The 72,089-nt window shown below is 44.3% G+C and overlaps 1 long non-coding RNA gene across 1 annotated transcript; it reads left to right on the top strand.

The window, feature by feature from the left end:
• Positions 1-13,834: 13,834 nt before the first annotated feature.
• On the top strand, positions 13,835-36,751 carry LOC116976750. Its single transcript, XR_004413039.1, has 3 exons — positions 13,835-13,976; positions 33,702-33,707; positions 36,741-36,751. It is a non-coding gene; the product is annotated as an uncharacterized LOC116976750 (long non-coding RNA).
• Positions 36,752-72,089: the final 35,338 nt, after the last annotated feature.

Raw genomic sequence — 72,089 nt, 5'->3', positions numbered from 1 at the left:
GGAGCAGCGGAGGTTACAGAGAGACCTGATAGAAGTTTATAAAATTATGTGGCGTAGATAGGATACACAGTCAGACATTTATTCCCAGGCTGACATGCCATAGACCATAGGGCAAAGCTTTAAGGTGAGAGGGGCAAAGTTTAAGGAAATTAAACCAAATGGGACCCGATTGCGGGGGGGGGGGGGGGGGCGGCCTGTGTTGTCACACATACACTAACCGCCCCCCACACATACACACACACTAACTACCCCTTACACACACACACTAACCACCCCCCTTGATATGATATTAATATTATTCATTGGCTCATTTTACCCCATCCCTGCCCTATCCACTGACGCATAGCCCCGAACTAGCAGGCGTGTCTAGAGAGGGAGGGGAGAGTAAAGAATGAGGGCAGAGAGAGAGGGGGCAGGGGCAGAGACAGAGAGAGAGGGGGCAGAGAAAGGGAGAGAGGGAGGGTGGGAGAGAGGGGGAAGAGAAGGGGGGGGGGGGGGAAGGGAGGGGAGAGGGGGGGGAAGGGAGGGAGAGAGAGAGGTGGGAGAGAGAGGGGTGGGAGAAAGGTGTGGGAGAGGTGGGGAGAGAGAGAGGGGGAGACCCGGGTCGAGCCGAGGGGGAGAGAGGGGAGGAGAGAGAGAGAGGGGGGTGAGGGGGGAGGGGGAGAGATCCGAGCCAAGGCGGGTGAGCGAGTGTCGACCAAACGAGCGCAGGTTGGGCCAAAGCAGTCTTCAGCAATGATCTTTGGTGGGCGAGCGAGTGTCGATTTGGGTCCATGCAGCGAGCGAGTGTTGGTTGGGTCCACGCAGTCTTCAGCGATGGTCTTTAGTCTTCAGTCAAAACGGCGACATTTGAACAACGGGGGGAGGAGGGAGGGTAGGGAGGTGACGTCAGTCGTAGCTTGAGCAGACAGCAGGCAGATCCATTGTCACTTCATCAGCAAAAAAAAAGAGGCATTTTGAATTCAAAGTTGGATCGGATTTGTGAACATTTTTATTAATAACTCAAGAAATAAAGCACAAAATTTTCATGTAAGCTGATTTTTGACTCAAGGGGGTAAATATCGAAAGAATATGTAAACATTTTCCCCTTCGCGTGTCGTTTTTTCGAGTAAATGTGATCACACAGAAATAAATATATAAGTACACAAACACACATCCAAGATCAGAGTTTTATAGTTATAAGGAAAGGATATGATATGATATGATGCTGATGTTAACCTGAGACTCCAAAAGCTTTTGTGTGGATCCCTGTCCTTTGAGTGTATCCGTGTTACCTCATGGAGTAGTAGTAAACAGTCCAAGAAAGATGCGCTGGAATTTCCGCAAAGCCAACTGGAAGAAATACAGTGAAACTCTAGACCAGAGTGTTGTTACCATCCCACTCCACACCATCACTGTAGATGAAGCATACAACCGTTTCTGCAGCGCCATCTATAAAGCCGCCCACAAAACAATTCCAAGAGGCTACCGTCCCCTCTACGTCCCATGCCTGGATGGAGAAAGCGCTGCCCTCCTACAAACCTACAAAACATCAGGGGACCCTGAGATAGCAGAACATCTCATTGAATCACTATCTTCAGCTCGGCAAAGGAAATGGGAGGAGACAGTAGCAGAGCTAAACTTCACCCACTCTAGCAGAAAATGCTGGAGCCTCATCCGCCGCCTAGGAGCTGCACAGAAACCCCCTACCCAAAGCCGACCTTCTGTCACACCCAACCAGGTTGCATCCCACCTACTGAATATTGCAAAAGCATCCCAAGACAAGTCCACCAGAAGAGCTGTCGCAACAGAGCTAAGGACACTTCGACGAACACCTGGAAAGGAAATAAACCCTGAGCCCTTCGAGGTGGCTGAACTGGAGAAGGTCCTGCAGGGCCTGAAATGTGGAAAGGCAGCAGGTTATGATAACATCTCTCCAGAGTTCATGAAACACCTGGGCCCCCGAGCTCTAACCTGGCTGACCCAACTCTACACTAGGGCCATACAGACTAACTCCATCCCAAAGATATGGCGGACAGCAAAAGTCATTGCTATACCAAAACCTGGCAAAGACGAAAAACTACCAGCAAGCTACCACCCAATCTCTCTACTCTGCGTCCCACTCAAAATCTTAGAACGCCTTATACTACAACGTATATCTCCAGGAGTAGAAGAGATTCTCAGTGTGGATCAGGCAGGTTTCCGCAAGGACCGCAGCACAGGAGAACAAGTTCTGGCCCTAACCACCTGCATTGAAAACGGCTTCGAGAACAAACTGAAGACCAGGGCAGTGTTCCTTGATCTCACCGCAGCCTATGACACTGTGTGGCACAAAGGCCTCCTCCTAAAACTCACCAAAGCACTCCCTGCCTGGGCATCAGAAACCATCAAATCTCTGCTCTCCAACCGCAGGTTCAGAGTTCACCTTGGACAGAACAAGAGTGCATGGAGAACGCAGAAGAATGGGCTCCCGCAAGGGTCAGTTTTAGCCCCAACCTTGTTGAACCTTTACACAAATGACCTACCCACCACCAAATCCCGCAAATTCATCTATGCAGATGACATCTGTTTGGCCTTCCAAGCACCAGATTTTGGTACATTGGAACAGGTGCTCAATGAAGACCTTGCTAAACTGGACGAGTACTGCAAAACCTGGCGCCTAAAACCAAGCCCAGCAAAAACGGTCTCCAGTGTGTTCCACCTCCATAATGCAGAAGCCACAAGAGAACCAAACATCTATCTGAGCAGGACCAAACTGAAGTATGCCCCCACTCCAACCTACCTCGGAGTGACCCTTGACAGGACCCTATCCTTCAAGGAACATCTAAAAAAAACAGCAGCTAAGGTGAAGTCCAGAAACAATCTCCTCAGTAAGCTTGCTGGCTCAAAGTGGGGGGCAGCAGCCCCCACACTGCGCATTTCAGCACTAGCCCTTGCATTTTCTTCAGCCGAATATTGTGCCCCTGTTTGGTCCAGGTCATCCCACACACACCATGTGGACACCCAATTGAACTCAACAATGAGGATCATCACAGGAACAATCCGCTCAACACCACTCCCCTGGCTCCCTGTCCTATCCAACATAGCCCCTCCACACATCCGGCGAGTAGTCCTCACTCAAAGGATGCTCCAAAAGACCAAAAACTCCCCTCACCTGCCAATTCACATGGACATCTTCAACCCACCCACTGCTCGACTTCCATCTAGACGACCAATTTGGAAGAACCCACCACCAGCTGATTTCACCATCCAATCAGCTTGGAAAAAGGAATGGGAGTCCAAGGACGTCCCAAATAAACATCTGGTGTCAGACCCCACCCTACCGGTCCCTGGCACCAATCTCCCAAGGAAGCAGTGGACGACGCTGAATAGATTCAGGACTGGACATGGCCCCTGCTTGGCCAGCCTTCACAAATGGGGCAGCAGCCCAACCCCACGGTGTGCTTGTGGAGAGCAGCAAACAATGCAACACATCATTGAAGCATGCCCTCAACAAAGACTCAAAGGAGGACTTGTCACCCTTCATACAGCAGATCAAGAGGCAACTGCTTGGCTAAAGGACTTTGCATTCGCTAAATAAATGGAGTAGAGTGAACCCAAGTGAACCGGATTGGACTATTTAACTGAATCGTTCGACTGTTCATGTTTAGTTGAGGTTAGGCTGTGTTGCTGCATCATGCAGGCAGAGGGAGAGGAGAAAATAAAAAAGGAGGCTGGCAGGCAGAGTGTGAAAGCCAGTGTGTCAGAGAGAAAAAGTGTGGAGAGGAAACAGGCCTGAGGTAAGACAATGGTTGGGTTGGTTCTAGATTTCACTTCAATTTTGTACCCAAGTAGCTCTCTACCACATGGCTGTGGTCTCAATTTGCAGGAAACCCACCAGCTACGAGTGCGGAGGATATTTTGTGCCCCAGCAGTTATCCTTCCTTTGGAATAGGGAGGATGGTAGATTGATGGTAAAAGCACTAGCCCCGGTTATCTTACAGACATGTAGAATGCTGTTCCTGTGACAATCTGTTGATGAATATGTTGATTAATGATTCGATGCCCCAATGTACAAGAACGTGCAAATTGGAACAGGAGTAGGCCACCATTCTGTCCTGCCATTCAATAAGACCAGGGCTGTTCTATGTTGTTCCCAATAACCCTCAATTTCTCGGCCTTTTGAATATTTACCTATCTCCCATTCCTTGAAAGTAAAGGAAGCTAGTCACCCTTGCCAGTTCCCAGGCACGTTCCTATTGAATGCTGAGGTGATTCACTGTTTGCCTGGGATAAAAAAATGTTGGTCTCCTGCTTCCGGCATTTTGAACTGGAGCCCAGGAGACACAGCTGTTCGCCCTTGCAGCATTTTGAACGGATCCAGTTACACAGAAGTGGAGTATTGTGGTTGATCTGCACGCCCAAGGCAGCTGGTTCGGTTTCAGAAAGCTGCTATTATCCATTGTGGCCTCCCAGAGGCGTTGGTCCCATTAAGCAAATGCTGACTCTAGCAAGAACAAACCAGCTCTTTCCATTCCACCAACATCTCCCCACGACACTACCATTTTTATCCTTTCAATTACTTTTTCCTTTAGTGTGGTACAGGACTGTCATATGTTGATAGAATGGAGTGACTGGGCTTGTATACTCTGGAATTTAGAATGACGAGAGGTGATCTTATTGAAACATATCAGATTATTAAGGGTTTGAACATGCTAGAGGCAGGAAACATGTTCCCGATGTTGGGGGAGTCCAGAACCAGGGGCCACAGTTTAAGAATAAGGGGTCAGCCATTATTCCTTATAGATAAGGAAAAACCTTTTCACACAGAGAGTTGTGAATCTGTGGAATTCTCTGCCTCAGAAGGCAGTGGAGGCCAATTCTCTGGATGCTTTCCAGAGAGAGTTAGATAGAGCTCGTAAAGATAGTGGAGTCAGGGGATATAGCGAGAACACCTGGACCATTTCCGACACTTCCCACCATTTCTTGACCTCACTATTTTCATCGCAGGTGATAGACTTCTGACCGACATCCACTATAAACCAACTGCCTCCCATGGCTATCTAGACTACACTTCTTCCCACCCTGCTTCCTGTAAGGACACCATCCCCTACTCCCAATTCCTCCGTCTACGCCGCATCTGCTCCCAGGATGAGGTGTTCCACACCAGGGCATTGGAAATGTCCTCATTCTTCAGGGAACGGGGGTTCCCCTCCCCTACTATAGATGAGGCTCTTACCAGGGTGTCTTCAATACCCCGTAACACTGCTCTCTCTCCCCATTCCCCCACTCGTAACATGGGCAGAGTCCCCCTAGTCCTCACCTTCCACCTTACTAGCCGTCACATACAACAAATAGTCCTCCGTCATTTTCCCCACCTCCAACGTGACCCCACCACTCGCCACATCTTCCCATCTCCCCCCCGTCTGCTTTCCACATAGACTGCTCCCTCCGTAACTCCCTGGTCAATTCTTCCCTTCCCACCCGCACCACCCCCTCCCCGGGCACTTTCCCTTGCAACCGCAAGAGATGCTACACTTGTCGCTTTACCTCCCCCCTCGACTCCATTCAAGGACCCAAGCAGTCGTTCCAGGTGCGACAGAGGTTCACCTGCACCTCCTCCAACCTCATCTATTGCATCCGCTGCTGTAGATGTCAGCTGATCTACATCGGTGAGACCAAGCGTAAGCTTGGCGATCGTTTCGCCGAACACCTCCGCTTGGTCCGCATTAACCAACCTGATTTCCCTGTGGCTCAGCACTTCAACTCCCCCTCTCATTCCAAATCCGACCTTTCTGTCCTGGGCCTCCTCCATGGCCAGAGTGAGCACCACCGGAAATTGGAGGAGCAGCACCTCACATTCCGCTTGGGCAGTTTGCACCCTAGTGGCATAAACATTGACTTCTCCAATTTCCGGTAGCCCTTGCTGCCTCCTCCCCTTCTCAGCTCTCCCTCAGCCCTCTGGCTCCTCCTCTTCCTTTCTCCTTTCTTCTCCCCCCCCCCCCCCCACATCAGTCTGAAGAAGGGTTTCGGCTGCAAACGTTGCCTACTTCCTTCGCTCCATAGATGCTGCCTCACCCGCTGAGTTTCTCCAGCACTTTTGTCTATCTCTGGAGGATAGGTAATATTTCAGGTCGGAACCGTTCTTGAGACTGAAAGTAGGGATCGAGGGGCAGGTGAATAGCTGGAGGTGAGAAAAGGCTGGGTCCAATTAAGGCTGGCTACAAATGACCTCAGGCAGGATGGTGCCTGGTTACGCACATTGTTGGCTAGGGAAGGTGTGATCTCAACAGTGGCACTGATCAAACGACCACGCCTCGGAAGGGGGCAAGAGAGGAGGGGAATGTAGTTAGAAGTTACTTAAAATTAGAGAATTCAACGTTAATACTGCTGGGTTGTAAGCTACCCAGGCAAAATATGAGGGGATATGGAGTTGAAATGGTTGGCAACCAGGAGATCCCATAGGCCTCGGTGGACTGAGCATAAGTGCTCAGCAAAACAGTTGGCGTGTCTAGCTTTGGTCTCGCCGATGTACAGCAGGCCACATCGGGAACACCGGATGCAGTAGATGAGGTTAGAGGAGGTACAAGTGAGTCTCTGTCTCACCTGAAAGGACTGTCATCGTCCCTGAATAGAGTTGAGGGAGGAGGTATAAGGCCAGGTGTTGCATCTCCTGTGGTTGCAGGGAAGGTAACTGGGGAGTTGGTGGCTTGGGTGGGAACGGATGAGTGAATCAAGGAGTTGCGAAGGGAACAGTCTCTGGGGAAGGCAGAAAAGGGTGGACACAACTAAACTAAACATTTTATACCAGTTTAAAGAATTACATTTATTTTTCAATTAGCCTAATTCCCCAACAAAATGATGTTGACTATCTTTGATTAATCTCTTCCATTCCTGGTGTAGATTTATCCTGGCCCTCTGAATTTTTTTTCCAATGACTTCCCAACCACTGACATCTCCTCCCACCCTCCCATCCGCCCGCCCTCGGGCTCCTCCTCCTCCTCCCTTTTTCCTTCTTTCTTTCCCCACCCCCCATCAGTCTGAAGAAGGGTTTCGGCCCGAAACGTCGCCTATTTCCTTCGCTCCATAGATGCTGCTGCACCCGCTGAGTTTCCCCAGCAATTTTGTGTACCACTGACATTAGATTTACAGAGCTGCAATTACCTGGCTTATCCCTACTGGTCTTTTTGAATAATATACCGGGTTTATTGAGCTCCATCCATTTGAAATGGTACTTGCGGCCAGCAAAGATTTAAAAATCTCTGCCAGGATCCAAACGATCTCTTTCCTTACTTCCCAGGGCAGCCTGGGACACACCTCATCGGGCCCTCGGGATTTAACCATCTTTAAACCTACTAGGACATCTAATGGAGAAACAAGGAACTGCAGATGTTGGAATTTTGTAACTAACAGCAACTGCAGCTGGAAAATCATCAACTCAATGAAAGACTGAGTTAATGGTCTGCCTGAAACTTGTTGATATTCCAGTGTAATAGGATGTCCTTATTTGAATGGTGCCAACTGACATATGCAGGGTGCTGGAGAACATCCCGAGGGACTGAAGATTGGCACATTGACTACAAAGGCTGTCTGAAGAAAAACTGCTCTAGGGTACTTCCCCCATGGGATACTGTCTGGGCTTCGTGTAACAGCCTCTCGTACACCTCAGAGATGCATGGCTTAAGAAGGACCCATTTGTGGCGCTGACGCATTACAATGGAATGTTTGAATTATTTGCTTATGACAATTGATAATATCCTGATTGCATTTACTATGTGTATCATGAACAAAGTATATTTTTGAAAAGAACAAAAAATATTCCTGAGCAGACTGCTTGGTCGAATACCTCATGACCCAGAACTTTCAAATAAGGACCTAGAACTTGCTCGGGTTGGTGGATAGAAAGGCCCACCTTGTAAGATCTTCCACCCACAATCCCAGCACCACCATTGTGGTACTGATTAAATGACTAGACCTCGAAAGGGGGCAAGAGGGGAGGGGAATGTAGTTAGAAGTTACTTAAAATTAGAGAATTCAACATTCATACTGCTGGGTTGTAAGCTACCCACGTGAAATATGAGGGGATGTGGAGTTGAAATTGTTGGCAATCAGGAGATCCCATACACCTCAGTGGACCGAGCGTAAGTGTTCAGCAAAACAGTTGGTGAGTATACGTTTGGTCTCGCCGATTTACAGCAGGCCACATCGGGAACACCAGATGCAATAGATGAGGTTAGAGGAGGTACAAGTCTTTGAGATAGCTGCCATGGAGATGAGACCGTGATCTATCTTCTGAAATGTCCTTTTGCCAATAATGTCTAGAAAGAGATGCAATTTTTGTTAACGAGGTTCATCCTGAGCAACTGCATGACAGGGTACTCTGTACTGTTTGCTATTCACGGGGAGGCTGACACAAATATTGGCTACTGCTGTAAGATATCAGCCTGAAAGGTTATCCAGCACATGGAGCTGTCTGCAAACAAATCTTGTAGACTGCAGACTGATGACACATTTCAAAGCACAGGACTGCTGAGATATGCAGTGAGGTCTGTTGCTGCCACTGCAAAGGAAGGGCCAAGGATTATGGACCTCCTATCAATGCACATTGAGAGGCTGAAACCTATGTTAAAATCCCAAATATCATGAGAAAACGAGCACATATCACACTAATATTCTATTTGGTTGCACAATTTACGTTTTCCATTGTGCACGGTAAAATATGAATGCATTATATATTTGCAAATGTTGCAAATAAAAATAGTTTTGGAAAAGTAATTCTGGGTAATCAACTGATGACAGTTAAACTAGATTTGGTACAACATGCCTTGCATCTCCTGCTACTACTTAACTTAATTGCAACAAATAATACTTTGAAGGACAGCTGAGAAGGAGAAGAGTAGTGAATTAGAAAACACTTTTCCTATCTATTTCAAAACAACCCAGAGCGCAAATGAAGTACTGTTGAATTGTAGGTAATGGCTTCTAGGAAACGTATTCATTTGGGGTGGTGCTGACTACGAGTGCTGTCTGTACGGAGTTTGTACGTTCTCCCTGTGACCACGTGGGGTTTCCCCGGGTGCTCCGCCTTCTTCCCACATTCCAAAGACCAGCAGGTTTGTAGGTTAATTGGCTTAGCAAATTGTCCCTAGTGTGTAGGATAGAACTAGTGTACGGGCAATCGGCACGGACACGGAGGGTGGAATGGCCTGTTTCCATGGTGTATCTCCAAAATGCAGTAGAAAGCATTTTATCGTAATCCATCACAAGATGGTCTGGGGACATCTCCATCCAAGACTGCAAGAATTTGCAGAGAATGGAGGACGCAGCTCAGACCATCATGCAAATCTATCTCCCTTCCATTGACAATCTACACTTCACGCTGCCTCGGCAAGGTCACTAACATAATCAAGGACACGCCCTCCTCCCCCCTCCCATCAGGGAAGTGTGAAAACGCATACCTCCAGGTTCAGGGACAGTTTTTTCCCAGCTGCATTCCCAGTTATCAGACAACTGAACCATCCTATCACCAACTAGAGAGCAGTCCTGACCTACCATCTATCTCATTGGAGACCCTCAAACTATCTTTAATCGTACTTTACTGGACCCTATCTTGCACCAAACGTTAGTTCCTTTATCCTGTATCTATCTGTACACTGAGGACAATTTGATTGTAATCTTGTAGTCTTTTGCCTGACTGGATAGCACACAACAAAAAAGCTTTTCACTATCTCAATGCACATGACAATAAACTATACTAAACTAAACTAAACCATTTAAAAAACATAGCAGTCAATTTAGCAAAATAATGGGCCTATCCCACTTGGGCGATTTTTCAGCAGACTGCCGGTGACTGTCAAGTTGCCGGCAGTCGTCTGAAAAACCAGCAACTAGAACGGCGACTGCCAGAGTGGAACACACACACATACAAACACATCGCTTTCTTCACCAGCCCGTTATGCAGGCGGGGGACAGGGCAAGCGGTGGGTGCGCTGTCTAAAATATTCACACGGTGCAAAGGCAAGGTGAAACAGACACACATCGTGATGAACAAGAAGGTTGGCACTGTAAAAAGACAGCTAAAGCACAGTGTACGGTAAGCCCTTTAAAAGAGGGGGGGAGAAAGTGGAGACAACTTTTAAGAAGCCAGAGATACATGGCTGTGAATCTCGGCGGACATTAACATTAACATTACCGGTCGGTTATCCTTGGTTCTAAAAACTACTGCTTACCTTTTTTTTCCCAATGAACCAATGAAATTCACCGGTCAGCACTGGCTACAACCTTTGAGAACCTCCGAGAACCTTCGACCTCCTGGCGACCCATTAACACCTCCTGGCGACCCACCTACGGCTCGAGAATTCTCGCTACTCTCCATAGCGGCTTCATTCTAGTCGCCGCTAATTTTTCAACATGTTGAAAAATTCACGGCGACCATAATGAGGCCGCGACTAGTTTCCAGAATGCGGAAACTACTCACGACCATGAAGGTGACTCCCCGACAACCACCCGCGAACATGTGGTGACCATATGGCGATGCACAGCCTCCTGTAGTCGCCTAAAAAGTCACTTAAGTAGGACAGGCCCATAAAAAAGTGACAAAAGAGAGAGAGAGAGAAAAAGCGAGAGAATCCTTGCTCATCTTTATTCTTAAAAAGTTATCGATGCAATGTTCATCTGTAATTAGATATGTTGAACTTGATCTTGTTTGCAATATTTTCAACAGATAAAATCAACATAACCATTTTATAAATTCGATATTTTCAGGATGCATAGGTTAGACAGTGTGGGACAGTTAGAGATTAAGTATTAAAAGTAAACATGTTTAAATTAATAAATCAGTTTATTTCATTGTATTCATTGTTAGTAATATTAACAGTTGAAATAAAAAAATGTGATAGTTGGAGTACAAACAAAGTGAATTCAACGACATACATATTTTGCCCACCCATGAAAATTAGATGAACTCATAGAATTATAGAGGTGTACAGTATGGAAACAGGCCCTTCAGCCCAAGCTGACCAAGTTGACATTGGGCTAGTCCAATTTTCCTGCATTTGGTCCATAGCCCTCTAACCCAATCCTATTCATATATCTGTCCAAATGTCTTTTAAAAGTCATGACTACATCCGCTCCTATAGCTTTCTCCGGTAGCTCCATTACAGATATGGCTTACCCTGAGGTCCCTTTAAAACCTCTCCCCTCTCACATTGAGCTTATGCCCTCTAGTTTTAGAACTGTTACTCTGGGAAAAAAGATGTGAATGTTCCCTTTATCCATGCTCCCCGTGATCTTGTACACCTCAAAAAGATCACTCCTCTGCCTCTTGCACTTAGTTTAGTTTAGAGATACAACGCGGAAATAGGCCCTTCAGCCCACAGAGTCCACGCGGACCAGCGACCCCCGCACATTAACACTATCCTACATACACTAGGGACAATTTATATTTATAGAAAGCCAATGAACCTACAAATCTGTACATCTTTCTTGTGTGGGTGAAAACCGAAGACCTCAATGAAGACGCATGCAATCACTGGGAGAACGTACAAACTCTGTACAGCCAACATCAACAGTCAGGATCGAACCCGAGTCTCTGGAGCTGAAAGCACTGTAACGCAGTAACTCTACCATTGCGCCAAAGATAAAAGTCCCAACCTATCCAACCTCTCCCAAAAACTTAAGCCTACAAGCCCAGGGAACACCCTTCTGAATCTCTTCTGCATCCTTTCCATCTTAATGCCATCCTTCTGATTCTTGGGCAAGCAGAACTGCACGCAATGTGGTGTCTGTCCAAATGTCTTTTAAAAGTAATAACTACATCTGATTCTATAGCTTTCCACAGGTGTGGCAGTATTGTGTTTAAATTTGTGGCACCAGTATTGGGGAAGGAGGGAACTGTCCCGATGGGACAGACTTCACTTGCCCCTGGCTGGGACCAGACTCCTGACAAATCGTACAACCAGGCATGTAGATAGAGCTTTAAACTAAATAGTGGGCGTCAACATATTGGAAGTGTAAGAGTGGAGTTAAAGAGAAAGAGAATGCAGGAAACGTTACAGAAGTCTCCAGAAATAATAGGATTGAAAGTTTAAGAAGGGATAAGAGTAAGGTAAGGTAAAATCGGGACTGGTGTAGAGGAGGGGAGGCGAATGCCGAATTAAAGGTGAATGCGCGTAGTATCAGAAACAAAGTGGATGAACTCATAGCACAGTTAGAAATTGGTAGGTATGATGTTAGGGGAATTACAGAGACGTGGCTGCAAGAGGATCAGAGCTGGGAGCTGAATATTCAAGGTTATACATCCTATTAGAAAGACAGACAGGTGGGCAGAGGGGGTAAGGTAGCTCGGTTGGTTAGGAATTAAATTCAGTCCTTAGCAAGGGATGACATAGGATCAGAAGATGTAGTGTCATTGTGGATAGAGCTGAAAAATTGAAAGTGTAAAAATACCCTAATGGGAGTTATTTACAGGCTCCCAAACAGTAGCCAGGATATAGGGTACGTTACATTAGGAGATACAGTTGGCATGTAAGAAAGGCAATGCTCTGGTGGTCAAGGGAGATTTCAATATACATGTTGACTGGGAAAATCAGGTTGGTACTGAACCCCAAGAAAGGGAATTTGTAGAGTGCCTTTGAGATGGTTTCTTAGGGCAGCTTGTAGTGGAGCCTACCAGGGAAATTGCAATTCTGGATTTAGTGATGTAAATGTGTAATGAACCGGATTTGATATGGAAACTCAAGGTAAAGGTAAACCACTAGGAGGTAGTGACTACACCATGATAAGATTTAACCTGCAATTTGCGAGGGAGAAGGTGAAATCCGATGTGTTGGTATTGCAGCTGAGCAAAGGGGACTACAGAGGCATGAGGGATGATCTGGCCAAAGTTGACTGGAAAGGGACCCTAGTAGGGATGACGGCTGAACAGCAATGGCAAGAATTTCTGGGAATAATTTGGAAGATACAGGATCTGTTCATTCCAAAGTGGAAGAAAGATTCTAGGGGGAGAATGAGGCGACTGTGGCGGACAAGGGACAGTGATAGTATAAAACTAAAAGAGAAGACGTATAACATTGCAAAGCTTAGTGGGAAGCCAAAGGATTGGGAAGCTTTTAAAGAACAACAGAAAGGCAATACGGGGAGAAAAGATAAAATACAAAGGTAAGCTAGCTAATACCTGTAATATAAAATATGAAGAGTAAGAATAAGAGTAAGAGTAAGAGTGGACCTTGGACCGCTGAAAATTGGTGCAGGAGAAGTGATAATGGGGGATAAAGAAATGGCAGAAGAATTGAATAGGAGTTGAATAACTTTTTTTGCAGTCTTCACACTGGAAAACACCAGCAACGTGCCTGAAATTCAAGAGAGTTAGGGGGTGGAAGTTAGTGGAGTGGTTATTACTAAGGAGAAGGTGCTTGGGAAGCTGAAGGTGGATAAGTCACCTGAACTCTCCTGATGTAACTTGTACCCTATATCCTGGCTCCTGTTTGGGGGGCTGTAAATAACCCCCATTAGGGTATTTTTACCCTTACAATGGACCACACACGAAGGTTCTGAAAGGGATGGATATAAAGATTGTGGTGTGGCGGCAACCCAAGGTTGTTGTGTTCGAGGGCTAAATAATTCACAATCTACGCTTGGTGTACAGAACCCGAAGTGTGTTTATTACAAGCCTAACATGGCTGCTGCAAAACCCCTGCAGATCTCCCAGGGACCCCCCTTAGGAAACATTCATCTCGAGGCAGAGCCCTATAGCGGTGACTCTAGGACACGACACATTTCCCTCCTTATAAACGAAGGTTAACATATATGTCCCGTTATCCACCCAAATATGTCCATATGCAATCAGTTCAACATAACAGCTCGGTGCACGTTTAAGGCTTCACAGCTGATAATCCTGCAGATATTGAGGTCTCCTCCTCTGTCGCTGAGAGCGTCGAGCGGGAATAGACTGCTCTGCTGTGTGCTCTGCTGTATGCTGACCACAATCACTGTCTTGATTGGATATTGGGAAGGGAAAAGTATCCAATTTGTTTTCTTCCTGTCCCTGTCTGCTTGCAATTAGACGCCTCGCATTCCATTTGGTGTTATCTTGGAGGAGGTATGCGTTCTCGCCGAAACTCCGTTTGATCTGTATCGGCCTGGAGAGTGAGCTTGCAAGCTTATGTTGTCTGCTAGGGTGGCTGATTCGTACCCAGTTGCCGAACTTGAACCGCGGCGCTCGTACTCTGCGTTTGGCATCACAGTACGCTTTCCCTTTTGCTTGTCTGTGAGCTATCATTTCCGCCCTCGCTCTTGTGTCTGGATTTGGTTGCGATGATGGTTGAAGAGCATTCAATTTTGTTCGCAGGTTTCGCCCTATCATCAGCTCTGCTGGCGTTTTTCCAGTCAACGTGTGTGGTATGGATCTGTAGGATCGGAGGAGAATATGGATTGACTGTTCGAACGTTTTCCCCTCCGACATGCTCGCTTTTATGTTTCCCTTAATCACACGATTGAATCGTTCAACCCCGCCGTTCGATTGGGGGTTGTATCTTGACGTCCGCTGATGTTGAAAGTCGTAGCTCGCGAGGAAAGTGGTGAACTGTTCAGATATGAACTGAGGGCCGTTGTCCATCATTCTACCACTGCACCACAGAGAGCATACTAACGTATGGCATCTCTGTGTGGTATCTCAGCTGCACGGAGGCGGAGAGGAGAGCTCTTCAGCGCGTCGTCCACAGAGCGCAGAAGATTATTGGGACACCGCTACCAGCCTTGGAGGGCATTTACCACACATGGTGCCTCAGGAAGGCCGTCAGCATCCATAAAGACTCCTCACACCCTTGTAATGGACTGTTCGAACTACTTCCCTCCGGCAGACGTTAAAAGGCCTTCTACGCCCGCACCTCCAGACTCAGGAACAGTGCCCCCCACCCCCATGGACTGTCTCCCTCGGATGGTGACATCGCACAGACACATCTGCACTTTAGTCTGTTTGAACTGTTTTGACTCTTTTACTGTTTTAATGTTCTTTTTACAAACCATGTTCTCGGGGTATCTAAATCTAAATTTTATTAGTTATTTAAGTTATGACATCGGATGGAAGCTGCATACCAAATCTCGTTGCACTTATGTGCAATGAAAATAAAATATATTATTATTATTATTATTATTATTATTATTATTATTATTATTATTATTATTATTATTATTATTATTACCTCCGGCAGTCCCCACTTAGTGAACAGCTTTTCGAGAATCGCGATGATCGAGCTTGTCGTGACTGAGAAAGTAGTTGCGATCTCAGGCCACTTGCTGTGGAGATCGTGTACTACAAGTAGAAACCGCCGGCTTCTTGGCGCAGCTTGCACCTCTCCGAAGATATCGAGTTGCAAGTGCCTCCATGGTTTGTCCGGCCATGGGATTGGCTGAAGAGGGGCTGGACATGGTCTTGTTGTTTTCTTGCTAATTGTGCATGCTTCACAATTTTTAACGAAATCTTCTACGCGACCATCTATTGCTGGCCACCACACTGCCTCGTGACTGACACCGTTGTTTCATCTTAACAATGCCCGGGTGTCCTTCGTGTGCCAGTTGTAACACACGGTGTTGCAGTGATTTGGGTATAACCACTCGAGTTCCGCGCTTGACACATGTATCGTCAACCACAGCCAGTTCGTGGCGTACCCAGTGGTACGGAACCAAGTCGTCTGCTATCTCCTTGGGCCAGTCTGTCCTGAGATACTGGCAGACGATTTGCAGTGTGCCATCAGCTGTCGACTCTGCTTTCAGCTCTCCCCGCATCACGAGATTCGCCATCGCGTGCGAAATTACCGCGAGAACGTATCCGTTGATGTCGCTTGAAGCGTCGCTATCGCGTGTGCTTGCGGGTGCTACCGTTGGGACTCGACTGAGCATGTCTGCGATGCGATTGCGTGAACCTGCGAGGTATTCTACTTTGAAGTTGTACTGGTGAAGGCGATCGGAACATCTGTAGATCCTGAGCAGACGGTGTCCTGAGCCTGACGTGTCCAACAACGTAGTTAGCGCTTGGTGATCTGTACGGAGAGTGAATGGTCTCCCGTATAGGTATACGTGCCAGTGTTCACACACGTAGATGCACGCTAATGCTTCGCGTTCCCCGGTGGAGTTCTGTGGCAATCAAGGGACGGGACGCGAATGTGATCGGTCGTTCGCTTCCATCGATACTCTGCAAGAACACTGCTCCGATCGCTCTACCGGAAGCATCTGTTGTGACGTACGTTTCTGCACTTGGGTCGAAGTGTGCGAGAACAGGCGGAAATGCTATTTTGTCTTTCAGCGTGTTGAAGTCCTGCTCATCCGTCCATTCCCACTGTGTCTTTCCGTAGTAGCTTCTGTAGCGGTTCTGCGATCTGCGCATACTACAGCACTAACTTGCGGTAGAAATGACACTAGCTCTTTCACGTTAGTTGGGGCGGGGATCGCGCTGATGGTTTGGACATTGTCCTGAGTAGGCTCAACCCCAGACGCGGTCACTCTGTAACCGAGAAAATCAATCTCTGATGCTGTAAATGTTCACTTTGCTGCTTTGAGCGTCAAGTTGTGTTGCGCGAGACGAGCTAACATTGCATGCAGTCGTCGATCGTGTTCCTCCTTGTCCCTTCCATGGACCACAACATCATCGAGGAGATTGAGTGCCCCATCAATGCCTGCCAGAACCAATGCCACGATTTTTTGAAATGCGCTGGGCGCTGAGCACAGTCCATATGGCATCCTACGGTACTGAAATACTCCTTCATGTGTAATCAATGCTGACAAATGCCGACTGCGTTATGCTAGTGGTATCTGAAGGTAGCTTCGGCGCATGTCCAGTTTTGTGAACACCGTTGAACCGTGGAACTACGCAGCTAGCTCTTGTATTGTTGGTAGAGGGTATTTGTCCGGAATGATGGCTTTGTTGACCGCTTTGAGATCGATGCACAGCCTGAGTTCACCGTTCTTGCGTCGCGTGATGACCAGATTCGATATCCAAGGGGATGAATCGATGCGCTCAATGATACCATACTTTTCGAGTCGTTTCAGTTCCGTTGAGACTTCCGCGCGAACGGAAAACGGTAGACACCGTAGGCGTTGTGAAACCGGCCGGACTGATGTGTCTACACGAGGTGCGTGGTAGTACCCTTTAACTATCCCAAAACCTGAGAAAAGAGAGGGGTACTCATGTCCATAGTCCGCGACGCTGATCACATTGATGTTCATGCCGGTTGAGTCCTGAAGCTTGAACCCTAGTTGGTCAAACAAATTGACTCCCATCAGACTCTTTCCTTCTGCGACATAGAATGTGAAGCTATCGAGCTTAACTCCTTTGTAGCAGACAGGAACGGTCATTAGCCCTCTCGTGGATATGGTTGAACCATCATAAGCGTGAAGAGTGTCCCTCGGGGAAGTAAGTGGGTAATCCGAAAAGTACCTTTTGTAGAGGTCGACGCTCAAAATTGAAACCTTCGCCCCCACTATGAGGAGCCATACCGAGGTCCCAGCGATCTCGACCTTGCAGTCTTTGAAAGACCCTGTTGACCGAACATCCTGGTCAGCCCTGTCCTTTATGGAGTATACATCGTGTCCACCCGGAGATGCATCGTCTACTTGGTGGACCGATGACGCCTTCTCCTTTGATGACCGGCATACTTTCTCGAAGTGATTCAGCTTTGAGCACGCATTGCACCATTTACCGTACGCTGGACATTCCCCGGGAGCGTGTGTCCAGCCACAATTCGGACACTGCTTGTTTGAGCGACCGTGTTTTGATTGCCTCTGAATGCCCTGCACTGGTGCTGTGTTCATCTGATGGGATGCAGGACTAAATGCTCCCTCCGAGCATGCCATCTGCTGTTGTTTGAGCACCTCGGCATTATGCACGGCACTTTCAATTTTCGAGTGTGAGAGCATCCTCCATGAGAAGGCGCTCTCTAATCCGCGGGCAGAAGTCTTTTAGATCAGCTGGTCTCTCACCAGCTCATCTGTCAGTGCTCCAAAATTGCACTTTGCAGCCAGTGCTATCAATGCAGAAGCAAATTGCTTCACCGGTTCGCCCTGTCCCTGTGACCGCTGGCGAAACCGGTATCTTTCTATCAGCACACTGGTCTTTGGGACGAAATATTTGCCCAGTGCATTAACAGCAATACTGTACTCACTCGTTGCAGCACTGTCGAGCTGCGCGAAGATTCGCTGTCCCTCCGTTCCGAGGAAATGCAGCAGAATCGCTCGGCGGCGAATGTCCGAAATGGCTGCCCCGTCCAGGCCACTTGCGATCAGGTAAGTCTTGAAACTTTCATACCAGCGTATCCATGGTACCGGAGGCTCTCCTGGAGTTTCCAAGAATGGAGATGGGGCAGCGAGGGTTAAACCAGCCATCCTCGTCGCTGTTCGAGGGCTAAATAATTCACAATCTACACTTGGTGTACAGAACCCGAAGTGTGTTTATTGCAAGCCTAACATGGCTGCTGCAAAACCCTGTAGATCCCCCGGGGCCCCCCCTTAGGAAACATTCATCTCGAGGCAGAGCCCTCTAGTGGTGACCTTTTGCAGTCTTCACACTGGAAAATACCAGCAACGTGCCTGAAATTCAAGAGAGTCAGGGGGTGGAAGTTAGTGGAGTGGCTATTACTAAGGAGAAGGTGCTTGGGAAGCTGAAGGGGCTGAAGGTGGATAAGTCACCTGAACCCTCCTGATGTAACTTGTACCCTATATCCTGGCTACTGTTTGGGGGGCTGTAAATAACTCACATTAGGGTATTTTTACCCTTACAATGGACCACACCCGAAGGTTCTGAAAGGGATGGATATAAAGATTGTGGTGTGGGGGCAACCCAAGGTCATGACGAACCATCGGTTCTAGAGGGCGGCGTCATGGTGGGGAGGCGCGAGTCATGGAGTCATTATCTGAGTTATTATTTAAGGCCGGGCAACGCTCATGTCAGCTGAGGAGTAGGGAGCTGTATGCAGAAGAATAAACACGTCTAGAGCACACACTTGTGTCCGACTAGTTTTTGGCTGGACTCCTGCTAGTCCCCACCACAGTGGGCATTAATAGTGATATGTCAAGAGACAGGTGTGGTTCCAGATGATTGAAAATTTGCCAATATCACCCCGCTGCACAAGAAGGGAGCAAAGCAGAATAGTGGGAACTATAGGCTGATTAGTCTGGCTTTGGTGGTTGGTAAGATGTTAGAGTCCTTCATAATGAATGAGGATACGGAGTATTTGGAGGTTCATGATAAAATAGGCTGAAGTCAGCATGGTTTTGTGAAATAGGCCAAAGTCAGCCTGGTTTTGCCTGACAAATGTGTTGGAATTCTTTGAAGCAGTCTTCTTCTTCTTATCGAGTCCACACACAGGGTTAGAAGTTGTTCAGCCAGAGCAGAACACACCTCTCGGCATCTGCATACAATGGTGTCTGTCTTGTCGCTTCTTGTGCTTCTTGTGTGTGGTGGTGGAAAGATCGGTGGAAACAGGGCCGCGACGTGAACGCTCTTTCCTTGACCCCTTTGAAGCAGTAAATAGACAGAATGAATGAATACTTTATTTTCACATGCGACGTCACAGTGAAATTCTTTGCTTGCATTCCCAAGGTACCCAAATAGTCGCCCAAAAAGGGAGAGTCAGTAATTGTTGTTTACCTTGATTTTCAGAATACCTTTGATAAAGTGCCACGTGAGGCAGTTGAGGAAGATGAGAGCCCATGGTATCAAAGGGCAGATATTAGCATGGATAGCAGGTTGGCTGGATGGCAGAAGGCAAGGAATGGCATTCAAGAGGGCTTTTTCTGGTTGGCGGCCATTGACTTGCGGAGTTCCGCAGGGGTCGGTGCTGGGGCCACTACTCTTCACGTTGTACATTAATGATTTGGATGAGGGGATTGAAGGCTCTATGCCAAGTTTGCGGATGATACGAAAATAGGTGGAGGGGCAGGTAGTGCAGAGAATGCAGAGTCTCTGCATAAGGTTGGACAGGTTGGGAGAGTGGGCAGAGAAGTGGCAGATGGAATATAATGTAGCAAATTGTGGAGTCATGCATTTTGGCAGTAGGAATAAATGCGTAATTATCTAAATGGGGAGAGAATCCAGAAATCGGAGGTGCTAAGGGACTTGCGAGTGCTGGTGCAGGATTCGCAACAAGTTAATCTGCAAATCAAATCAGTAGTAAAGAAGGCAAACACAATGCTAACATTGACGTGTAGGTATTGTGAGTAGTTTTGGCCACCATATCTGAGGAAGAATGTGCTGGCTCTGGAGAGGATCCAGAGGAGGTTTAAAAGAATGATCCCAGGAATGAGTGGACTAACATACGATGAGCGTTTGACGGCACTGGGCCAGTACTCTCTGGAATTTAGAAGAATGAGGGGGGGGGGATTCATTGAAACATACAGAATAGTGAAAGGCTTGGATAGAGTGGATGTGGAGAGGATATTTCAACTCGTGGGGGAGCCTAGGACCAGAGGTCATAGCATCAGAATTAAAGGATGCTCCTTTTGAAAGGAGATGAGGAGGAATTTATTTAGTCAGAGAGTGGTGATTCTGTGGAATTCTTTGCCACAGAAGGCTGTGGAGTCCATCAATGGATAATTTTACGGAAGAGATAGGCTGTAGGCCAAGGAGCTTTTTCGTTCAAGTTCGTGACCCAACTCACGGAACTACCTGAATTTTTAACATATTGTGTACAAATATTATATAAATCATACCTGAAACTCGTCAAGACCAAAACCTGCACATATTATTATAATATGAGTAAAACCTCAAATTTTCTGAGTAAAAATTGTCCAATCAATGCATGTTTGACATTGAGGTCGGATGCCAATTGACCAATCACACGCTTTGTTTTATGGTCGCTAGGCAGCGAGGACCCTGGGATCATGGCTACCTCCGAATTATATCAAAACAATAGCAAGGTTTCCAAGGAATAAAGGTAATGCTAACCTTGCTGATAATTTTGTTTTACAATTGATTTATCTTTGTAAAGTTATGATGTGAACTGTTAAATAACAAATGTAGAGCTTGGGTTAGAATTAGGTCAGTCAGTCAATCGGTCGGTCAGTCGGTTATTCAGTCAGTCAGTCAGTCAGTCGGTCAGTCAGTCAGTCGGTTATTCAATCAGTCAGTCGGTCAGTCAGTCGGTCGGTCAGTCGGTCAGTCGGAAGTCGGTCGGTCAGTCGGTCAGTCAGTCAGTCGATCAGTCGGTTGGTCAGTCAGTCAGTTGGTCAGTTGGTCAGTCAGTCAGTCAGTCTGTCGGTCGGTCAGTTGGTCAGTCAGTCGGTCAGTCGGTCGGTCAGTTGGTCAGTCAGTCAGTCAGTCAGTCAGTCGGTCGGTCAGTTGGTCAGACAGTCAGTCAGTCAGTCAGTCGGTTATTCAATCAGTCAGTCGGTCAGTCAGTCGGTCAGTCGGTCGGTCGGTCAGTCGGTCAGTCAGTCGGTCGGTCAGTCGGTCAGTCGGTCGGTCAGTTGGTCAGTCAGTCAGTCGATCAGTCGGTTGGTCAGTCAGTCAGTCAGTCGGTCAGTCAGTCGGTCAGTTGGTCAGTCAGTCAGTCGGTCAGTCGGTCGGTCGGTCAGTCAGCGAGTCAGTCAGTCAGTCAGTCAGTCGGTCGGTCAGTTGGTTGGTCGGTCGGTCAGTCGGTGAGTCAGTCAGTCAGTTGATCATGATGTCTGTCGGTCGGGCTGTCGGTAGGCCGATGGATGCTGCGAGTGGTCGCACGGCCAGTGGGTGCTGTGAGTGGTCAGACAGCCGGTGAGTGCTACGAGTGGTCGGTCGTGCTGTCGGTAGGCCGTTGTCGGTGTTGCAACGAGCGAGTGGGCGGTCTGACGGAGCCGGCGCTATGGGGGTGCTGAAGGCGGCCCGGGCTGTGTGCAGGGCAGTGCTGCTCCACACCATCATCACCACAATGACCTAGAAGGGCATGGTGGCCGAGGTAGATGGGCTGCGGGGCCACACGTACGGAGCCCGCAGCCGGTCCCAAAGCGGCTCCAGCTCCAGCCGTGGGCAGCTCTGGAAGGGGGGCGAGTTAGGGTTAGGGTTAGGCATTTTCTTGTCAGTGGAAGATGCCTTGGCCTTCCCCCAGCCTGGCACAGCCCCAGTCCCACTATGGACGTGACCCCTACTCTGCACACTGGCAGTCAGTGGGGTTCAGTAAACGGGGGAACCCACAGGAACTGCCCTCACCCATTAATTATGCTGGTTCAGGAGCCGGACCTCTGCGGCAGTCTCATTCAAAATACACATTCACTGTTATATTCATCATATTATTTTTATATAATATAATGATACATAATTATATATGATTAAAGTCATATTCACAAGTCATATATATATATATACTAGACCAAGTGCAGACCCGTTGGGTCTGTTCCCCCAACGTGCGGTTGTGGGGGGGAAGGCGGCATGCAGCGTCACACCCACTAACTATCCCCCCCCCTCCCCCCGCACTCACGCTAATCACCCCCCTTGATATTATATTAATATTATTAATTTGCTCTTTTTACCCCATAACCACCCTATCTACTGACGCATAGCCCCCAACTTGCAGTCACAGAGAGAGGGGAAGGGGGGGGGGGGGCGGGGATAGAGAGTGAGGGCAGAGAGAGAAGGGGCAGAGACAGGGAGTGAGAGAGACACAGAGAGAGGGGCAAGAGGGATAGGGGGATGGGGAGGAGGAGAAGAGGGATGGTGGGTGAGGGGGAAACGGTGGGGGAGGAGGGGAGGAGAGAGAGAGGGTGAGAGTGAAGGGGAGAGAGAGGGCGTGCTGAGAGGGGGGTGAGGGGGAGAGGTGGGGAGCAGGGAGGGGGAGGGAGGGTGGAGGGAAGAGGGTAGGGGGTGTGGAGGGGAGGAGGTTTAGGGGAGGGGAGAGAGAGGGTGTGCTGAGAGGGGGTGAGGTGTGGGGAGGGGGAGAGGTGGGGAGCAGGGAGGGGGAGGGAGGGTGGAGGGGAGGGGGATTTAGGGGAGGGATGGTGGGGGAGGGGATGGAGGGGAGGAGGGGAGAAAAAGAGGGGAGAGAGAGAGAGGGGGGGAGGGGAGGGAGAGGAGAGGAGAGGGAGGGAGGGGGGAGGGGGGAGGGGAGGGGAGAGGAGAGGAGAGGAGGGGAGAGGAGAGGAGAGGAGAGGAGAGGAGAGGAGAGGAGAGGAAGGAGGAGAGGCGGAGAGGAAGAGGAGAGGAGAGGAGAGGACGGGAGGAGAGGGAGGAGAGGATGAGGAGGTCGAGGGGGAGAGGGGAGGGGGAGGGGGGAGGGGGGAGAGGGGAGAGGGAGGGGGAGGGGAGGGGAGGGGACGGGGAGGGCGAGGGGAGGGAGAGGGGAGGGAGGAGAGGCGGAGAGGGGAGAGGGGAAGAGGGGAGGGGAGAGGGGAGAGGGGAGAGGGGAGAGGTGAGAGGTGAGAGGGGAGTGGGGGAGAGGAGGGGAGGGAGCGGGAGGGGAGGGGAGAGAGGAGGGGAGGGAGAGGGGAGGGGAAGGGGGGAGGGGAGAGGAGAGGAGGGAGAAGCAAGGGGGGATGGAGGAGGGGGGAGAGAGGATGGGAGAGAGGAGGGAGGAGAGGGGGAGAGAGGAGGGGGGAGGTGGAGGAGACAGGAGGAGGGGAGAGGAAAGGGGGGAGAGAGGAGAGAGGAGGGGGGGAGAGAGGAGAGAGGAGGTGGGGGACAGAGAGGGAGAGGAGGGGGGGGGAGAGGAGGGGGGGAGGAGGAGCGAGGGGGGGAGAGGAGGGAGGGGGGGGAGAGAGCGGGGGGAGGAGAGGAGGGGGGAGTGAGGGGAGGGGGGAGGGGCAGAGAGGAGGGGGAGAGGACGGGGCGGAGAGGAGGGGGGGGGAGAGGAGGGGGGGAGAGGAGGGGGGGAGGAGGGGGGGAAAGGAGGGGGGAGAGGAGGGGGGGAGAGAGGAGGGGGGGAGAGGAGGAGAGAGAGTTGAGAGAGAGGAGAGAGAGAGGAGAGAGGAGGGGGGGGGGGAGAGGAGGGGGGGGAGAGGAGAGGAGGGGGGGAGAGAGGAGGGGGGGGACGAGAGGGGAGGGGGGGATGAGAGGAGGGGGCGAGAGAGGAGGGGGAGGGAGGGGGGGAGAGAGGAGGGGGGAGAGAGGAGGGGGGGGAGAGGAGGGGGGGAGCGAGGAGGGGGGGGAGAGGAGGGGGGGAGGAGAGGAGGGGGGGGGGAGAGGAGGGGGGGAGAGAGGAGGGGGGAGGGAGGGAGGGAGGAGGGGAGTGAAGAGGAGGGGGGGGAGAGAGGAGGGCGGGGGGAGGAGGGGGGGAGAGAGGGGGGGAGAGAGGAGGAGAGAGGAGCGAGGTGGGGAGAGAGGAGAGAGGGGACCGAGAGGAGGGGGGGAGCGAGAGAGGGGGGGGAGAGAGGATGGGGGGAGAGGAGGGGGGGGGGGAGAGAGGGGGAGGGGGGGGAGGAGAGGGGGAGAGGGGGAGAGGAGAGGGAGGGTGGGAGAGGAGAGGGGGAGAGAGGAGAGGGGGAGAGAGGAGAGGGAGGACGAGAGGAGAAGGGGGGAGAGGAGGAGGAGGGGGGAAGAGGAGGGGGGGAAGAGGAGGAGAGGAGGAGGGGGGAGAGGAGAGGGAGGGGGGGAGAGGAGGGGGGAGAGAGGAGGGGGGAGTGATGAGAGGAAAGGGAGTGAGACAGGGGGGAGAGAGGGAAAGTGAGAGGGATAGGGAGAGAGAGGTGGGGGAGAGGAGAGGAGGGGGGGGGGGAGAGAGGTGCCTTTTTACTTCAAACCAAAAACTATTTGCAGGCAGTGCTTTTTTACCTCTAACCATATTTTCATTTTCCAACCAAATTAAGGGTACTCACAGTGCTGTAGACATTGTCAGTGTCATTCAAAGCTCTGATTGAGGCACACACTTGCAGAGACTGATTGAGGCACACCACTTGCAGAGACTGATTGAGGCACACCACTTCCTGGTTTTATAGTCCCTCCCCCACCCTCCAGCGGGGGCAGCAGAGAGAATGGGGAATGTTGTAAAAACATTAATATCTCTGTCAATTTTCATCGACGGGAAAAATCCTCGGCACACACGCGGCAGAGGGGGGCTCTGAGCGAGGTGGCCAAAAATGATGGCCGTAGGTGGCGGCGTACTCTCGGAAACCGCAGCACAGAAAGCCAAAACCGGCCAAGAACAGAGTTTTAGTAATATATAGATATAGATGACTTGTGAATATGACTAATCATATATAATAATATATTGTTTAAATAGACTGCAACACGGAAATAGGCTCCCCATGGTGTAATATGGGGATTGGACACTTTGATTTTGCTCACACTCGCAGCCGGCAGGCAAGACACGGCCGATATCGGGGTCTAATAACATATTTCGCATCATCAGATTAAAATGAAATTACACCAAAAACTAGATAAGATGTTAAATAAAGATCCTACAGTACATACCTTTTGTTTTGATCCTGAACCTGCGATCCGTGATTTTGAAGGTGTTGAAGTTGGCCGACTTTCATCCAGCGATTCAATAGACCAGTAACATTAAAAAAAAAAAAATCGCTAACGGGTTCACAGAACAAAATTTCTTCATAAGCTTGTCGTACGAGCAAATCCCTCTCTGACAACCAATAAAAACCTGCATTTTAATCACCCCCCCCCCCCCCCCCCCCCCCCCCCCCCCCCCCCCCCCCCAGCCTCCCGGGTTGCACGCACAGGCAGTGAGCAGATCTGGAGTGCCACTGATGGCAGGAATTTGTCTCTACACATGAGCAAAATAAACATTAACCCATTTCTTAAGTGTTTATTTTATTGAACTTTTTGAACATCCTAAAAATATGTAAAGAAAACTAGGAGTGGAAAAATAAGAAATTTAATTACGTTTGGAGTTGGAAAATCATTCTATTCGAATGATAAAAAAAATTCCAATGTAAACACTGGGCTTCAGCACCATCCTATCCTTTCGGGTTTTGAATACTGCAGTTTTTTTCTTGGAAAACTAGCTCAAAAAACCATGGAGTATGTGATTCAATATATTAATATCCAACTAATATACAACTTTCTATAACTCTCCCCGATGAAAGCTCACAATACCAGCAAATATCAACTTGCCATATTTAGTATACTTCTCTCCAGAAGCTGGCTCTTCCAAATCCAGGTATATTTTAAAAGTTGTGCATGTGCTACTGGACATGTATAATGTCCACATGCATTGCTTATCAAACATCATTCACAAAGGGTATATTCACTCAGTCTGAATATCTGCGCCCCTACTCCTCCCATCCGCCCACCCTCCCACTGGAGTGACAAAAAAGAAGAACAGAAAAAGAAAAATTATTAGAATGTTTATAGTTTACATAAGTAAAGTTAGAACTAGAATTGCTTCTTAGAACCAATGTTTTCTTATTGTATATGTTTACCACAAATAAATGACAAGCAGTATACTTCTACACTTACATGTATCATCAATGACTTGGATTTTCCTGTACTTCTGTGCCAAGCTTCTCAAACTGCGGTTCAATTTCTTCCTAAAAGCAACCCGTATTACCGAATCAACACACTGAAGTGAATTTCATTTTTTGGATTTCAGTTCTACCAAGGTCGAAAATCCTTGTTCAGACAAGAAAGTTGTTGTCATCATTACTAGTGGTTGAAGGGCCTTCAAGGCAATTGATTTGTATTCAGGGAAAGCAAGTAATCCAACCCAATAGTCTCCATAGTAGGAGTACATCCCGAAAGATGATTTTTGAGTGAAGTCACAATGAAGCTCCATCAACACCTCTGACATTTCCCCAAAATCTGCTCGCTTGATGTGGCTGGTGATCAAAGGGTTAACTATCCACATCTGATTTTCCAAGTCTTCCAGATGTTTCTGAGGAAAATAAGTTACAACATTTTTAGACAGCAACTGCAGGTGGTCGGAAATGATGTCCTTCTGTATATTCTCCAGATCAGGTTGCTTTTCTTCCCACTCACACTCTTTGAGGAAGCTTTCCAAATGGGTGAAATTGAAGAAATTGCCTTTACGAATGTTACTATGCCACATGGTGATCTTTATTTTCATGGCTATTTTCCCCAAGGACATTGAAGATGTTACCTCCCTTACCTTGAAGGGACAAGTTGAGCCGATTCAAATATTCAAAAATAGAAGTCATGTAACACAATTCGGCCAGCCAAAAATCATTGTTGAAATGCATTGCTTTCAGGTCACCTTGCTCACCCTTCACAAGTGACGTCTCCTGAACATACCTTCTTTTGAGTCGTGTTTGTTTCACTTTCTTTCAGAAATGAACTACTTCCTGCTGCACACTTTTTCTCTAGAGCTGGTTTCTTTAGGTACTTCAACAAAGACATAGTGTCTTAGTTTGAAAGCAAAATAAATCAGCAAATTCGAGTCTATATGAACTGAACAAGTCTACTGCAGGTTCGATAAACAGAAACTTAACCCTTGTACCCCCTCCCACCCCCCCCCCCCTCCCCAACCAACACCTCACACCTACTGACTCCAGTTTGCAAAGACTGGGCCCTTTCCCACACACCCCTCTCCGATCACCACTTAACACCCACTTACAGCCTGACTGCCAATAGAAAATAATATATAAATATCTGAATAAATTAAGTCATTCACCCTTCATTCACCCCTCTAGTTTAATTCAAAATAATTTTAATTCACCCTTGGGTGAACCATTCACCAGTTTAAGAATCACTGCACTAAAGCAAGGTTGGTCATGACCTTCACTGAATCTGAAGATACTGTTATTCGAACAGCGGCCCCCTGTGTGGCAACGGGGAAGAAGTGGACTCCATCTGAAGCCATTCAGAGTGCCAAGTCTACTCTTCATTTCAGGGATGTGGTTGGCCAAGTCCAATCGGGAGAGACGGGCTCGGGCTCATCCAAAAAGCTCCTCAATGGCACAAGGCTACATCAGTGCAGAAAAGACGGCTAGTGGTGGAGGAGGTGAGAAGACAGAAGGAGGCAGAGCGACACGCAAAGGCCGTCTCAATCAAAGTGGAGCAAGATAGACCACTCCTGCAAAATCTAATGGACTGACGTGTAGTATGCAACGGAGCGTAACTTCCGCCATTTCAGTAACCCAACCCTATCTTTGACCCAACCCGACTTCAGTTATGCGTTCAGTTAAAACGGCACATAGCTTGTACAGGGAGGAACTGCAGATGCTGGTTTAAACCGAAGACAGACACAAAAGGCTGGAGTAACTCAGCGGATCAGGCAGCATCTCTGGAGAGAAGGAATAGGTGATATTTTGGGTAGACTTTTTCGTTAGCTGCCATGACCCGTTACAGCTATCGAAAAAGTCGACCCGAAATATCACCTATTCCTTCTCTCCAGAGATGCTGCCTTATCCGTTGAGTTACTGAGCGATTTCACCCTCCTCCCTCCTTTATTACAAAAAAATAAACACTTTCATTTCCCCGGACGGGTGGAGGGGGGGACCCAAATGCTGCAAAAAAAACCTTTTGTGTTCATCAACAGCCATCTTAGCATGACATGAAGTGTAAGTAGACAACAAGCTGCCTGACTGTAAAGCTCGCTGTAAACATTTTTTGTTGCCTTTTTAAAATAATAGACTTCCGGCGGCGTCATGGAGAATTAAGGCGCGGCACTGAGCTTCTCCCCCGTAAAAAAATTGTAAAAGTCGTTTTAAGTCAGCACCGATTTTTTAAAAAACTCACCGAAGTCGCCTGGTGTTGTGTAAGGGTGTTATCATCAGAAGGTGACGTGAAAATCGGGGAGATTAATGGTGAAATCGGGTGTTTAAATGAGTTTAAATGAGCAGAGATAATCGTTCAAGGGCGCCAGAGAAAAATACTATCAGCCTTCAGCTCGAGGAAGTTTTGGATACTCTGCAAACGACAGAAGAAGAAGATTCTTACAGCCAAGGGTCTCTGCTTGAAATGGCAACAAAAGGAGACAAGAAGGAGAAAGAGGTGAAGCAAATGCTTTTAGATATGACTGCTACAATTAACATGACACTGGAGAAGAAGCAAAGTATGGAGTCTCACATGGAAAGTAACAAACAGAGTATGGAGACTAACATGGAGAGTATTTCTCAAAAAATTGATAATACTTGCAGTGAGTTAAAAGAACTCAAAAAGCAGTATAAGGAATTTGATAAGAGATTAAAATCAGAGTGTGTCAGAATTGAAAATGATTACAACAAGAAATTTAAAGGTGTAAGTGATGATATCGGAAAGCTGGATGAGATAATGGAAGAGATGGAGAATGAGATAAAAGAGATTGTCTCGGAAATAAAGAATTTGAAACAATCACAGAAAACTGAAGAGGAAAAACTTGGAAGAATGACTGATAAATGTCTGGACCTGGAATCAGGAACTCGGAGATATAACCTGAGGATTCTCGGAGTAAAGGAAGGACGAGAGGGACATGAATCTCAAACATGTACTTTCGTTACTGACTTACTCAAAGATGTCTTGGAATTGTCGGAAGAACCAAGAACAGACGTCGCTAAACGAGCTGGAAGAGGAACAAATGATTCAAGACAGATAATTGTGAAATTCCGTGACATCTCTTCAGTGGAATTTATATTGAAAAAGATCACTCATGGGAAGAAGCTGACATACCGTGGGGATAATGTGCGAATATTTCGCGATTACTCTCCTGAGGTAGTCCAGAAAATGAGATTGTTTACACCGGCAAGACACACTCTGAGGGAAGTCCCGGGAGTAAGATATGGAATTTTCTTTCCCGGAAAAATGAAGATAACTTATAACGGCGTTGAACGCTCATTTGCAGCTCCCGGAAAAGCTTTAAAGTATGCAGAGGATATCGTTAAGAAAACATCGGGACAAGCTGCCGACAAGGAAGAAATTTGAACTTTTTACAAAGTTTTGAACTGATTAAAATGGCCGAGCTACCCAGACAATTATAAAGCTTATCTCGTTGGAATGTGTTATTCAGAGAGCTTGGTTATATTCAACCTTGGATGCAAAGCTCAAAGTTTAACCCCTTGGCACCTGCTTGTACGGTAGTTAACCCTTTGGTACCAGCTTGTATGATGTATGGTAGTTATAGAATGGGATATTATGTAAGAATCCAGGGTGGATATATATGGGAAAGTTTAGATTAGATTAAGATTGGATAAATTAGAGGGACATATATACTTATATAATCGTGTATATGTTTGTTCTATATTTGTTTTGTTTTTTTATTCCTTATGTCTCTTTTTTCTCTCGGCTGTCACTAGCACTGATTTGATAAACTCATATAAGAAAAAACACAATATGAAACGATATGTAACTTTTTATGAGGATTCACCAAGGGGGAGGAGCTCAATGTATAACAACATCACGGAGGTCTATACATTTTTTGCCATCGTTGATGGCTATTCGTCCTTAAGGTATCTTCCCTTAGATACCTTAATAGCACCTTTTTTTTTAAAGCACAATCAAGATTTTTATCTGTTTAATTTTTTTGAAAGTAATTGTGTATCACATTCTTTTTTTCTTTTTCTAAGGCACTTTACAAGAAGGAGATGCAATATAAATCTAATAAACCGGGATGACCACCCAAGTCCTAAAATTCTGAGGTATTTGTTTGCACCATATGATTCAGGAATATTACCCTGATTTACAATGCAAGACGATAGACAAATAAAGAATGGAGGAATTACATTTTGTAGTTGGAATATACGGGGTGCCAACGAACCAATTAAGAGGGGTAAAATTTTTGCCCAACTAAAATCGTTGAAAAGCGACATAATGTTTTTGCAGGAGACACACATGAAACAACAAACACAAATAAGATTAAAGGCGAATTGGATAGGCCAAACATACTACTCCTCATTTACTTCTAAATCTAGGGGTACAGCTATTCTTATTAGGAAAGGTATTCCTTTTAAATTAAAGAATACCATATCAGATAAAGAGGGAAGATATATTATAGTTTCGGGTGAAATTTATGCAACCCCACTAACTTTGATAAATATTTATGCTCCGAATTTTGATAACCCCCACTTTTTTGATAAAATTATTGACATAATATCAGAGTTTAATTACCAAAATGTGATAATAGGGGGGGACTTTAACTGTGTTTTAGATTCATATCTAGATAAATCAGCAAAACAAAAGAAGAGTAATTTAAAATCTAAAACTAGCGAACTTCTAAATACATATATAAAAAATACGAATATAATAGATGTATGGAGATCTGCTAATCCAGTTGGAAGGGAATACTCGTTTTACTCTTCGGTGCATAAAACTTATTCAAGAATTGATTATTTTTTAGTGGATATGAAATTAATGCCATATACAAACAACCCAACATACCACATTAGTAGTATCTCAGATCACTCTCCGTTGACATTTTCAGTAAAATTTGAGGGAATGCCGGGCAAAATTTTTTTTTGGAGGTTTAATACACATATTTTAAATGACGTGCAAGGCTATCAATATTTAAAACAACAAATGGAACTTTTTTTCGATACAAATGATATACCAGGTACTTTGCCTTCTTTATTATGGGAAACTTTTAAGGCATTTATGAGAGGAATTATAATTTCATATCAAAGTTTTCAAAATAAAAAGAATAAGACAGAACAATTGTTGTTAGAACAAGAAATCAGACAGTTAGAGATGGATAATGCCAAAGATTCCACGACAGATAAACACAATAAGATAATATTACTGAAATTTAAACTTAATCGAATTTTATCGGCAAGGGTAATAAGACTATTCCAAATGACAAAACAGGAACATTTTGAGTTTGGTGACAAACCACATAAGCTTTTAGCTCGCCAATTGAAAAAACAAGAAAAGGAAAATACTATAACCAAAATTAAATCAGAGAAAGGTGAATTACTAATACTACCTAAAGATATTAATAATAGATTTGCCCAATTTTACCAAAACTTATATACATCTAAAATTAAAAGAGAAGATAGTAAAATAAAAAAATTTCTAGATAATTGTAATCTTCCAATACTGGACCTTTTGGAACAAGAGGAATTAGGAGCTCAAATTACAATCAAAGAAATAGGTGAAACAATAAAATCGCTGAAAAATGGTAAGACACCGGGACCAGATGGTTTTAATAATGAATTTTATAAAAAATTTCAGGAGATAACAACCCCTTATTTATTTAATTTATACTCCCATGCTTTTAAAGAAAACAAACTACCTGAAACACTAACAGAATCAACTATTACGCTTATTCCAAAAAAAGATAAAGATTTAGAAGATCCGGGCTCGTACAGAGCTATATCACTTTTAAATACAGATCAGAAAATTTTAGCAAAGATTTTAGCAAGAAGATTAAGCAAATATATTAGTAAATTGATAAACCCTGATCAAACGGGGTTTATACCTAAAAGATACTCATTTAATAATCTGAGACGTCTGTTTAATATAATGTACTCGCATAAAGTAGAGGAAGAAGATATATCAATTATTTCTTTGGATGCAGAGAAAGCATTTGATCAGGTAGAGTGGCAATACTTATATAAAGTACTGCAAAAATTTAATATGGGAGAGAATTTTATAAGATGGGTAAAATTATTATATGATAAACCGATGGCAAGAATTTTAACTAATAACATGTTATCTCAAAAATTTCAACTATCAAGGGGTAATAGGCAGGGATGTGCACTATCACCCCTGCTATTTACCCTTATGATAGAACCCCTGGCTGAAAGTATAAGAATTCATCCGAATATTCAGGGCTATAATACCAGAGACTCAAAGAATAAAATCTCATTATATGCAGACGATATACTTTTATATATTACAAAGTCACAAACGAGCATACCAAATTTATTAAACTTAATAGAGGAATTTGGGTCTTTTTCTGGATATAGAATAAACTGGAATAAAAGTGAAATCATGACATTAAAACCTCAAGAACCTACACACTTACTGAAGTTCCCCTTTAAAATCGCAACAGAAAAATTTAAATATTTGGGTATTCAGATTACTAGAAAATATAAAGCATTATTCAATGCTAATTTCATGCCTTTATTAAATAAACTTAATACGTTGATTAAATTTTGGAAAACACTTCCCTTATCATTATTAGGTAGAATAAATGCAATAAAAATGATCTTCCTACCACAATTACTATACCTATTTCAATCTATACCGGTATATATACCAAAATACTTTAAAAAAAATTAGACTCTAATATTACTAATTATATTTGGGACTATAGATCACATAGAATCACAAAAAAACACTTATGTAAACCAAAAGAGGTCGGGGGACTTTCACTTCCGAATTTTATGTATTATTACTGGGCAGTGCATATTAAGAATATGATTTATTGGTTGGATAGTTCTACCCAACAGACAGAATGGATAAAAATGGAGAAGGAGGATTGCCATCCTAGTAATATAGGAACGATCCTCTTCTCCCCAAAAAAACTGAATAACACAATATATAAGAAGAACCCAATTATATATGGTACAATAAGAATTTGGAAACAAATAAAATTATCTTTAAAATTAAGAAATCTATCACTGTTAATGCCAATAGCGAATAACCCTTTATTTAAACCATCTCTTATTGATAAGACATATAACCAATGGGAAAGTCTCGGAATTAGAAGGATCGGGGATATGTATGAAATGGGAAACTTACTATCATTCCAACAATTACAATTAAAATTTAAATTGAAAAACAACCAATATTTTAAATATCTTCAGATTTGCGATTTCGTGAAAAAATATATACAAGGATATCAAAAAGTAACTCCTGACTTATTGGAAGAGGCAATGAATATTGAAGCTGACTCACAAAAATTAATATCATATTTATATAATAGTATTCTAAATATAGACCTACCATCGACAGAGGTACTTAGAGAAGAGTGGGAACGGGAACTAATGATAAAAATTACGAAGGTTAAATGGGAAAAATACCTGATATATATTCACAAATGTTCAATTAATGTAAGACATAATTTAATTCAATTTAAAATTGTACATAGATTATATTACTCAAAAACAAGATTGAACAAATTTTATCCAAATATATCCGCCACTTGTGATAAATGTCTAGCCCAAAAGGCAACTATAACACACTCCTTAGTCTCCTGCATAAAACTTTATAGATTTTGGAATTATATTTTTGAAATATTTACAAAATTATTCAAGACAAGAATGGAACCTAATACTGAAATGATTATATTTGGCGTAATGGAAGATGGGAATAAATTGAACACATCTCAAAATCTATTCCTTAACTATGGTTTAATAATAGCAAAAAAATTAATTCTTAAATTTTGGAAGGGTACATCAATACCAACGCTTAAAATGTGGATTGCAAGTATGTTGGACACCGCTCATCTTGAGGAAATGCGATTCCTCCTAATGGATAAATCAGACCAATTCATAACGAGTTGGTCTCCATTCGTCGTTTTTTTGGAATCATATGGTGCAACACAATTGTAAAAAATAACTGTTTCAGGACTGGACGAGGGTTGGTCAAGACTATAAATAATGATCTCCTCTTTTTTTCTTTTCTTCTCTCTATTCTCTCTCTCAACTTTCTTCATTTACTCGTTTTCTTTTTTCACACACTATATATTTCACATCTTTCTATCCTTTACTATCTAACTTCTTTTTCTTATTCTAATCTTTTTTCAGTGTAACAAAAAAAAAAAAAAAAGAAGTTGTACATAAAATGTATTATGAAAATATATATTAGGCACTTTGGTGCCATGTGACTGTACTTACTTCTAATAAAATAAAATATTTAAAAAAAAAAAAAATGAAAACGCTTCTGAAGCTACATTTACCATTTAAATAATCGTAAACTATCAATGCGTTTTGAAATCAATTTTACTGAGATGTAAGTTTACGATTATTTAAATGGTAAATGGAGCTTCAGAAGCGTGTTCATTTTGCATGTTAAACCCCACCCGAGAACCATGGGCGATTTTGCAATTTTACTGACGGGTTTTTAACTTTTAATACTTTTCATATAACAAATGAATAAAGATAACAAAGCCAATAATGCCACTTTTGATGAAATGCAGCGAGCAAACGCGATAATCCCCGATATTTTGGATCTTTAAATCTCCAAGAAAAAAGTCCGCTAGCACTTCCGCCTTTTTTACACCTTCAGCTCCCTCTTGTATTTACCTTAGTTTCTATCTTTTTTTGGGACTGTAAATTTAGGTAGCTGTTCCTCACGGTCACCCCGACTGGCTCCGTAAATTGCAGCTCAAAACCTGGCCGTTTTCGATGTTTTTAACGGGTGTGAAAGTGCGTGTTTTCCCATCCACTAACATGTACCGGAAGTGACGCTTGTCCCCCAGTTAAAAATTTCGGTCACGTGAGTGGGGATTTACGCTCCAGTGACCTTTCGTGAAATCACCCTATAGACGGTACTAAGGACAAATGAATGCAAGATATGCCTATATCTCCCATTTCCATTTCCCTTGACTGTCAGTCTGAAGAATGGTCTCGACCCGAAATGTCACTTATGCCGCTCTATGATCGTTGCTTTCGTCTGTCTGTCCCCGCATTCGCTCGCTCTTGGTGCCGGCGTTTCTCCCCTCAGACCCAGCTAAACAAACACACACACACACACACACACACAAACACCGAAACAGAAACACACACACACACACAGAAACACACACTCACACACACACACACACACACACACACACACACCAAAACAGAAACACACACACACACACACACAGCATGTCCGGCAGATCGGTGCGGGCTGACACCACGAGCCGGGCAAAGGATGGCAGCAAATGGGTCATGGCAGCTATCGAAAAAGTATGGAAATGGTAAGGGGGAAATTAAAAAACCCCCCGAAATAAATAGATGTTTAACAAAGAAAAGGGGGAGCCGGCATTCGTTCCGCATGGGTGTCGGAGCTCCTTCCCAATGGCAATATTTTGTATGTTCAAAGTTAATAAGGAAGACTAGGCAGGAATATCAAAATTATCACCTGCAGCTGAGAAACAAAAAGATGAGTTGTGTATGAAGATGCCATGACCAAAGCAAAGATATTAGAGCTGAGGCGGAAGCCGGTTACGGAAATGGCGCTAAAGATTACCCATGACCCTACTACGGCTTTTTCGTCGAGTGGACTATCTTGCTCCGCTATAGGATATTTGGTCTCAATGGCCACGCAGGGCCAATGGACTAACTGGGAAAGCCTGGAAAAGAGGAAACTCAGCTGGCGTGACAGCTGGCAAATGGTGGGAACTCGGCTAACTCAGCCACTTATGACGTTCTACCCCCACCGGAGAACCTGAAGCAGTGTTTCGGAGAAGCTCCCGCTTGCTCCATTTTAACAGGATGCACTACGAGCCTCGCTCAAGGGCGTTACCTATGGCGGCATAACCAAGTTCTCAGACAGCTGGCATAAATCCTGGAACAGAGGCGAACGACCACAAATGTTTCCCCACAAACATTGGCAGGCAATGTCCACTTCACAACATTTGTATCAGCAGGCCAATCTCCAGCACCAGATAACATCAAAGGATGCAAACAGGCTATTCTGGACTGGGTATTGAGTAATGAGGAAGGGTCAGTTAGCAGTCTTGTGGTGCGTGGCCCCTTGGGCAAGAGTGACCATAATATGGTTGAGTTCTTCATTAGGATGGAGAGTGAACTTAAAGAAAGGTAACTTTGAGGGCATGGGACGTGAATTGGCCAAGATTGACTGGAAATTGATTCTTAAAGGGTTGATGGTGGATATGCAATGGAAGGCATTTAAAGACTGCATGGATGAACTACAACAATTGTTCATCCCAGATTGGCAAAATAATAAATCAGGGAAGGTAGTGCATCTGTGGATAACAAGGGAAATCAGGGATAGTATCAAAACAAAAGATGAAGCGTACAAATTAGTCAGATAAAGCAGCCTACCAGAGGACTGGGAGAAATTCAGAGCCCAGCAGAGGAGGACAAAGGGCTTAATTAGGAAAGGGAGAATAGATTATGAAAGAAAACTGGCAGGGAACATAAAAACTGACTTCAAATGTTTTTATAGATATGTGAAGAGAAAGAGATTAGTTAAAACAAATGTAGGTCCCTTGCAGTCAGAAACAGGTGAATTGATCATGGGGAACAAGGACATGGCAGACATGGCAATTGAATAACTACTTTGGTTCCGTCTTCACTAAGGAAGACATAAATAATCTGCCGGAAATAGCAGGGGACCGCAGGTCAAATGAGATGGAGGAACTGAGTGAAATCCAGGTTAGCCGGGAAGTGGTGTTAGGTAAATTGAATGGATTAAAGGCTGATAAATCCCCAGGGCCAGATAGGCTGCATCCCAGAGTACTTAAGGAAGTAGCCCCAGAAATAGTGGATGCATTAGTGATGATTTTTCAAAACTCTAGATTCTGGAGTAGTTCCTGAGGATTGGAGGGTAGCTAATGTAACCCCACTTTTTAAAAAGGGAGGGAGAGAGAAAACGGGGAATTACAGACCAGTTAGTCTAACATCGGTAGTGGGGAAACTGCTAGAGTCAGTTATTAAAGATGGGATAGCAGCACATTTGGAAAGTGGTGAAATCATTGGACAAAGTCAGCATGGATTTACGAAAGGTAAATCATGTCTGACGAATCTCATAGAATTTTTCGAGGATGTAACTAGTAGAGTGGATAAGGGAGAACCAGTGGATGTGTTATATCTGGACTTTCAGAAGGCTTTTGACAAGGTCCCACATAAGAGATTAGTATACAAATTTAAAGCACACGGTATTGAGGGTTCAGTATTGATGTGGATAGAGAACTGGCTGGCAAACAGGAAGCAAAGAGTAGGAGTAAACGGGTCTTTTTCAGAATGGCAGGCAGTGACTAGTGGGGTATCGCAAGGTTCAGTGCTGGGACCCCAGATATTTACAATATATATTAATGATTTGGACGAGGGAATTGAATGCAACATCTCCAAGTTGGCGGATGACACAGCTGGGGGGCAGTGTTAGCTGTGAGGGGGATGCTAGGAGGCTGAAAGGTGACTTGGATAGGCTGGGTGAGTGGGCAAATGCAAAGGCAGATGTAGTATAATGTGGATAAATGTGAGGTTATCCACTTTGATGGCAAAAACAGGAAAGTAGACTATTATCTAAATGGTGCCCGATTAGGAAAAGAGGAGATGCAACGAGACCTGGGTGTCATGGTACACCAGTCATTGAAAGTATGCATGCAGGTGCAGCAGGCAGTGAAGAAAGCGAATGGTATGTTAGCATTCATAGCAAAAGGATTTGAGTATAGGAGCAGGGAGGTTCTACTGCAGTTGTACAGGGACTTGGTGAGACCACACCTGGAGTATTGCGTACAGTTTTGGTCTCCAAATCTGAGGAAAGACATTCTTGCCATAGAGGGAGTACAGAGAAGCTTCACCAGACTGATTCCTGGGATGGGCAGGACTTCATATGAAGAAAGACTGGATAGACTCGGCTTGTACTCGCTAGAATTTAGAAGATTGAGGGGGGATCTTATAGAAATTTACAAAATTCTTAAGGGGTTGGACAGGCTAGATGCAGGAAGATTGTTCCCGATGTTGGGGAAGTCCAGGACAAGGGGTCACAGTTTAAGGATAAAGGGGAAATCCTTTAGGACCGAGATGAGAAAAACATTTTTCACACAGAGAGTGGTGAATCTCTGGAACTCTCTGCCACAGAGGGTAGTTGAGACCAGTTCATTGGCTATATTTAAGAGGGAGTTAGATGTGGCCCTTGTGGCTAAAGGGATCAGGGGGTATGGAGAGAAGGCAGGTACAGGATACTGAGTTAGATGATCAGCCATGATCATATTGAATGGCGGTGCAGGCTCGGGGCCGAATGGCCCACTCATGCACCTATTTTCTATGTTTCTATGTTTCTATGTAAGCAGTCTGCTGCCTGCTCGGGATTGCAAAATGGACGTGCACTTGGAAATAAAGCTTGTTTCCCTCAGACATTGTGGCTACAACACTCCGGCCAGACATGGTCCTGTGGTCCACAACAGCCAAGTTGGCATACATTGTGGAATTGACAGTACCATGGGAAGATGGTGTTGAAGAAGCTTATGAGGGGAAAAAGACCAAGTACTCTGAACTGGCAACTGAAGCTGCCCAGAATGGCTGGAAGACCAAGATTTTCCCTGTAGAAGTGGGATGTAGGGGATTCGTTGCTACATCTACATCCAGTCTATTGAAGAAAATGGGGGTGAGGGGTCGCTCCCTCCAACAAGCAATCAAGTAATTGTCAAATTCAACAGAAAAAAACAGCAATTGGCTATGGATTAAAAGGAAAGACAACAATTGGGCTGCAAGACGAAGACAGGAAGGTATGGAACTGAGGGGGGAGTGTACCTGGGATGCCAGGTATCAACTTTGAGCCCTCTATGTGGGCTTATCAATGAAACGTCAAAGAAGGAGGGTGCTCACCTGAAGACCCCGATGAGGTACCTACTCTATCTTTCACCACTCCAATCCCACTGCCAATATCAAGAGTGCCGACTTACTACAGGGATTGAAACATCAAGTCCTATTAACTTGACTGTTGTAACACACATTTAACAAGTTAAGGCCTTTGTACTTAAATTATTACTGTTACTTCTCCAATGTATTCTTAAATATATTACTTTCACAGGCCTGGATGCTTATTGTACTAAATCAAAACACCGAAGACGGCAAATGGCAAGCTATATAATTGATTCACTTGAACACCAAATTAGCAAGCTGTTGGACCTAATAAAATTTGTTGTTGTGCCCCTTAACTCAGTATAATGGTGGGCAGGATCTCACCGACTTGCTGGTGTTGAGTTTGCAGTAAGTCTTTGTCTTTTGTCATGGATATTTGTGATGTATCTGTACACTGTAAATGGCTCAATTGTATTCATGTATTATCTTTATGCTGACTGGAAAGAACACAACAAAAGATTTTCACTATAGCTCAGTACACATGACAATAAACTAAACTGAGCTGAACTGACTTGCTGACAAGATTCAGACAGATTAATCTGTCACTTTGCCTTCTGTAGGCTCTGGACTTTCTGGGATTTAGGCTGTGGGCTGAGCATTGAAAATGTGTCTAGAATTTAACTTTTGTGACCCATGTCTGGGAACTACTTGAAATTTTGCACAGATTAGATAAAATATAATTGAGAAGGAATTAATTATATATATTACTTTTTTGCTCTCATTTCCTATTAGCTTAATTAATTAATATGCAACTTTTGGCACTGACGAGTTATGACTTCCTTCTCTATTATATTTTATTTAAATCTGTGCAAAATTTCAAGTAGTTCCCAGACATGGGTCACAAAAGTTAAATATATATATATTTATATAAATATAAATATATATAAATATAAAAATATAATATATATATATATGTGTGTGTATGATGTGAATATGACTGTAATTATATAAGATAATATATAATTATCTTATCTATCTTATCTTATATTACTAAAACTAAGATTTTGACCACTTTCTGACTTTCTGTTTCGTGATTTCTGAATGAAAGCCGCCACTTACGGCCGTCATTTTTGGCCACCTTGCTCAGAGTCCCCCGTCTGTTGAGCTGGACCAGAGGATTTTTCCCATTGATGAAACATAAAAGAGTTATTAATGTTTTTAAAATGTTGACATTCTCTCCGCTGCCCCTGCTGGTGGGAGGGGGGAGGGACTATAAAACACGGAAGTGTTGTGCCTCAATCAGTCTCTGCAAGATGGGGGAAGATGGGTCATATCTCTCAGTCTGAGCTGTGAATAACACTGAACACATGTCTACTAAACTGTGAGTGTGGTTTTCCCGACTTTGAGTTCCCTTAATGTTGTTTAATAATAAAAAATATGGTTAGTTTGAAGTAAAAAGCACTGCAAATGGTTGTTCGGGGGTTTTGGGTTGAAGTAAAAAGCACTGCAAATGGTTGTTTGGGGGTTTTCGGTTGAAGTAAAAGGCACTGCAAATGGTTGTTTGGAGGTTTTGGGTTGAAGTAAAAGGCACTGAAAATGTTGGTTTGGGGGGTTTGGGTTGAAGTAAAAGGCACTGCAAATGGTGGTTTGGGGGTTTTGGGTTGAAGTAAAAGGCACTGCAAATGGCTGTTTGGGGAGTTTTGGGTTGTAGTAAAAGGCACTGCAAATGGTTGTTCGGGGGTTTGGGTTGAAGTAAAAGGCACTGTGCTGGACCACATTCTGTTTACATGCATTAATGCCACCTGCTGGATATTCCGGTTCCTACAGCTTTGAGTTACCTTTCCTGTTATACAGGAAGTTATCATAAACCAGGAAATCCAGCTCAGAGAGAGTACCTCATGGTGTTTAGACAGTGTAATTCTCAGTGTGTAATCTATCGCCATCCTATCCCACCAGTTTGTTAGACGCAATGTCTGTGAGTAATTATGTTTGTCAACAGCATCTTTATATGTTATAAACATTATTGAGCAGGATTTTTATTATTAACAAAGTTAAGAATGTTTCATGTACCCTGGCTGGTTTCTCATATAACTGCACTGTATTTGGTGGTGGCATCATAGTTTATGTTCCTATACCAAGTGCAAAACGTAACTAAATATGCTGCTCCCTTTCTGCTTGTATGTTACAATTTCACAGTTGAATACAGTAAAGCATCAACGACATCTCGTGTCTACGGGTCTTTATTGGATTAATTGTGTAACTTGCTAGATAGCTGGATAAGGTCATTCAGCGAGTCCAGTATAGTGAAAAGACAGCACCACAACAAGCTGTGCTACAGAGTGGCTCACATCATCACATTGTCCGTCCGCACCTCTACACCATGGCAACAAGCAACCAAGACAACGCTTCACAGAATGAAGCCAAGTCTCTCAGCGTTCGTTCTTACAGCGCTGCAGCCAGTTCCAGTGCCAGCATGGCCGCCCTTAAAGCGCGGGCTAAAGCAAACGCAGCCGAAGCCAGAGCAGCATTCGCTCAGAGAGAGATAGAGATAACCATATAACCATATAACAATTACAGCACGGAAACAGGCCATCTCGACCCTTCTAGTCCGTGCCGAACACATAATCTCCCCTAGTCCCATATACCTGCGCTCAGACCATAACCCTCCATTCCTTTCCCATCCATATAACTATCCAATTTATTTTTAAATGATAAAAACGAACCTGCCTCCACCACCTTCACTGGAAGCTCATTCCACACAGCTACCACTCTCTGAGTAAAGAAGTTCCCCCTCATGTTACCCCTAAACTTCAGTCCCTTAATTCTCAAGTCATGTCCCCTTGTTTGAATCTTCCCTACTCTCAGTGGGAAAAGCTTATCCACGTCAACTCTGTCTATCCCTCTCATCATTTTAAAAACCTCTATCAAGTCCCCCCTTAACCTTCTGCGCTCCAAAGAATAAAGACCTAACCTGAAGGTTGAGGCTGCGCGGATGCAGGCAGAGGCTACGCGGATGCAGGCGGAGATGATGGTTGAGGCTACATGGATGCAGGCGACCATGGAGGCCTTGCAGCAAGAAAAAGAGATGAAAGCAGCCATTGCAGAGGCCGACACCATAGAAGCAGGTTTATTTGTAGAACAAGGGTCACGTAATAGATCACCTAGCCCTGTTCACCCTCAAAACCAACACGAGCGTACTCTGGACTACGTCATTGAGCAAGCCAGCATAAAGTCAAGCCAACGCGTCACCAATTATGATGTCGAGAGTGGTAGCATACTATTTTGTCCATTGCCGCCCGTTCATCAGACCAAATCTAATCTGGCCAGTTCATTTCATAGGCATCACAATCCCAGTAATGTGCAAGGAGCAACATGGAGCCTAAATTTGAGGATAGAAAACCAACTTCAACCTTTCTGCATGGCAGCTTTATCGACTATCCTCGAGCCACCAACAATATCAATCCCACCACCTTAGACCTCGCCAGATACCTCGCCCGCAGCCAGCTTTTTACAACGGGATTGGCGTTCTTTAATGACAAGCCCGATAATTACTGGGCTTGGAGATCCTTCTTCCAAAACGCCATAGCAGGCCTGGGCCTTTCACCCGGAGAAGTGCTAGATCTTTTGATAAAATGGCTTGGAAAAGAATCCTCGGAGCAGGCAACAAGAATTAAGGCTGTCAACATGAGGAATCCATCAGCAGGTTTGTCGATGGTCTGGCAGAGGCTCAAAGAAACCTATGGTTCACCTGAGTCTATTGAGCATGCTCTCTTTACCAAGCTTGAGAACTTTCCCAGGATCACCATCAAAGAGCCATACAAACTACGTGAGCTCGGGGACCTTCTGTCAGAAATCGAAGCGGTAAAGCTCGGTGGGTATTTACCTGGTTTGTCTTACCTCGATGCCTCCAGGAGAGTTGCACCAATTGTTGAGAAGCTTCCTCATAACATCCAGGAAAAGTGGGCTGACTGGATCCAATTATAATCGCCGCCACCACATCCATTTCCCCCCATTTAGAGTGTTTGCCGACTTTATCCGTATGGAAGCAAAAACCAGAACAGATCCCAGCTTCAATCTTTGCTTCTCTCGTCCAGCAATTGTTCAGAGGGAAAACATAGTGAGACATGGTAAAACTCTTGTCTCCGTCCACAGGACACAAGCATCTCCAACAACTCCTGAGACACCGAAATCGAGTGACCCATCGAAGCTGTGTCCCATTCATGCTAAGATTCATCCATTAAAGAAGTGCAGAGCCTTCAGAGAAAAGAGCCTGGAAGACCGCAAACACTTCCTTAAGGAACATTCCATTTGTTTCTGCTGCTGCTCCTCCACAAGTCATTTCGCCAAGAACTGTACAGCAGAAGTGAAATGTACTGAGTGCGACAGTGACAGACACCTCTCTGCTCTACATCCAGGCCCAGCCCCTTGGAGGTCCAAGCCATCTCCCCCCGCATCTGAGCATGGCGGGGAGGAAGAGGTAGCGGTAAACCAGGAGATCACCTCCAGATGCACAGAGGTGTTCGGTGATGGGGTCAGCGCGAGAGCATGTGCTAAGATATGTCTCATCTCAGTCTATCCAGAAGGACGTCGTCAAGAGGCACGCAGGTTGTACGCCATCTTAGATGAACAGAGCAACTGCTCTCTTGCAACATCTGAGTTCTTCAATATCTTCGAGATCAAAGGCAATCTTAAACCATATACACTGCGGACATGTGCTGGGCTCAAGCAGACTGCAGGTAGAACAGCCTGCGGTTACATGGTGGAGTCTGTGGATGAGAAGACATTGCTCCCTCTTCCTCCACTCATAGAATGCAATCAAGTGCCTAACATCCGTGCCGAGATCCCCACTCCCAATGCTGCGCATCACCACAGCCATCTCAGATGCATTACCAACGTGATTCCTCCACTAGACCCAGACGCCAAAATACTGCTCCTATTGGGAAGAGATATTCTGCACGTGCATAAAGTGAGGAAACTAAGGTCCCAACAATGCCCCGTTCGCCCAGAAGCTGGATCTGGGATGGGTAGTTGTTGGTGATATAGGTCTTGGTGGAGCACATAGACCTACCCAAGTGGAGGGACGCGCTCCAGGATCTACAGAGGCTACAGATTCCACGCCCCTATACCACATTCTCAAAGTTGAGCATGCTACAAAAGGAGCTTTCTCTGTTCTCAGACGCATCAGTCAAGGCCAATGCTGCAGTTGTCTATCTGAGGGTCACCACCGAAGACGGAATAATGGAGGCGGGCTTCATCTTTGGGAAAGCAAAGCTGGAAACCCATCCAGAGCTCACTATTCCAAGACAGGAATTGTGTGCAGCGGTCCTGGCTGTCCAAATCGCAGAGATGATTGTGAAGGAGATGGACTTGTCATTTGATGACATAATCTACCACGCAGACAGCAAAGTGGTGCTGGGGTACATCTGTAACCGGTCAAGGCGGTTTTACACATACGTCCACAGCCGTGTCCAACGTATCCATCAGTTTTCGTCATCTCATCAGTGGAGGTATGTTCCCACGGATGACATCCCAGCTGACCCCGGATCACGGTCCATCCCAGAAGCTCTACATTGCACCACCACCTGGCTGTCAAGACCAGCGTTTCTCAAGAGACCACATACCTGCAATGTTTTACCTCAAGAGACTTTTGAGGTCGCGGAGCCAGATCTAGATAGTGAGATCCGTCCTCTTGCAACTAACATGACACAGGTCCTTACTGTGCTGAATCCCTCAAGAAATGAGTGGCCCATGGCAATCATCTCAAAGACTTTTCCAAGTCAGGATGGGAAGGTTCGGAGAGTGAAAGTCAGATCTTCAAGGATGGAGGCCAGAAGCTCTACGTCTGCCCAATCACCGAAGTAGTTCTTCTCCTGTCTCCTGAGGACTCTGGGGGTTAAATGGAAGATTTGCATGGGGTCTGGGAGACCCCAGGCGGGGAGTGTGCTGGACCACATTCTGTTTACATGCATTAATGCCACCTGCTGGATATTTCGGTTCCTACAGCTTTGAGTTACCTTTCCTGTTATACAGGAAGTTATCATAAACCAGGAAGTCCAGCTCAGAGAGAGTACCTCATGGTGTTTAGACAGTGTAATTCTCAGTGTGTAATCTATCGCCATCCTACCCCGCCAGTTTGTTAGACGCAATGTCTGTGAGTAACTATGTTTGTTAACAGCATCTTTATATGTTATAAACGTTATTGAGCAGGATTTTTATTATTAACAAAGTTAAGAATGTTTCATGTACCCTGGCTGGTTTCTCATATAACAGCACTGTATTTGGTGGTGGCATCATAGTTTATGTTCCTATACCAAGTGTATAACGTAACTAAATATGCTGTTTACCTTTCTGCTTGTATGTTACAGTTTCATAGTTGAATACAGTAAAGCAACAACGACACCTCCTGTCTACAGGTCTTTATTGGATTAATTGTTTAACTTGCTAGATAACTGGATAGGGACATTCAGCGAGTCCAGTATAGGCACTGGAAATGGTTGTTAGTTCGGGGTTTTGGGTTGAAGTAAAAGGCACTGCAAATGGTTGTTTGGGGGTTTTGGGTTGAAGTAAATGGCACTGCAAATGGTTGTTTGGGAGGTTTGGGTTGAAGTAAAAGGCACTGCAAATGGTTGTTTGGGGGGTTTGGGTTGAAGTAAAAGGCACTGCAAAGGGTTGTTTGGGGGGTTTGGGTTGAAGAAGTAAAAGGTACTGCAAATGGTTGTTTGGGGGTTTTGGGTTGAAGTACAAAGCACAGCAAATGGTTGTTTGGGGGTTTTGGGTTGAGGGAAAGAGCACTGCAAATGGTTGTTGGTCTAAACTTGACAACTTCCTGTTTGCACTTTATATTGATTTTAGATAAAACGCTACCACTTACGGCTGTGATTTTTGGCCATCTTACTCAGTCCCCCTCTGCTCATCAGGTGCAGAGGATTCTTCCCATCAATGAAAAATAAAAGTGTTATTAGTGTTTAAAAAATGTCAATCACGCCATGAAGGCCACACCTTTTCCGGTGGGAGGGGGAGGGATTACCATGAAGTGTGGGTGTGGCTCAGTCGCTGCATGATGGGGAAGGGAGAGGTCACAACTCTGTCTGAGCTGTGAATCAACTGAACACACTGAATGTCTACTGAACTGTGAGTGTGGTGTTTTGTGTGGTTTTATGGTGGTTTTACCCTGCATGAAATGGTCTGAAACTGCATTTGAATGTGGTGGCCTTGCACCCTGCATGAAATGGTATGAAACTGCATTTGAATGTGGTGGCGTTGCACCCTGCATGAAATGGTATGAAACTGCATTTAAATTTGGTGGCCTTGCACCCTGCTTGAAATGGTATGAAACTGCACTTGAATTTGGTGGCCTTGCACCCTGCTTGAAGTGGTATGAAACTACACTTGAATTTGGTGGCTTTGCACCCTGCTTGAAGTGGTATGAAACTGCGCTTGAATTTGGTGGCCTTGGATCCTGCTTGAAGTGGTATGAAACTGCACTTGAATTCGGTGGCCTTGCACCGTGCTTGAAGTGGTATGAAACTGCACTTGAATTCGGTGGCCTTGCACCCTGCTTGAAGTGGTAGGAAACTGAACCTGAATTTGGTGGCCTTGCACCCTGCTTGAAGTGGTAGGAAACTGCACTTGAATTTGGTGGCCTTGCACCCTGCTCGAAGTGGTAAGGGACTGCACTCGTATTTGGTGGCCATGCAACCTGCTTGAAATGGTAGGAAAATGGATTTGAATTTGGTGGCCTTGCACCCTGCTTGAAATAGAATTTGAAGGAATAGCCGTGAGTCAACTACCAGCCCACCAGCCGTGAGTGAGCTGCCAGCCTAACCCCAATAATCTATTTGGCCCACAATGTCCATACTGACCCTCTGGAGACCAGTCCCTTCAGCCCACAACACCCATACCAGCGCTCCAGAAAGCCCCCCCCCCCCCCTCCTACTGGCCACCAATATTGGAATTGGTGGAGAGGTGGAATATTGCGTCGGGGGACCAGCCCTCCCATGTGAATATGGGACCCAACGGGTCCCACTTAATCTAGTAACTATTAAAACACTGATCTTGGATGTGTGTGTATTTATTTGTGTGTTTGTGTATTTGTGTGTGTGCTGTTCGTCTGCGTTTCACATCTCCTCAAAAACAGGATGCGCTAACGTTGAATTTTTTACATATTCCGATAGAAATTTAATGAATGAAATTGCCTCATCTGCAAATTTGATGCATTATTTCCTGAGTTATTTATGAAAAATTTCAAAAATTATCAATAACTTGGTAAATAAACAAGATGGTCTCTCTGATGTCACAATTGCTCTGCCTGCCTGTTTCTGCTCGCATTATCACAATGGATCGGCCTGCCTGCCTCTGCTTGTGCTGCGAGTGACGTCACCCCTGTTTTGTCTTCTGTACTTCTTGTCTTCTTAACTATCACTTCTTTAAATTTGTTACTTAGCATCTTTAAACTGCTGCTCAGGTCTTGCTGCGCGCTCCGCTGGGCTCCTTGACGTTCTAGAACATGGCGGCGGCAGTCGTTATCGCAGCACGGGTGAGGGTGCGGGACAGCGCGATGGGAAGGTGACTGTGGTGGCCATTACTCCCTCTGGGAGAGGCTGTCTATGGAGACCTGCGATTTCTCCATCGATCGCAGGGACTCGGGGAATCGTGATACCTTTTCCTCGCTGGTGATCCCGATCACACCTGGCTGTCATGGGGACGAGCTCCTCTCCGCATCCCCTGTCTGATTGTCTGTCACGCGTGTGGTTGGGTTTCCCCTCGCGAGAGCCACGATCGGCCGGCCCTCCGCTGCTTTTCACCGTCCTCAGATCGCTCCGGGCCTTGCTCGGGTCCACGCCAGTCGCAGCCTAGCTCGGGCCCAACACCTGGTGGGGAGTCTGCTGCTCTACGACGTGGGTAGGTGCTGCCTCTACCCCGTCCCCCTCCCTCTCCACCCCCTCCCTGAGGCAGAGAGAGAGAGAGAGGGGGGGAGAGGGGGAGTAGAGGGGGAGGAGAGGGCGGAGGGGGGAGAGGAGAGAGGAGAGGGGGGAGTAGAGGGGTGGAGAGGGGTGAGGGGGGCCTCGCTCAGGCACATGCCCATTGACAGCCACGCATGGGCCCGGCACCTGGTGTGGAGGCTGCTGCTCTACGACCTGGGTAGGAGCTGCCTCTACGCCCTCCCTCTGTGTCCCCTCCCTTTCTGCCCCCCCTTCCTCTCTGCTCCCCCTTCCTCTCTGCTCCCCCTTCCTCTCTGCCCCCAGTTCCTCTCTGCACCCACTTCCTCTCTGCCCCTCCCTCCCTCTCTGCCCCCCCACCCTTCTCTCTCTGCCCCTCCTCCCTCTCTAGGGAGTGGTGGATTTTGGGACCCATGGGTGAGTGGTGGAGTATAACGTTAGGGAATCAGCCGTCCCCTGTGATGCCGCACCCCCTCACCCCTCAATCTCTATCCCCCTCCCTCTCCCACTCTACCCCGCTCCCCCTTCCTCTCCACCCCACCCTCTCTAACCGCACCTGTGCAGTTGGGGGTTATGCGTGAGTGGGTATGGCAAGGTACGGGGTAAAAGGAGCGAATTAATAATATTAATATAATATCAAGGGGAGTGGTGTGTGTGTGTGTGTGGGGGGGGGGGGGGGGGGGGTGGTTAGTGAGTGTGAGAAGTGGTTAGTGTGTGTGATGCTGTAGGCCCCAATCCCCGCCTTGCGGGAACGGGACCCAACGGGTCCCCCTTGGTCTAGTAACTATTAAAACTCTGATTTTGGATGTGTGTGTATTTATTTGTGTGTGTGTGTGTTTTGTGTGATCATCTACGATTCACATCTCCTGACATGACGCGCTAACGGTGACATTTTTACATATTCCAACAGGGATTTACACCATGATGTCATTTATTAAAATTGTTTTAAAGACAGGGATATACGCTTTGAGTTATTTATTAAAATTGTTCACAAATCTGAAATCTTTTTTAAAGTTAACGAGCTGATGACGTCACAATGGGTCTGCTCGCGCTGCCCGCTGTGCAATGTTTACATCGCGCAGCCTGCTGCGCACTGTTTTCCACGCGCTGCACCCCGCCAACTCGACTTTGGTCGCCGCCCGCTCGTTGTCGACTCACACTCGGCCGGCCGTCTGCCCCGCCCCGCTCCTTCCCCCCTCTGGATTCAAGCTGCTGAATATGCAGTAATTTGGTTGGGCTTCCAAGGTCTTCCGAGGTCTTCTAAAGTCCCCCAAGGTCCCGAGCACTCCCGAGGCCCGCCGCCCGCTTGCAGTCGGCACCGCTCGCAGTCGACCCTGCCTGCTCAGTGTCTGCGCCGCCCGCTCGCCGAGTTCATCCGCCTTCTCCCTCTCTCCCTCTCTCCCCCTTCCCCCTCCCTCTCCCCCCTCACTCCTCCTCCCTCTCCCCTTCCCTCACCTCCTCTCTCTCTGTGCATCTGTGTCCCTCTCTGTGCATCTGTGTCTCTCCCTCTGCCTCTGTATCCCGCTCTGTGTTCTTCTCTGTGTCCCTCATTGTGCCTCTGTGTCCCTCTCGGTGTCCCGCTCTGTGCCTCTGTGTCCCTCTCTCTCTACCCCCTCCTTCTCTAGATGCGCCTGCGAGTTGGGGGCTACACGTGATAGGACGGGGGATGGGATAAAAGGAGCAAATGAATAATATTAATATAATATCAAGGGGGGGGTGTGGTTAGTGTGTGTGGGCGGTGGTTAATGTGTGTGTGTGTGGGGGGGGGGGGGGGATGGTTAGTGTGTGTGATGCTGCAGGCTGCCTCCCCCACCACCCGCAACTGCGCGTTGAGGGGACGGAACTCAAGGGGTCCAACTTCGTCTAGTAACTATTAAAAGTCTGATCTTGGATGTGTGTGTGTGTGTGATGTCCGTCTGCGTTTCACATTTCCTCGAAATCACGACACACCAACGGTGAAATGTTTACATGTTCCAATAACGATTTACGCCATGATGTAAAAAATTGCCTCATCTGAAAATTTGATGCATTATTTCTTGAGTTATTTATGAAAATGTTCAAAAAATTCAAATAACTTGGAAAATAAAGGAGATAGTCTCGCTGATGATGTCACAATGGCTCTGCTCCTCATGGCTTGCTACCCTATGTTCCACACGAAGCGATCAACCACCTCTCCCTCCTCACCCCCTCCCCCCGTTCTTCAAAACACGCAGAAAGAATGAACAAGTGGCTCTGTACTGCAGCTCCCGAGAGCTTCCAAGCGCTTCCGAGGGCTTCTGAGGTCTTCCGAGGCTCACAAGCTTCCCGGCTTAAGTGGCCTTTTCACGGGGCGACTTGACGCAAGAGTGAACCAGAGTTTAACATCGTGGGAACCTCGTGCGATAACAGTACGGCATTCGTGGACCAGCGTGGACCACCGTGGCACTAACGGCAGGTAGTCGTGTAACTTGGTCACTCGGGAGAAAATTCAAGAAAGTTTGAATTTCTCCAAGAGTGACTTGTACACTTGTGGTTGAGCATTGCAACATTGTATGAACATAGTGGCCAGTGCGATATCCGTGCGATATCTGTAATAACTCTTGCGGGTACCGTGGGAACTCCTGCGAACGGTGAGTAATTGAGCAGTTTGATTGTCAGTGCTTGTTTTACCTCATTGTTAAATAAATATATTTTTTACTATCAGATTGATGTCTGCAATTCTTCATTAACACATCACTACAAGATGAATGTCTCTAATGTTATAATCCCTCTCATGCTGGAACACAAAATAGTTGAAGGGAGGTGAAATAATCACATTTTCATTCTTTTTCATTTTTGAGTGTTCAGGTACCTCACTTGCTGAGCTATTTTACTCCAGCAGTTTGTGTCTCTTTTTGTCTAAAGCAGTTTCTAAGACTGTAGGAACTCCGCGGGCCAGGCAGCATCTACGGAGGGAAATGGACAGGCGACCCTTTCTTCAGGCTGCCTTATCCCTCCCCCCCCCCCCTCCCCCCTACTCCCACCCACACACACATGCTGGAGAAACTCAGTGGGTGCAGCAGCATCTATGGAACGAAGGAAATAGGCAACGTTTCGGCCCGAAACGTTGCCTACTTCCTTCGCTCCATAGATGCTGCTGCACCCGCTGAGTTTCTCCAGCATTATTGTGTACCTTCGATTTTCCAGCATCTGCAGTTCCTTCTTAAACACAAATGCACCGAGTTCCTCCAGCATTTCGTGTTTTGCTCAGTATTCCAGCATCCGCTGTCTCCCGCGTCTCCAATAAAACAAAACTACTGTCAAAAGGGTGAAGAATAGGGGCAGAGATAGATACATTCCTGATTAGTGCGGCTGTCAGGAGGTTATGGGGAGAAGGCAAGAGAATGTGATTGAGAGGGAGAGATAGATCAGCCGCGATTGAATGGCGGAGTGGACTTAATGGACCGAATGGCCTAATTTTGCTCCTATAACTAACAAAGATAGTAATTGTTAGGGAAATGTAGTTATTAAAGACGAGGGGGTGCAGAAATGGGCAGTCTGGGATGGCTCGCGAGATACTTGCATAGAGGCACAAACGTTAAAGAAAGGGCAGATAAACAGAGAGGGGGGGGGCGGGACTTCCCTCAGTGCCCATCTGTTACCATTAATTGGACAGTTCGGTCTGTGAAACGCAACACGCCAACCCCGACATCCAGCCCGGTGGTCAGTCCTTTGAAGATAGACACCAGTTGCTTGGAGCAACTCAGCCGGACAGGCAGCAAATCTGGAGAGAAGGAACGGGTGGCGTTTCGGGTCGAGAGCTTTCTTCAGACTGAGGTCAATCCCCTGCATGGATAACAGGAGTCCCAGCCAACACGACAATCGCCCGCTGCACAGTCTCGGAGCTTCCACTGCGAAAACGGTGCCTACATTTGAGCACTTATGTAACTGAACCATCCTAACACCAACCACAGAGCATTCCTGAACTACTACCTACCTCATTCGAGACCCTCGGACTATTTTAGATCGTATACTCACTGGCTTTATCGAGTTACAGTGTGGAAACCGGCCCTTCGGCTCAACTTGCCCATACCGGCCAAAATGTCCCATCGAAACTAGTCCCATCTGCCTGCGTCTGGTCCATATCCCTCCCAACCTGTCTTATCCATGTACCTGTCTAAATGTTTCTTAAATGTAGGGATGGACCCAGCCTCAACTACCTCCTCTGGCAGCTTGTTCCATACACCCACCACCCTTTGTGCGAAAATGTTACCCCTCACTCAGATTCCTATTAGATCTTCCCCCCCTCACCTTGAACCTATGCCCTCTGGTCCTCGAATCCTCTCTGTGGGCAAAGGACATATATTACCCTGGACTCTGTCTATTTCCCTGCCTGTTCGTCTCATGGTTTTGTACACCTCTCAGCCTCTGTCCCCAGTGTGGAGTTAAGGGCTTGTTTATGGGCGCCCTGGGCTGAGAACTCTGGAGGATGGGTTTTAGACTTTATCGGGAATCGAGATAGACCCCGTAATGCAGGAGCAAAGAATCGCAGACGCTAATCTGCATTGGAAAGACACAATATGCGGGAGTAACTCAGCGCTGAAGAAGAGTCCCGACCCGAAACATCATCTATCCATGTTGTCTAGCGATGCTGCCTGACCCGCTGAGTTGCTCCAGCGCTTTGTGTCTTTCCACTAGACTTGTAATAAGTTTCGGCTGGGTGTTTACTGGGATCTCTGGTGTTTAATAGACGTCCTGATGTTGTTTTTGATCGGGTTTACTACTGACAGTATTTAATCAGATCCATATTAAATAATTTCCCCTTCACCTTAAACCTATGTAATCTGGTCCTCGATTCGCCTACTCTGGGCGAGAGACTGTGCATCTACCCGATCGATTCCTCGCATGATTTTAAACATTATCTTGCACACAGCGTTGTTCCCTTCACCTTGTATACACCATTTATGGCTCGATTGTTACTATTTATTGTCTGTCTACTGACTGGTTAAACGTTTGAAAGTTTCACCTCTCAGTAGATAATAAAATAAGACAACCATCACGGTCAATGTGAGACAAAGTATTTATTCCTATTTGACAAAAAAAGACGACTTCTTGCACATATTGAGAGAAGGTGCATCACACCAAACAACATTTGTCTAAAAAAAAACGGATTATTCTTCAGCTCATTAAAGAGCTCGGATGAAATTCTGACAAAGTTTGTGAATGCACTTTTATCCTCTTCGCACAGCACATTAAGCAGCTGATCATATTGTCCAAATTGAGGTCTCCGTTGAAAGATGGGCTTCACCCAGTGAGACTTCCTCTTAATTCTCTTTTTAATTAATCTCACCCTCTGCCTTCACGCAAGCGTTCTCGATGCACATAGTGGGCTGCTGCATACAGCACGTCAATGAAAATAACCACCATCCTGTACTCGAAAATACTTAGTATAGGCATGTCTCCAAATGAGCCAATTCAACCAAGGGAGGAATATAGTGTGTGAAAAAACCCAATATAGTGTGTGAAAACAAAGTAACATCATTTGTGCCACGTGATTAACTACACTACAGTTCACGATGTTCATTCAAGATTAACGGGAAAGCTCGGGTGACGGACAAGTCACTCGCACAAATAACAGAAATGCCGAGTACCGTGGGAACTCTTTATCTACCCCCCGTTATATCGTGCGAAACTCGTGCTGGATCACGACCACTTCACTCTGGTGACATCTTGCGTCAACTCGCCCCGTGAAAAAGCCCCATTACTTTTCCAGAACTTTGCCTTCACGGCATGCTGTGCTATGTTCCACGCACAGCGAGTGACGTCACCCCCTCCCCCTCCCTCTCCCTCCCCCCCGTTCTTCAAAAGACGCAGAAAGAACGAGCAAGTGGGCTCTGTACTGCAGCTCCCAAGCACTTCCGAAATGCTTCAGAGGGCTTCCGAGGGGTCACGAGCCCTTCCGATATCATGAGCGCTCACGAGCACTCCCAAACTTCCTGGATTGCTTTTCCAGAACTTTCTCAACAGTCATTAACCCCTCCCCCTCCATCTACGCCCTCTCCCCCGCACTCCCTCTCTACCCCTCCCTCTCTACCCCTCCCTCTCTACCCTCCCTCTCTACCCCCTCCCTCTCTGCCCCCTCCCTTTCTGCCTACCCTCCCTTTCTGACCCCCCATCCCTATCTGCCCCCCCTCCCTTTCTGCCCCCCTCCCTTTCTGACTCCCATCCATATCTGCCACCCCTGCCCCTCCCTCTCTGCCCCCTCCCTCTCTGCCCCCTCCCTCTCTGCCCCCTTCTCCTCTTTGCCCGCTCCCTCTCTGCCCCCCGCCTCTCTGGTGGAGTATTGCATTCGGGAACCAGCCCTCCCCTGTGATGCTGCGCCCCCACCACCCCACAATCATTACCACTCTCCCTCTGTACCCCCTTCCCCCTCCCTCTCTAACCCCCCTCTCTAGCCGCGCCTGTGTAGTTGGGGGTTATGCGTGAGTGGATAGGGCGGGGAATGGGGTAAAAGGAGTGAATTAATAATATTAATATAATATCAATGTGGGGGTTAGTGTGTGTGTGTGGGGTGGTTAGTGTGTGTGTGACGCCGAAGGCTGCCCCCCCCGCCCCCCCCCCCGCAATAGCGCATTGAGGGGACGGGAAGCAATGGGTCCCACTTGGTCTAGTAATTATGAAAAGTCTGATCTTGGTTGTGGGTGTGTGTGTGTGATGTTCGTCTGCATTTCACATTTCCTCGAAAACACGACGTGCTAACGGTGACATTTTTACATATTCTGATAGAGATCTACGCCATGATGTCAGCGAGTGACACCACACCCTTCTCCCTCCCTTCCCCCCACCCCCTCCACCCCATTCCTCAAAAGACGCAGAAAGAACGAGCAAGTGGGCTCTGTACTGCAGCTCCCGAGCGCTTCTGAGGGCTTCAGAGCCCTTCCAAGGGCTCAGAGCGCTTCCGAGGGCTTCAGATCGCCTCCGAGCGCTTCCAGAGGGTTCTGAGGGCTTCCAAGGTCACGAGCTCTCACGAGATCTCACGACCTACCTTTTCCAGAACTTTCTAAATGGTCATTATATCACTTTGATTTTAAAATATATATTTCTAACATATATATATTTTCCCCATTTGTTAAAGACTTTCCGTTTTTTTCCGGTACTAATTTCTTTACAATTTTTAAAGTTCGCGGTTATTTACTGCGTGAATTTTGACAGATTTTTGATCGCTTTGATGGACGAGGCTTAATGGTTTTGACTTAAGACTTTTGGTTTTAAGTAGCTGATTCTCAATCGGTGATACTAATAACAAATCATGTCTCAATTGAAGTTCAACTATATTCTTATAGAGCTCTAGACTAGGAGCTTTTGAATATTTTTGATCAATTTCTTTACATAGAAACATAGAAAATAGGTGCAGGAGTAGGCTATTCGGCCCTTCGAGCCTGCACTGCCATTCAATATGATCATCCCTCAGTATCCCTTACCTGCCTTCTCTCCATACCCCCTGATCCCTCTCGCCACAAGGGCCACATCTAACTCCCTCTTAAATATAGCCAATGAACTGGCCTCAACTACCTTCTGTGGCAGAGTTCCAGAGATTCACCACTCTCTGCGTGAAAAATGTTTTTCTCATCTCGGTTCTAAAGGATTTCCCCTCTATCCTTAAGCTGTGACCTCTTGTCCTGGACATCCCCAACATCGGGACCAATCTTCCTGCATCTAGCCTGTCCAATCCCTTAAGAATTTTGTAAGTTTCTATAAGATCCCCCCTCAATCTCCTAAATTCTAGCGAGTACAATCCGTGTCTATCCAGTCTTTCTTCATAAGAAAGTCCTGACATCCCAGGAATCAGTCTGGTGAACCTTCTCTGCACTCCCTCTATGGCAATAATGTCCTTCCTCAGATTTGGAGACCAAAACCTCATCTCTTTAATCTCATCAGCCAATATCCGTATTTCATTTTGAGTTTGTTCTTTTAATCCCGCGGAGTATGAAATGATTTGTCCACGAATATATGCCTTAAAAGCATCCCAGACTACACCATTGGATATTTCTTCAGTAGAGTTTGTTAAGAAGAAAAAAGCAATCTGATCTTTAATAAAATTAACAAAATTTAGATCTTGAAGCATAGTATTAAATTGGCATTGTTTAGCGCTAAACTTAGAATCAGGTCATTTAATTGATAGTTTCAATGGTGCATGATCAGAAATAGCAATTGCATCATACTCACACGCAGTGACCGATGAAACTAGCTGAGAATCTATTATAAAGTAGTCAATCCTCGAGTAACTATGATATACATGAGAGAAAAAAAGAAAATTCTTTGTCATTTGGGTGCAGGAATCTCCAGACTTCTAACATTCCAGAGTCAAGTAAAAAAGAATTGATAAAACTAGCTGATTTATTTGGAAGCACATGATCAGATGCAGATCTGTCCATCGAGGGGTTCAAACAGCAGTTAAAATCTCCACCCATTATCAAAAGAAGTTCATTTAAATTAGGAAAGGATGCGATTAGCTGTTTAAAAAACTCAGGGGGATCAATATTAGGTGCATTCACCATGACAACTTTTTGGTTATGGAGAACACCAGTGATCATCAAAAATCTACCATATGGATCAGAAATTGTTTCATAATGAACAAACGAAATTGAGGAGTTAATAAAAATAGAGACTCCTTTCACCTTTGCCTGTGAATTTGAATGAAACTGCTGTCCTCTCCAAAACTTAAAGAATCATTGATTGTCGTCTTTCCTTACATGAGCTTCCTGAACAAAGATAATCTGAGCATTTAGTCTACGAAGAACTTTTTTTTTAAATTTCCTCTTAATGGATGGTTCAGACCATTCACATTCCATGAAAGAAAGTTTATAACTTGATCCATATTGTTTGTAAAAATCATGTGGAATGTAAAGGGTTAATTTCTTAAAGCATAACAGTTCATGATACTGGAAGGAGAAGAATCTAAGGCAGAGCCAGAAGTGACGGACATTTCAGACATTTTTGTAGTTCAAATTCTGCCCAGATAGAAAAAACTAAACTGAAATAAAAAGTCCCCCCCCCCCCACCCATGCAAAGCCCAAAACTGACCAGTAGACAGTCTGTACGCTACCTAATCCCTCCCCTTCCCCCCATCTCTCCTAATGACAGCACCCAACGTAAAAAGAAGGTATATTTACCACTCAATAGCCAAAACAAATTAATGTTATGGTTAAAAAATGCATGTAAACAAGGACTACTTCATATTATTTATCCATGGTCAAAATATGAAAAACAAGAACTGCTTCACTTTGTTTGTCTAAAGACATGGGGGGAAAAATCCTTCGATGGACATTTTAAAAGTAGAAGAGCTAACTAAGAAGATCTTAAAAGTTCATATATAATATCATTACATTAAATTAACAGTATCTTAGAGAAGGTAAAAGTTATGGTTTGATACCATCATACAAACATTCTAAAAAGTAATTAAAAAATAACTCATCCAATTAAAATTCTTAATCATTTACAAAATGATATATTGTCAAAATAGGTCCAATAAATCTCCAATTGTAACTTAGTCGCTATCAGTAACTCCCCGTCGCGGCTTCAGCCCCATAAGCGTCTAGAAAGCTGAAAGCTTCTTGTGGATTGTTAAAAAAATCGGTTGTTACCATTAAAGAGTTGTATACGCAGTCTAGCTGGATAGAGCAAGGCGGGGTGCAGCTGTTTCTTAAACAACTCAGAGATTACATTATGAAAAGACTTTCTCAATCCCATAAGCTCACGGCTGTAATCAGGAACAAACGGAAACTTGCATCCTTCATATTCAACCGTGCCCAACTTTTTTGCTGCTCGGAGGATATTCTCCTTCATCTGCAAAAAGTGAAACCGAACGATCTAATGTCTCGGTTTATCTTGGAGACCAGATTTCTTCCCGATCCTGTGTGCGTTATCCAAAATTGGAAGATTTTCATAGTGCTCAGTGTTGAAAGTCTCCTTCATCATTTCATTTTATTTATTTATTTAAAAAATATTTTTATTAGAAGCAGTGTACAGTAGTATAAACCGCGACATATGACAAAATACATTTATTGTACGTCTTCCATTTTAATTTTGATAAAGAAGAAATAGAAAAAGAGAGAAAGAGCAAGAAAGAGAGAAAGTGAAAGAAATAGTGAATGTGTAAACCCCTAAACTACCAAATAGTGCAGTCAAAGAGTGAATAAGTAAAAACTTAAAAAAGAATAAGAAGACAAAAACGAAAAATAATTTTTTTAAAAAGGACCAAAACGTGTTGATATACCTGCTTCATTTCTCACCACACCCATCACTCTGCCCGTAAATCGGTTTATCCTTTATCATTTTAGAGGCATGTTTTATAACATTATCCCCTTCTTGACCTTCAGGCAAACCAACAATTCGCAAATTCATTAGACGGCTTCTGTTTTCCGGATCCATGTTTTTAATCTTATACTGCTCGAGTGCCCGAGTATTTTCATTCATTTTCCGTTCCAGTTTTTCAATCTTCAAATCTCTTTCCTGGCCCAAGGTTCACAAATTATCAATTTGTTCCTTCTGTTCATGAGGTTCATCTTGAAACATAATCAGCTTGTCTTGAAATCCCTTCGATTTGCTCGAAATTCCTTTCATCATTTCTTCCAAACTGCAGAATCTTGTTTTCATTTCTCCATTCATTTTCGATATTGCTTCTAAGATACCAGAGTCGCAAGCTGCGCCTTCCCCACGCTCCTTCCTCGGAGAAGCTCTTTTTCCTCTTGTCTCCATTCTTTACATGATTGAAGCGTATACAAGTGTTATCAACACTTTAAGAAAGGTTAAACCGTGCCTTGAAATCAAGTAATAACAAGTAACATTGTAAGAGTGGTAAGCAAGAAATTAAAAATTAAGGGAGCAAGCAAAGTTACAACCTTTACAGCATGCTGCCACTAGGAGATTTTAAAAGTTTGCGGTTTTAAAGACTCCATTTGAAACAAACACATTTTTGACCGCTTTCAAAAAAATTCACTGTTGATTTGGAAAGACTCCATTTTGAACAAATTGATCTGTCTTCATTGACAACTGAGATTAAAAAACATTGTTTTTGTTTAACTTCGAAAACGTAGCATTTTATGTTCTTTAATGACTTTTCGGTGTCTCACTTAACTGTATTAATTCTTTTAGTTAATATTTAATTTCAAAGACAGCGCTTTTTTAATTTTAAAATATATTTTTTACGTTAAAATTTTCCCGCTTGTTAAAGACTTTCTGGGTTTTTTCTGGTACTAATTTATTTACAATTTTAAAAGTTTGCGGTTAACTACTCCGCGGATTTTGACAGATTTTTGACTGCTTTCAAAAAAATTCGCTATTCATTTGCAAAGACTCAATTTTGAACTAATTCATCTGTCTTCATTGACAACTGAGATTAAAAATCATTGTTTTGGTTTAACTTTGAAAACGTTGCATTTTTTGTTCTTTAAAGACTTTCCGGTGTCTCAATTAATTATTATTATTAGAGGCGTAAACACATAATAGCAACACGGTTTGGTTATCAATTACATTCATACAAAGCTTCTGTTATTTTTATAGAATTTTTTAAAAGATAGAACTCAAAAAAAAGATCTATAAACTAATAGGAAGGAAGGGATAAAGAGAAAAAAAAAGAGAGAAAGAAAAAACAAAAAAAAACAAACAGAGAAAATTACCAATAACAGTTTTGGAGATAGGTCCGTTGATTATAAGGCGTAGTTATTCATCCAATCCTGAGCTCGGGTTTCAGTCCAGCCTCTGTGTTGAACCAGTTTATCGTTTTAAAAAATCAATAAATGGAGACCATATTCTAACAAATAATTCTGGTTTGTCAATTAAGACAAATCAAAAAAATTTCCAAGTGTAAGGTCTCAGACATTTCTGTCATCCACATTTTAATTGTGGGGGTTGTTGGATTTTTCCAAAATCTTAATATTAATTTTTTCCCAGTAATTATACTGTAATCAAGAAAATGTCTTTGATTTGTTGTAAGTTTTATACTTTGTTCTGATATTCCCAATATTATTAATTTTGGATCGGGATCCAATTGAATATTAACAACTTCAGAAATAATTTTAAAATTAACCATCCAAAATGTTTTAATTTTTATGCAATTTACCAAGGTTGGCTTCTAGGTACTGACATTTATCACAGATAGGTGAGATATTTTGAAAAATTATTTTTAATTTTGTTTTGGAGTAATATAATCTATGTAGTACTTTAAATTATATTAAAGACTGTCTGCCGTTTAACGGACAGTAATGTATATGTTGTAAGCTTTCATCCCATATATCCTTCGTTATGGATTGAGCCAATTCATTTCCCCATGCTTGTCTGTGTGGTTCCGTCGACGGGACCTCAGTATCTAACAGGATATTATAAATGTAGGATATTAATTTATCTGTGTTAGGATGTTTATTCAAACATTCATCGAAGATTTCTGGGTCCGTAGTTCTATGCACGTGTGTGTGATTTTATATAATCTCTAAGTTGCAAGTATCTAAAAAATTATGTTGATGTAGTCCATAATTTTGTTGTAGCTCCTGGAATGAAAGAAGGATACCATTCGATAAAGGTGTCGCACTTTTGTAATTCCATAGTTTTTCCACTTTACAAACCTTTATCTAACACAGACGGTTTAAATGAGGGGTTATTTTATGATGTGAAGAAGAAGTGATAAATTATCCAATTTTAAAGTCTTTTTTCATTGTTTCCAGGTTCGCATACCACTATGTATTATCGGGTTTCCACTATGTTGTTTTAATCAATTTTGTAGGTGTTAACAAAATCGTGCCAATTTCAAAAGGTAGGCAGTCTTCTTTTTCCATCTTTAACCAATCTGGTTTTTGATCCATATCCTCCAACCAGAAGTTCATATTTTTGATATTAACTGCCCAAAAATAAAATAGAACATTTGGTAAAACTAATCCTTCATTCATCTTAGATTTACACAGGTGTTTTTACTTATTCTATGGTTCTTGTAGTCCCAAATAAAACTTGTAACAATAGAGTCAAGTTAAAAAAAAAGAATTTTGGAAGATAGATCGGGATTGATTTAAATAAGTACAGTAATTGTGGAAGGAAAATCATTTTTATGGCATTAATTCTACCAAACATTGAAATGGGGAGTGTTTTCCAATATTGAATATTCTTATGTAGTTTATTGAGTAGGGGAGGAAAGTTTGATTGAAATAAAGATGCATATTTCTTAGTCACATAAATTCCAATTAATTATATATCACGAGAATGAGCCAAATTGTGTTATAAGATTTAATAAATTCGGAATACTAGTTTCTGAATTTGTGATGTATAATAATACATCATCTGCATATAAAGAAATTTTAATCAACTGTATCTTTAGTATTATTTTTAAATTTATAAATTTCTGGATGAGTTCTGATACTTTCTGCAAGTGGTTCAATAGCTAAGGCAAATAGTAACGGAGATAGTGGGCATCAAGGCGATGTAAAGCGCCTTGAGTATTAGAAAGGCGCTATAATTCCCATCCATTATTATTATTATTATTATCCTTGTCTACAACCTCTAGATAGATTGAATTTGGGTGATAACATTTGATTTGTCAATATTCTAGCTGATTGATTAATATATAGGAGTTTAACCCATGTACAAAACTTCTCACCCAATTGAATTTTTTCCATCACAGAAAAGAGATGGGGCCATTCTAGTTGATCAAATGCTTTTTCAGCATCTAACGAGATGACTGCTAAATCTACATTAGCTATTCTATTTGAGTATATTATATTAAACAATCGTCTCAAATTATAGAATGAATAGTGTTTTGGGATAAAACCTGTTTGATTGGGGTGTATTAATTTATGAATTACTAAGCTTAATCTGTGGGCTAAGATGTTTGTTAATATCTTCTGATCGGTATTTAAAAGAGCGATTGCTCTATATGAGCCAGGGTCCTCAAGATCTTTATCAGGTTTTGGTATAAGTGTTATTGTTGATTCATTTAAAGTTTCTGGCAGTACCTGCTGTGTGAAAGCATAATTATATAATGTATGTAGGCGTGGGGATGTGAGGGATAAGATGATTAAACCACCACCATTGTGAGGGGCCGAAAGGTTGTAGTCACCGACCTTGTGATGGGCCGAGTAACTAGAAACACCAACCTTGTGATTCGAACAAACAGTCAGACCTTCAGAGCTGTTGATAACATTGTAGAATAACAAGCTGAGGTAAGGAATGTAGCTGACAACACAGAAGCTATTCTTTAGGTCAAAGGCAATTAATTAGGTTAGGGCACAGATACTGCGCATGCTTAATAAGTTAAATGAATATTAACTTTACGCCCCTCATGACAAAGAACCTAATTTAAATGTACATGCGACGTATGATGTGGGAGGAGAGGGAATGATTGATGACGCACGGAGGGGAGGGTTGGAAGATTGTGAACCTCGGTACCCTGATTGGAAGGGGTCAGAAGGGGAGGCATCCGATCAATAAAGGCTGTATACTGAATTGTATAAAAATAGACGTTTTTCCTTTGCTCGGTGTGTCTCAACTTGGAGAGGCACCCGATTCTGCAGACTCGCAAATAAAGCATTTCTTGTTTCCACGATTTAGTCTCTGAGTAGTGATTGTGAGCACAAACAATATATCTCACAAGTTGGGGGCTCGTCCGCGATCGCCACTCCGGCCGCTTGACGGAGGCACGAAAGGAAGGGAAGGTGCACCCTGCTGATTTCAGCAGTCTCTGATCTCCTTGCTTGCCGTCAGCGGTTTGAGCGAGTGATATTCGGACAAGAGACTCTGGAAACAAGAGGGAATCCGGTGAAAGGGATCAATCAATCGAGCAATTTCTGTGCACAGGACTCGGGTAAGAATATTGACTATTAAGTATTACTCGGGCGATTGGGTTCTGTTGGACGGGAAAAGGTCTGACAGGGATGGGTAACCGGAACGGGCAAAGTAAGGGCCCGGGGGAAAAAGGCTCAAACTGGTGAAGAGCCGCACATTCCGCCTGATAGTCCATTGGGGCGGATGTTGCACGGATGGGGTGAGGGGTGGGGGGTGAGGTGTGCGTCTGGCTTATTGAGACATCCGAAGAGTTGTCGGGTTGAGAAATAAGTGGCGTTGGAACCCAACCCAAAGAACCCCCGTGGTCAGGGCATCTGCTCCTCCCGTGAGGGGGGGGGGGGCGAGAACCAGGGACCCCAAACTTTCAAAGAAGAGAAAGAGGAAGGGGTGAATGGAGGGACCAAGGTTGGGGTCCCCCGGGAAATAAAGAACAAGGATCAGGGGGATGGCGCACCGGGCCATCCCGGTGTTATCATTGTCACAAAGAAGGACACTTTAAAAGAGAATGTCCAAAGATAAGGCATGAAGTACAATCATACACACTGATGGAGGAATAGGGGGGTCAGGGGTTCCCCTCCTTGGGGTGTGTAGGACGTACACGGGAACCCTTGGTAAACTTAAAATTAGGTCCCCAAGGAGAAGACACGGTATTTATGGTAGACTCAGGGGCGGAAAGATCAAGTGTAACCAGGATACCGGAGGGAATGGGATTAGGGGAAAAGCAAGTCAAAATCTCTGGAGTAGGGGGAAAGGTAATGAAAGCTCCTGAGATAGAAGGAGTAATGGTAAGATATGAAAATCGAGAGGCCATGGAAGACTTAATCCTGGTGCCCCAGGCAGGAATAAATCTGATGGGAAGGGACTTACAAGTTCAATTAGGAATGGGCACAGCTCCCGTAGGTGGACAGATTATAGTACAACTATATAAATTGACGACCGAAGATGAAGAAAGAATAGTCTCACAGGTGTGGGCAAGAGAGGGAAATAGGGGAGGGCTAAGAATACCACCTCTGAGGATAGCCTTGCGAGAAGGAAGTGAAGTAGTACAGGTAAGACAGTATCCGATTTCAATGGAAGGAAGGAAAGGGCTGCAGCCAATTATAAAAAACTTACTGAAGGATGGAGTATTGGAGAGTTGTATGTCCCCCTACAACACGCCAATACTCCCTGTAAGAAAGACTGACGGAACGTTCCGACTGGTCCAGGACCTAAGAGAATTGAATAGGGTAGTTAGGGCTCGACACCCGGTAGTCCCAAATCCTTATACCATAATGGGACTATACCCCCTAACCACAGGTGGTTCAGTGTGGTAGATCTGAAAGACGCCTTTTGGAGCTACCCCCTGGCTGAGGAAAGTAGAGACCTCTTTGCATTCGAGTGGGAAAACCCAGACACACTGAGGAAGCAACAGTATCGATGGACTGTGCTCCCTCAGGGATTTACTGAATCCCTGAACCTGTTCGGGCAAATATTAGAACAAGTATTAGAGGATGTTCCCAGGACCAATGGGACACAATTATTACAGTACGTAGATGATTTGTTACTCTCAGGCGGAGAAGAAGAGCCAGTAAGGGATGCAACCATAACCCTCTTAAACTTTTTAGGGGAAAAGGGATTGAGAGTGTCCAAAAATAAACTACAATTTGTAGAACAAGGCAAGGCAAGGCAAGGCAACTTTATTTATATAGCACATTTCATACACGAGGCAGACTCAAAGTGCTTCACATAAAAACATGTCATACAATAAATGAAATAATAAAATGAAATAAAATAGAAGAACTAAAAGAAAAGAAAAACAAAATTAAAAATGCATTATAAAAAGTGCAAAAGTTAAAAGTGCAATGTAGTTAAGATTTAGCTGAAAGCTAAAGTAAACATAAAAGTTTTCAGTCTTGTTTTAAAAGTGGTCAAAGTTGAGGCAAGTCTTAAATCTTCAGGAAGTTTATTCCAGCTATTTGTTGCATAGTAACTAAATCCTGCTTTCCCATGTTTTGTATTTACTCTGGGAATCACTAGCAGATTGGTTTCAGAAGATCTTAGCGGTCTAGAAGGCTTATATAGTGGAAGCATGTCAGTGATATACTTTGGCCCTAAACCATGTAGTGATTTATAGGTGAGCAGCAGGATTTTAAAATCAATTCTCTGACATACAGGGAGCCAATGTAAGGATTTAAGAATTGGTGTAATATGCTCAAATTTTTTGGTCTTTGTTAGAACTCTAGCAACAGCGTTCTGAACAAGCTGTAGTTGCCTGACAGTTTTTTTTTGGAAGACCTGCAAGGAGACCGTTGCAATAATCTAGCCTACTATTAATAAAGGCATGTACAAGTTTTTCTAAATCTTGAGCTGACATGAGTCCTCTTAATCTTGCTATGTTTTTGAGGTGATAGTAGGCCGATTTTGTTACTGATTTGATGTGACTGTCGAAATTTAAATCTGAATCCATAATGACTCCAAGATTTCTGGCTTTGTTTGAAGTTTTCAGGGACAGAGAGTGAAGGTGTTGGGTTACTTTAAGCCTTTCTTTTTTAGCACCAAAAACAATTATCTCCGTTTTGTCCTTATTTAGTTGGAGAAAATTTTGGCACATCCAGTCTTTGACTTGCTCAATGCACTGGCACAACAGATCTATGGGGCGATAATCATTTGGTGATAGCGCTACATAGATTTGAGTGTCATCGGCATAGCAGTGGTGGTCAATATTATTATATCGCATGATTTGCCCTAGTGGGAGCATGTAGATGTTGAATAAAGAGGGCCCTAAGATCGAACCTTGCGGTACTCCACACGTCACGTTGGTTGGTTCTGATACAAAGTCTCCAATGGAAACAAAATAGTTCCTATCTTGTAAATATGACCTGAACCAACTTAAGACTGTGCCTGAGAGCCCCACCCATTTTTCCAACCTGTCCAAAAGTATTGAGTGATCAACAGTGTCGAATGCAGCACTGAGATCTAATAGCATTAATATTGAAACTTTGCCAGAGTCTGTGTTAAGACGGATGTCGTTTACAACTTTAATAAGAGCGGTCTCGGTGCTATGAAGAGGTCGAAATCCTGACTGGAAGTTGTCGTAGCAGCCAGTTGAAGCCAGGAATTGATTAAGTTGCTGGAGGACAACTTTCTCAATGATTTTACTTATGAAAGATAGGTTTGAAATTGGTCTATAGTTGTTAATAATAGAGGCATCTAGGCTCCGCTTTTTTAAAAGAGGTTTAATAACTGCAGTTTTCAAGGCTTTTGGGAAATTGCCTGATTGAAGAGAGCTGTTAACTATTTGCAGTATGTCTATTGCTAGGCAGTCAAGAACAGGAGGTTAAATATCTAGGACACCTGATTAGTGACGGGAAAAGGAGAATAAACCCCGAAAGAATAGCCTGATCACCGCACCGGTACTGACCCTCCCGTCCATCGATCAACCATTCCATCTCTTTGTTAATGCGGAGAATGGAATTGCGTTGGGGGTACTGACACAAGAGAGGAGGGAAGCGACAGCCAGTCGCATTCCTTTCTAAACTCTTGGATCCGGTATCACGAGGGTGGCCTGTATGTATTCAAGCGGTCGCAGCAACAGCAATATTAGTGGAAGAAAGTAGAAAATTGACATTTGGAGGTGACCTGGTAGTATCCACTCCCCACACGGTCCGGACAATACTAGCTCAGAAGTCTAACCGGTGGTTGACTGACTCCAGGATCCTAAAGTACGAAGTGATACTTATGGAAAAAGACGATTTGACCATTCTGACCGATAAGAATTTAAACCCTTCCCAGTTTTTATACTCGGCGGACGACGAGCAGGAAGGGCAGAGACCAGAACACTACTGTAGCGAAGTTATAGAACTACAGACCAAGAGCAGGGAGGATTTGGAGGAGCAGCCTCTGGTAGAGGGAGAAAGGTGGTTTATAGATGGTTCTTCCCGCTGTATAAATGGAAAAAGATATAGTGGGTATGCCATAATAGGAGGAGAAGGATTTGAAGGAGTGGAGGCGGGCAGGTTGCCAGGTAGTTGGTCGGCTCAGTCATGTGAATTGTATGCCTTAATACGGGCGTTAGAATTGTTGGAGGGGAAGGAAGGAACGGTGTACACCGACTCCAAATATGCATTTGGAGTAGTGCACACGTTTGGGAGAATATGGAAAGAAAGGGGGATGATTACAGCAAGAGGAAAGGAGTTGGCACATGAGCAATTAATTGAGAAGGTGCTGGAAGCATTACATTTGCCAGAAAGGATAGCGGTGGTCCATGTGGCGGGACACCAAAAGGGGAACTCATTAGAAGCAAGGGGAAAAGGCAGCGACAGAAGGAATAGTGAGGACGTTGTCTTTAATACCATTAAGGGAAGGAGTAGGAAAGATACCTGTATTCTCACAGGAGGAGGAGGATAAAATGAATGAGTTAGGGGCTCGGCGTTCCACTGACGGGAGGTGGTGGACGTCGGATGGGAAACAAATGTTAACCAAAGGATTAACTCGGGATTTGATGACACAACTGCACTCCCAGTCACATTGGGGAGCGCAGGCCCTGTGTGACACACTACTACGGACCTACGCTTGCCGAGGTATCTATACTTTGGCTAAGCAGACAGTCTCCGGTTGTGTGTTATGTCAGAGGGTTAACAAGAAGGTAATGAGAGCTGTCCCTGGTGGAGGACAACAATTGGCTATAAGACCCTTCCAGAGAATACAGGTAGATTTTACAGAACTTCCAAGAATACAAAGGTGGAAGTACCTGCTAGTAGTTGTAGACCATTTCACCAGGTGGGTGGAAGCATTTCCCACGATAAATGCCACCGCTCAGGCAGTAACCCGGATATTATTAGAACAAATCATTCCCCGATACGGGGTCATCGAATCCATAGATTCCGACCGAGGAACACATTTTGCCTCTAAGGTTCACCTGTTGGTTTGCAGTACCTTGGGAATAAATTGGAAATTGCATACAACCTGGCACCCCCAGAGTTCTGGGCGAGTGGAAAGGATGAATGCAACCCTTAAAACACAGATAACTAAGTTAATGGAGGAAACCAGACTACCCTGGACTAAGTGTTTACCAATTGCATTATTAAGAATACTTCCGGTGGCGCTATGGAGTAGGAGAGACTCGCGCCAACTAGCTCCGTGAAAAATCCGAAAAAACGGGAGGAAAAGACAGATCCTACCTGCAGAAACCGGGACCGATTGTTTTGTACTAAGCCCGTGACGTCATCAGGCGCGCGACACCGGCAGTATGTCGACTCAACATACTCCCCCCCACAAGGCAAAAAACGGCAAGTCTAAAGAGGTAGGCCCAACTGGAGCCTCGGCCTCAGGTTTAACAGCATCCCGAGAAGACATCTCAAAGAAGAAGAAGAAGACTGAGATGGAAGAATTAAAAGAAGAATTAAAAACATTCCTTAAGGAGGAACTTAAAAATCTTAGACAGAACTTTCAAGAGGTTAAAAAGGAGCTAGCATCTTTAAAAAAAGAAATGCAAGAACAAATTAAAGAAGAGGTCATAGAGATTGTACACGAAGTCCTTGAGGACTGGAAATTAGAAATGGAAAGAAATATGACTCAAAACGCTGAAGAAGTAAATGGAAAACTGAATAAGATGGAATCCAGATTTGATTCTAAACTTGAACCTATTCTCCTGACATTAGACCAACACTACAAGATTGTAAAAGAACTTGAGGAACTTGCTGAGACAAGCACCGCAACTACAAAACAACTCATCGCTGAGAACCAACGCCTATCAAAGTTATTGTACCAAATAACTGAAAAATGTACAGACTTGGAGGGACGACAGAGGCGTCAGAACTTAAGAATCATGGGCATCCAGGAAGGCAGAGAGGGGACTCGTGACCCCCGTGAATTTGCTGCAGAAGTACTGAAAACAATTTTGAACCTGGATCAGGCGCCATTACTTGCCCGAGCGCACAGAGTGGGTTGCCCAAAGGTGGGCGACCGACCAAGAATAATGATAGTAAAGGTCCAATATGACCATGTATTGGATGACATGATGAGGAAAATTGGCAAAAGCAGAAATCTTGTATATGAAGGAGACAAGATTAGCGTATTCAGAGATTACCCCGTGGAAGTTGCTAAGAAAAGAGCGTTGTTCACAGAAACAAGAAGAATACTGAAGAACATAAAGAATCTGAGATATGGACTGTTATACCCCGCAACACTGAGAGTCAGTTACGAGAAGAAGGAATACTTCTTCAACAAGCACACGGAAGCATTTGAATTTGCCAAGAAAGTCGAAGACAAGATCAAAGATTCAACTCTTAACACCTACTCGGAAACTGCTATCTCGCAGAGAAGATATGGAACTCTAAACTTTAAACTATTATATTTAAGAGTTGTCTAAAATTCGCAATAAGAATTGGGTATATTTCCTGCAACGGATATATAATACTAACATTCTAGTACTAACCTCTAACCTCTAACAACTATTAATAATCAAGAATATTAACTAACACTAACTAATGATAACAAGATTATTTAGATTATTTAAGAATTAATTAAAAGTATGAAATATAAGTAAAGTATGATTCAGGTATTTTATAATGAGAAATGTTTGATGGCCCTCTCTCTGATGTTTTCGTTTTTGATTATTCTTTGATAAATGTTTATATTATACAAAACTAATATTTCAATTTGAGACTACTAATTATACCATTAATGGAATATAATCAATATTTCTTTCCCCCCCACAAATTGTATGCATCGAATTGGAAACTTTCCTTTCAAGGAAAGCACGGAGCTAGTATTTTTATAAACCAAAAGCTACGGAAGTCCATAGATGCTTAGCCACATTAGGGTGGCTATCACTAACTGCACTAATTGTAGTTGTAGTTGCTTTTCTTTTTTACTTTCCACACTTTACTAACCCTATTAGCTATCACCTTTTTTTTATCTTATATCACATTATATTTTGTATTTGGAATGGAATTGCATATTTTATTTAAGGAGATACGTTCGGATGGAAAACAGACGTGACCTAAAATTCATCTACCTGAAGTTCAAGTATAAGGTAGGGTTGAGTGTGCTGAATCATCTGCTCTACCACTTAATCACAAGATGCAAGACATGAATATAAAAATTGGGGGTGAGGGAATTAAATTCTGTAGTTGGAATGTTAAGGGAATTAATGAACCTATCAAGAGAGGCAAAGTGTTAGCACATTTAAAATCATTGAAAACAGATATAATATTTCTCCAGGAGACACATCTTAAAAAGGAAGCACAACACAGACTGAAAGCAAAATGGATTGCTAAAGCGTACCATTCTTCATTCTCACATAAATCAAGAGGTGTTGCAATATTAATTTGTAAAGGTATACCTTTTAAACATATATCAACGATAGAAGACATTGAAGGCAGATATATTATAATAATAGGGGAGTTATACTTAAAAAAGGTGACTCTCCTCAATGTGTATGGACCAAATTTTGATAGCCCTCTGTTTTTTAAGAGAATTCTTAACAATATCCCGGAAGGTACACAACAAAACTTAATAATCGGTGGAGATTTAAATTGTACATTGGATGCTTGTTTGGATAGATCATCAACTCAAAGAAAACTAAATTTTCTTTGATCAAGTGAATTTTTAAATTCATACATTAATACCACTAATATTAAGGACGTTTGGAGAATTGAAAATCCATCGGGCCGAGAATATTCATTTTACTCACCAGTACATAAAACTTACTCAAGGATAGACTATTTTTTAGTAGATTCAAAACTTATCCCATTCACCTATAACTCACAATATCATAACATCATAATCTCAGACCACGCCCCATTAACATTTATGATCAAAGTAAACGGAATGGCAGAGACACAGTCACAATGGAGATTTAATCCCCAAATCTTAAAAGATAAGTCATGTAATGAATATCTAGTAAAACAGATTAAAATGTTTTTTGAGGCTAACGATAGCCCTGAAATCTCTGCCTCCCTTCTTTGGGAAACATTTAAAGCATTTGTACGAGGAGCATTAATTTCTTCCCAATCATTTTTTAATAAAGAGAATAGGGCCAAACAACAGAAACTGGAAATGGAAATAAAGCAATTAGACACAGAAAATGCAGCAGCACCATCCACAATAAAACACAATAAAATTGCAGTATTGAAATATAAATTAAACAAGATTTATTCAGACCAAGTTATAAAACTTTATCAACATACAAAACAATTAAATTTTGAATTTGGTGACAAACCACAAAAACTATTAGCGCGTCAACTTCGCAAATTGGACGGGGAAAAAACAATATACAAAATTAGAACAGATAAGGGAGAAACATTAACACTGCCTAAAGATATTAATGATAGATTTCTACAATACTACCAAAAATTGTATTCATCTAAAATAACAGAACAATCAACGGGAATGGAAACATTTTTACAGAATTGTAAGTTTGCGGGTCTAGATCAGAAAGAGAGAGAATTGCTAGGGGCTGAAATTACGATAAAAGACATTGAAGAATCAATAAAGTCCTTAAAAAATGGAAAGTCGGCTGGACCCGATGGTCTAAATTCGGAATTTTATAAAAAAAATTATGATTTGCTTTCCCCACGCCTACAGACAATGTACAAATACGCTTATACTCAACAGAAACTCCCAGAAACTCTAAATGAATCAACAATCATACTTATACCAAAAACGGACAAGGATCTTGAAGACCCAGGTTCATACAGAGCTATAGCCCTCTTAAATACTGATCAGAAAATATTAACTAAGATTCTATCTAATAGATTGAGCTTAGTGATCAGTAAATTAATACATCCTGACCAAACAGGGTTTATCCCCAAACGGTATTCATTTTTTAATCTGAGAAGATTATTTAATATTATATACTCCAATAGAATCCCTAACGCAGAGCTAGCAATTATCTCGTTAGATGCTGAAAAAGCATTTGACCAGGTAGAATGGCCATGTTTATTTTCGGTGATGGAAATATTTCAACTAGGAGAGAAGTACTGTACATGGGTTAAATTGTTATATTCTAACCCAACAGCTAGAATATTAACAAACAAAATGTTATCAACTAAATTTAATCTCTCTAGAGGCTGTAGACAAGGATGCTCACTATCCCCACTATTATTTGCTCTTGCAATCGAACCCCTAGCAGAAAGCGTTAGAAACCATCCAGGAATATTTGGA

This window comes from Amblyraja radiata, chromosome 9, assembly GCF_010909765.2.
Source record: "Amblyraja radiata isolate CabotCenter1 chromosome 9, sAmbRad1.1.pri, whole genome shotgun sequence".
NCBI classification, from domain to species: Eukaryota; Metazoa; Chordata; class Chondrichthyes; order Rajiformes; family Rajidae; genus Amblyraja; species Amblyraja radiata.
Note: the sequence above shows the minus strand (reverse complement) of the source record. Positions and strands in the feature narration are given on the sequence as shown.